The sequence below is a fragment of the Trifolium pratense genome, linkage group LG3 (assembly GCF_020283565.1).
Source record: "Trifolium pratense cultivar HEN17-A07 linkage group LG3, ARS_RC_1.1, whole genome shotgun sequence".
In the NCBI taxonomy this organism is placed as follows: domain Eukaryota; kingdom Viridiplantae; phylum Streptophyta; class Magnoliopsida; order Fabales; family Fabaceae; genus Trifolium; species Trifolium pratense.
The window spans coordinates 28665474-28737562 of record NC_060061.1 but is presented as its reverse complement, the minus strand read 5'-3'; the positions used below and the strand labels follow the sequence as shown (position 1 = coordinate 28737562).

The following is a 72089-nucleotide window of genomic DNA, read 5'->3' as shown; positions in this document are numbered from 1 at the left end:
TTTTTTTTTTGACAAACAATCAAAACACTCTTTTAAAAATCATTAAATGGGTGTTTTAGATTAGATTGATTCTTTTGTGGGAAGGAAAAAATTGCTTTTTTTTTTTAGAAGAAAAAAATGGGTTTTGAGAACAATCAACTGAAAAACTCCATATGGAGGAGGACTTTAATTGATTTTAGTTGTTCTCATGAATATAAAAAATCGATTATTCACTTCTGCCACCCTCATTACAGTGTTTGTTTTTACTACAACCATGTTGATCTTTAAGCTTCGATTAATTAACAAGTGCCGTCACAAAATTTTACCATTTAAGTACTTGTTAATAAAATCGATGACAAGAACGTGGAAAAAATATGGTTGCAACCTACACTACATATGATTATTTTGGTGCATGGCTGATCGGTTGGACTTATTGGATTTGACGGTTATTTAATATGACATACGATGAGGGGTTTAATTAAGCTCTCGCCCTAGAAGCCACCATTATTATTAACTAGTATATGATGTTTGACAATATTTCTAGTGGCTTTGTTGATAGTGTGACAACCATGGACTCCTGAAATAACACGATAAGTTCTTATAAGATTTCTCTTTGGCCCTTCATATTTCGAAGCCCCCAAAAATTCTGTTTTTACTCTTCAAATTTAATTCGGAATTTACATTCCGAATTTGATGTTGGTTTAGATAGTAGATTTCGAACCAATTTTACATCGGCAAAGTTTGGAATATATATTTCGAAGCACCACTACCACCAATTTTCCGAAGCACCATTTCTTCAAGATATCATCAATTACCTCCAACTCCAACATTGGTAAAATGGCGGATCTGTTTTTTCAGTACATAAACATTATTTTTTCCAATTGATTAGAAGAATCTATTCTTGAAGCACCTAATCACAAATCCTCACTTCAGAAGAACCGTCGTGAGAGAGAAACTTCAATATTGCTTCGTCGCGTTGATGCATGTGTGGCATTCCGACAACAGACTTCACGTAATGCTTCTTCACCGGAGGCGGCCTCTTGCGCCGGATTCCATCTCTGTCGCACTAGAAATATAGACTGGAGAAATCTTAATCGTCACGTCGGAACTCAGTTTCGGTCACTAAAGCCATAAGAAGATTTCAGCACTACCTTTTTTATTATTATTATTATTACTAGCGGGCCAGACAAGCGCGTTCCGCACCTGCCTGTGTCTAACTTATGTAATTTTTTTTTTATGTTATGAAATTAAAAATGAGAGATTAATAAAATTTTGCAATTAAAAAATGTACCTTATTTAAATTTCAGCAAGAATTGTGATCGTTGAAAATAAGAAAGAACCATTGTGCAGTTATAATATATTACGCAGTTATAATATGTTACGTACTTGATGCCTTATTAGATCTATTGTGTTATTTGAATTTAAAAGGGTAATTTGGACAATATAAAAAATCAAACCCAAACTCACTTATCCTTTTTATATATTGTTATAGATTATTATTATTATTATTATTATTATTATTATTATTATTATTATTATTATTATTATTATTATTATTATTGTTGTTGTCGTTGTTGTTACAATTTCAACACTACCTTAGATCGAGGGAAAATCTAAAACAAAAATCAATTGAATGTGTTTCACAAACATCAAACATGCTGAGATTCAGGTTTTTCAGCACTACAATTTCAATTGAACATTATGAAATCAATTGAAAAAGTAAAACAAGCAAAAATAGAATCAAGTTTTTCCCAAAAAAAGAAAGAAAAAAAATAGAACTAGGTAGTGTTTCGGAAACTAAAATCCAGGGCCGTCTCTGAGTATTTAGAGGTCCAGGGCAAAAAATAAAAATGGACCCCTTATAAAAATATAATATATCTAAATTGTAAACAATTTCAATAACATCAAAAATAATCATTCATTGTTGTGACTAATAAAAAAAAATCATATTAGAATTAATATTATCAAAATACATTTTAGCTACTTAAAAAAAGCCCTCCTTCAACCAAATCTTCATATTGTATATTCTCCAACAAGTCATTCTCAATTGCTTCGAGAAAGAGAGGAGAAGGGAGGACGAAAAATTCCCCTTTAGTTTCACGGTGCGGTGACGAAATTGGTGATTCGGTGAAGAGAGGAATCGGAGGATGAGGAAGTGAAATCGCTGAAGTTGATCAAGGGTGAAGAAGGGGTGAAAGAGAAAGTGTTTAGATGCAATATACCACTTTTCTAATTATGTTTTTTTTTTTTTGAAATATATTTTTGTTTTTTTTTTATCTAATTATGAAATATATTTTTGTGTTTTTTTATCTAATTATGAAATATATTTTTGTTTTTTTTTTATCTAATTATGATTTTTTTTTTGTCTAATTATGTTTTGTTGGGCCATAAATGTTGCTGGGCCACTATTGTTGCTATTTAAACCCCCCCAATATTACTACCTATTACCATTTTTTTGTGGCCCCTTTTTTTTGTGGCCCTGGGCTGGAGGCCTGGAAGCCCAGGCCCAAAACCGGCCCTGCTAAAATCCGAACTTTGTCCATGTGAAAATTGGTTCGTAACGTAGATTCTTTTAAGGGGTGATTTCACAGACTCCGCCAGCTTTGTCTGTGCATACCAAACTCCTTCCATGGCTGACATGGTGTGAGATTTGTCAAATTAGCACTTACTCACCAACTGTGATGGAAGGTCGTATAAAAGGGAAAAAACACATAAAGAAGCTGAAGAAAATTGGTCAAAAAAATATATTCGTATTTCATGTGTGAGTTGAGTCCCACATCGGATGAAACAGTGAATGTTAAATGGTTTATAAGTGAGAGGACTCATTAACCTAACACCTTAAGGTTTTGGGTTAAAGTGTGGTGTCCAACTCACTTGTGTAGTTGTTCAAGGCCCGATGTGATGATCCCCCGGACCCCCTCATGACCCAACAATGGTATCAGAGCCGATGGTTGTTGATCCGGCTCCTTGTGTCGAAAGTCTTCCTGACAAGGTGTTCAGGCGGCGTGACACTTGAGGGGGAGATTGTTGTGGCAAGTGTGAGTGGTTAAGTCCCACATTGCTTAGAAAAGTGGAGGTTGAACACTTTATAAGTGAGATGACCCATAAACCTAACACCTTAAGGTTTTGGGTAAGAGTGTGGTGTCCAACTCACTTGTAGAGTTGTTCTTAAGCCCAATGTGGATGATCCCCGGCTGCCCCCTCATGATGACCCAACAGTGGGGAGATTGTTGTGGCAAGTGTGAGTGGTTAAGTCCCACATTGCTTAGAAAAGTGGAGGTTGAACACTTTATAAGTGAGATGACCCATAAACCTAACACCTTAAGGTTTTGGGTAAGAGTGTGGTGTCCAACTCACTTGTAGAGTTGTTCTTAAGCCCAATGTGGATGATCCCCGGCTGCCCCCTCATGATGACCCAACAGTGGTATCAGAGCTTTGGTTGATTTGTTTTGTGCAATTTTAAAATGGAGAAAAATTCAGAGCCGAATATGATTAAGCTGAACTCTTCCAATTACACACTTTGGAAGACTCTCATGGAAGATTGGTTATATACAAAAGATTTGTATGATCCCATTGAGGGTGAAAGTGCTAGATCGAAGGATACTTCAGATACTGATTGGAAGAAGATGAATAGAAAGGCAGTTGCGATCCCATTGAGGGTGAAAGTGCTAGATCGAAGGATACTTCAGATACTGATTGGAAGAAGATGAATAGAAAGGCAGTTGCTATTATCAGACAGTGGCTTGATTTAAGTGAGTATCCTTATGTTGAAGCTGAAACGAATGCTCACACAATGTGGAATAAATTGAAAGAATTGTATGAACGGAAAAATGTGCAGAATAAAGCATGTTTGATTCGAAAGCTGGTTAACATGAAGTATAAAGACGGTGAGTCAATGGCAGAGCATATGAGTGTGTTTCAGAACACGGTGAATCAGTTGACAACTACTGATATTAAGCTGGATGATGAGTTGCAGGCTTTATTATTGCTCAGTTCTTTGCCTGACAACTGGGAAGTTCTTGTTGTGACACTGACAAACTCAGCTCCAAGTGGGAAGCTGGTAATGTCAACGGTTAAAGAAAGCATGCTTAATGAAGAGGCTCGAAGAAAAGAGCGTGGTTTGATTGGTTCTCCTACTCAGTCAGAAGCTCTTGTTACAGAGTCACGGGGGAGAAGCCAAAGTAAAAATTTCTATAAGCGTGATAAATCTGAGAGTCGCAGCAAGTCAAGAGCCAGAAAAGAATTTACATGTTTTTATTGTAACAGGGAGGGACATATAAAGAAATATTGTAGATTGCTTAAGAGAGATCAACTAAGGGAAAAAGACGATGATAGTGAGAATGAAAGTGATAAAGACACTTCTGCAGTTGCACATGATAGTACTACCGATGTCTACATTATTTGTGATGATGATGATTCCATAAATCTTGTCAGCCATGATTCAACTTGGATTATTGATTCGGGTGCCTCATACCATGTTACTCCTAGGCGCGATTTCTTCTCATCTTATACCATTGGTGACTTTGGTACGGTAAAAATGGGAAATGAGGGAGTTTGTAAAATTGTTGGTATGGGAGATGTTTGGGTTGAAACTAGTATTGGTTGCAAGCTTCAGTTGAAAAATGTTAGACATGTTCCAGATATCCGTCTCAACTTGATTTCGGTCAAAGCCTTAGATATTGAGGGCTATCACACTTACTTTGGTGGTGGTGGAATATGTAAGATCACCAAAGGTTCTTTAGTGGTAGCAAATGAGCAAAGTCCCACGAGTCTTTACAGGATGCCTGTAAAGTTGTGCAAGGAGGAGGTGAACGCAGTTGAAGATGTATCGACTGATTTATGGCATACACGCCTTGGTCATCTGAGTCAGAAAGGACTCAACATTCTTGTGAAGAAAAATTTTCTTCCGGTAAAAGGTACACCTTTAAAAACGCACTCATTGTTTTTCTGGTAAACAACATAGAGTTTCCTTTCGTAGTTCTGGTCCTCATAGGAGGCAGAATATTTTAGATTTAATTCACACTGATGTTTGCATGATGGATAGTAAATCTCTTGGTGGTGCTTTATATTTTGTTACTTTTATTGACGACCACTCTAGAAAAGTGTAGGCTTTTGTTTTGAAATCTAAAGACCAGGTACTAGGTGCTTTTAAGCAATTCCATGCAAGTGTTGAAAGAGAAACAGGAAGGAAACTGAAGTGTATTCGAGCAGACAATGGTGGTGAATACAGAGGTCCATTTGAAGAGTATTGCAAAGAGCATGGTATCAAGCTTGAGAAGACAGTTCCAAAGACTCCTCAACACAACGTAGTTGCAGAGAGAATGAATCGTACCATTAATGAAAGGGTTAGGTGTATGCTCTCTCATGCAAAGTTGTCAAAGGCCTTTTGGGGTGAAGCAATGAAGACTGCAGTGGATTTGATCAACCTTTCTCCTTCTATTCCACTTGATGGTGATGTTCCAAATAGAGTATGGACAGGGAAAGATGTCTCTTATGGTCAGTGTTTTAAAAACCGGACCGGTCATCGAACCGGCGAGGGTACTGGGTCACTGGTTCATTGGTCGAACCACTAGATCACTGGTCGAACCGCATGACAAACCGGATTAAACCGAATTAAACCGATGGAATGAACCGATCTCCATAATAAAATTATATAGTTATTAAACCGGTCGAATCGTAAAATTTAGTTGAATAAATTGGTCTCTATAACAAAATTAACAACCAAGTTAGTAAGAAATGTGTTTTTAATTATAATATATTACTATTACTATTGCTATAAATTAAAATGAAGTTAAAAATATTTAAAATAAGGGAATTCTTTTTAACGAAAAATGTTTTTTAAGAAATTGGAGTTTGAGTTTAAGAGGAAAAAAAAAAGGTAAAAGTTTATATAATAAATTCATATCTCAATTTAGATACAATTGGAGTATATGTATTATAATAATTCATAATAAAAACTACTATTTACCACACACAGCTGTCTACCACTTTTTTTTTTTTTTTTTTTTTGGTTACAAAGCTGTCTACCACTTTATTAGGAGTATTTGTTTTTTTTTTTCCACGTCAAATATTTACCTTCCATTTATACTTTTTCTTTTGAGACCCTAGTTTCAATCTCTCTCTCTCTGGTTTTCTTTCAAATGTATGTTGTCATGTTCTTTGTATTTTTATTCTCCTCTCAGCTAAACATCAAAGCAGGCAAAAACATCATGATTAAACTGATCTATTGGCTTCCTTCGTCCTGCTATTTCCTAATCTTCTTCTCTTTCTAAAAATCTCAATGTTAAATCTGGACTTCTTTGTTGATACTTTTTTGTATAATGAATTTGTTAGATCTGGATCTGGAATTGTTTATTGATACTTTTATGTATAATGAATTTGTTAGATCTGGATTTGGACTTGTTTGTTGATGTTTCTGTTCGTCCGATGAAGAGGAAAAAAAAAAAAAACAGTCAAGTAGTCAACCCGCCGGTTTTCAAAACCGCCTGTTCGCCGGTTTTTCCGATTTTTTCCAGTTTTTTCCGGTTTACACCGGTTCAATTGCATACCCGGTCCAGATGTCGAACCAGACCGATATACCTCCGGTTTGCGGTCCGACCGGTCCGACCGGCCGGTTCGGTTTTTAAAACACTGCTTATGGTTATTTGAGAGTGTTTGGCTGCAGAGCTTTTGTCCACATTCCAAGAGATGAGAGATCCAAGCTTGACAAGAAATCGAAGCAGTGTTTGTTTATGGGTTATGGTAATGAACAGTTTGGCTACAAATTGTGGGACCCTGTTGATAAGAAAATTATTAGAAGCCGAGATGTGATATTCCTCGAAGACCAGACCATTGAAGATTTTGATAAAGCTGAGAAACCGAAATCTGATGCTAGAAGTTACATTGATGTTGTGCCTAAACCTCCTAGTAGAACACTTGTTGATGGGGGAGATGTACAGGTAGATGATGAGAATGTAACTGATGATCACACACATGATCATGATGACCCAGTTGAAGAGGAGCCTCCTGAGCCATCGGTTGAACCTCTGTTGAGAAGGTCAAGTAGAGAGCGTCAAGTTTCTCAGAGATATCCTCCACATGACTATGTGACGGTCACTGATAATGGAGAGCCAGAGCACTACCAAGAGGCTATTGCAAATGTTGATAAAGAAAAATGGTTGAAGGCCATGCAAGAAGAGATGAATTCCTTGCATGAGAAACACACATTCGAGTTGGTGAAGTTGCCTAAGGGCAAGAGAGCACTCAAGAACAAATGGGTATACAAGATAAAGTCTGAAAGTGATAACTCTCAGCCAAGATACAAAGCAAGATTGGTTGTGAAAGGATTTAATAAGAGAAAAGGTATTGACTTTGAAGAGATTTTCTCACATGTGGTGAAGATGACTTCTATTCGAGTTGTGCTTGGTTTAGCGGCTAGTTTGAATCTAGAGGTTGAACAACTTGATGTAAAGACGGCGTTCCTTCATGGTGACTTGGAGGAGGAGCTCTATATGGAGCAACCCGAGGCTTTGAAGTCAAAGGGAAAGAAGAGCTTGTTTGTAGATTGAAGAAAAGTTTATATGGTCTCAAGCAAGCACCACAACAATGGTACAAGAAATTTGATTCATTCATGGAGAAGCATGGATATGATAAAACTACAGCTGACCATTGTGTATTTGTCAAGAAATTCTCTGATGGTGACTTTATTATTCTTTTGCTATATGTGGATGACATGTTGATTGTTGGCCATGACACTAAGAAGATTCAAAGTTTGAAGAAAGAGTTAAGCATGTCTTTTGCAATGAAAGACTTGGGTCCTGCAAAGCAAATCCTTGGCATGAGAATTTCTCGTGACAGGAAGAATGGTAAGTTATGGTTGTCTCAACACAATTACATTGAGAAGGTGTTAGAGAGGTTTAACATGAGCAAGGCAAAACCTGTGAGTACTCCACTTGCTGATCATCTTAAATTGAGTTCAGAACAATGTCCTACAAGTGAGAAAGACAAAGAAGATATGAAGAAGATTCCTTATGCATCCGCAGTTGGTAGTTTGATGTATGCTATGGTATGCACAAGGCCCGATATTGCTCATGCGGTTGGTGTTGTTAGCAGGTTTCTCTCTAATCCGGGTAAAGACCATTGGCAAGCAGTGAAGTGGATTCTCAGATACCTTAGAGGCACTTCTAAAGTATATTTATGCTTTGGAGGTGGTGACCCTGTGTTAGATGGCTACACAGATGCAGATATGGCAGGTGATCTTGATTGTAGAAAATCTACTTCTGGTTATATGATGACTTTTGCAGGGGGAGCGGTGTCTTGGCAGTCAAGGTTACAAAAGTGTGTTGCTTTATCCACTACTGAAGCTGAGTATATTGCAGCTACTGAAGCGGCCAAAGAACTTTTGTGGATGAAGAAATTCCTACAAGAGTTAGGCTTTGAGCAAGAGAAGTTTGTGCTGTTTTGTGACAGCCAGAGTGCTATTCATCTCGGAAAGAATCCGACATTTCATTCCAGGTCAAAGCATATTGAGGTGCGGTATCATTGGATACGAGAAGCATTGGAGATGAAATCGTTTTCACTTGAGAAGATCCATACTGACGAGAATGGTTCAGATATGATGACAAAGACGTTGCCTGTGACGAAGATGATTTGTTGTAGGAAGAAGGCAGGCATGGTAGAACGATCCCTCCCCACTTGAGTCGTGAGGGGGAGATTTGTTGGGTGGGTTCACTCCCCAAGTGGGGCCCACACCAATTATAAGAAGAAAAAAAAGAAAGAATAAAAAGGGGAGGTGTTAGAAGCTAATGGGCTTGGCCCATGGTGTGCCATGTGACATTGTCACGTGAGAAGGAAAAAAGGATTCTTTAATCCCTAATTTGAGAGACATATATATATATATATATATATATATATATATATATATATATATATATATATATATATATATATATATATATATATATATATATATATATATATATATATATATATATATATATATATATATTATATATAGATATATATATATATATATATATATGTGTGTGTGTGTGTGTGTGTGTGTGTGTGTGATATACAACATTAAAAGGGTGAGTGTTATATAACAACACAACAGTAGCCGTAACGAGAGAGAGCTTCGGGCAGCAGTGAAGAGATTTTCTTGGTTCCAGGTGATAAAGAGTGTGTAGCAAAGTTACTTTGTTTGTGCTACAATTTTAGTAAGTGGTTTCTATCATCTAGCTAGTTTTTACTAGTTGTTTAAATCTCTCTCTAGGTTGTGTTAATTTACCCACTTGTGTGAAAATTGAGTTGTTGTTTGATTCCACCTTTAGGTAATGATTATTGGTGTTCCTAGTATTTACTAGAAGACTATTTGTGTACCCATTATTGATTTATAGTGGAAGATTTATCTGGCTAGACCCGTGGTTTTTTATTCTCTCACATTGAGAGGATTTTCCACGTAAAATTCTGGTGTCTGATATTTATTTTACCGTCGTTATTATTTTGCTCCGCTATTGGAATTTTCTGGTTGCCCATTTAATTGCACAGGTGGTTGGGAGAGTTAATTCCGCATTTTAGAGAGACTATTTAGTCTGGTTTTTCCCAACATAGTGGTATCAGAGCCGATGGTTGTTGATCTGGCTCCTTGTGTCGAAAGTCTTCCTGACAAGGTGTTCAGGCGGCGTGTCCCGTTGAGGCCAAGCAACGGCGGTACAAGTGGATAAAAAAGCTTCCGTTCGAGGGGGAGCATGCCCATAAAGTAATGGATGGAATCACACTTGAGGGGGAGATGTTAGTATTTCAAGTGTGAGTTGAGTCTCACATCGGATGAAACAGTGAATGTTAAATGGTTTATAAGTGAGAGGACTCATTAACCTAACACCTTAAGGTTTTGGGTTAAAGTGTGGTGTCCAACTCACTTGTGTAGTTGTTCAAGGCCCGATGTGATGATCCCCCGGACCCCCTCATGACCCAACAGTGGTTTGATGATCCCCCGGACCCCCTCATGACCCAACAAAATAGACTAAGTGAAGACACTGCAACGATGGAAGAGCGAGTTATTACACTTAAATGATGGTTTGGAATCTAAAATCCGAAATTTACAATGTAAAATTGTTTTGAAAACTACGTTTGGAACCAACACCAATTCCGAACTGGATTTTAAGGGTAAAAACCAAATTGCTAGCTTGGAGCAACAATAATAATCTGATAAGCTAGCCAGTTAATTTTTTTTACTAGTAGTAGTAGTAAAAAATAAAAAAAAAAATATTGACAAACAAAATATCATTCCTATACAACACGGAAACAAGGCATACAATACAACTGTGAAGCCCAACATAGAAGAGATGCAATTAACAGGCATGCATGCATGAAGATGTTGGCTATGAGAAACAACAGTTGTACATTAGCTCAAAGTTGATTTGATTACATATGCAAGAACGTCAGAGAAAAGGAAACAAATGAATGCGCCTTAAGCAGAGATGAGAAGACGCACATTTTTTGGGCTTATTTGGGTCCTCACTTCACCAACGAATGATCCAAATCCAAATAGGGCATTTATCCATATCAAACACTGATGTTTTCTCTCCCCACCTCCCATGAATCTTTTATACCCCCAATATTCCAATTTTGTCCTTGTAGAAAAATTCGGTTCGCAGAAACCGAATTTTTACTAGTGCAAATTCAGAGTAAATTTCGGTTTTTAGAAACCGAAATTTGTTTTCAAGGCAAAAAAAAACATCGGTTTCTACGAACCGAAATTTTTTTAAGGGTAAAATTGGAAATTCAAGAGGGATAAAAGATTTCCGGGAGGTGGGAAGAGAAAACATCTCAACACTCTATGATTGCAATTTGTCTAGATTGGCAAGTATTAGCCATTACAAGAGATAATGCATGAAAGTGCTAGACCAAGAGAAAATTCAGAGAATTTAACTTCACACTATATATATTTCATTCACAATAATGTTACACAATGCCCTACATTACATACATGTTTATAGGGTCAATATCTTAATACACATAAGCAACTTAAAAAGATACGTGATATGGATTAAAAAGATACGTGATATGGACTAAGTAATTCCATAAATTATAATTGTCATTACAAGAGAAGAATGCATGTGTTGAGATTCCCATATATATGTGTGTGCGCGCGTGCACGCGCGCGCATGCAAGCATGCGGACATGCGTACTTATAAAAAAACAATAGGATAGAAAGTTCATAGGTAAATGGGTGACCGCATTTCAAAAGAAAAGAAAATAATAATAACTATATAATTAGAAATTACGAATTTTTATTTGAAGTGTGTTTGCTATTTTAAAATGTTTACTTCACACACACACACTCAAATAGAAATTTCAAATGAAAATAGAGTGTAAAATAAAATTCTAAACTCTAACAGATATTTTTTATTCAAATTTCTATAAGACTTATTACAAAATCATAAACAATAATAATAAGACTAATATTATTAGAGGTATAACAATGAGCACCGGAACAAGGCTAACAATAATAAGATACCTTTGTTAAAAATAAAATAAAATAATAAGATACCTACTTATATAACATTGTTTCCATCTTGATTTCAATCATGTCGCTTAAGGCATACAACACAATTGCAAAACTAAACATAGAAGAGATGCATCTGATGTCCGCATGAACACGATGGCTACGAGGAACAACAATTGTACATTAGCTTAAAGTTGATTTGATTAAGTATGCATAGACACCCGAGAGGCCGAGACAAGGAACCAAATGAATGCGCCTTCAACATAGATGAGAAGACACACATTTGTTGGGCTTATTTGGGTCCACACTACACCAACAAACGTTGCAAATCCAAATAGGGTGTTTTTCCTATCAAACATTCCATGATTGCAATTCGTCTAGATTGGAGAGTATCAGCCATTACAAGAGATAATGTATGAGAGAACTAGACAAAGAGGGAATTTAGAGAATTTAACTTCACACTATATATTTCATTCACAATAATGTTACATAATGCTCGAGGCTTTTTCCCTCTTCTTGTACAAAAAAAATGTTACACAATGCTCTACATGCATATTTATAGGCTTAGTTTCTTGATACATAAGCAATCTATCAGTAAAAAAAATACGCAATATGGACTAAGTAATCCCATAAAATAACAAGGAAAGAATGCACATGGCTTCACGATTTGAGATTCCAATATAGTATAAAATAGACCTTCATTTTATGATTTAGACACAAATACCCATATGCATGCAAGCCAATGTTTTAAAAACCGGACCGAAGATCGAACCGTTGAGATCACCGGTTCATGGTTCAATCGGTTCAATCGGTTGAACCGTTATTAAATCGGTTGAACCGTATAATAAATAAATAAATAAATAAATATATACTTTTTTTTTTACTAAAAATAAATATATACTTATTAAGAATATATATGAGTAAAAAAAATTACATTACATCTCAATATATTATTTTTAAAGGCCCAATACTTATTTTTTAGCAAAACTTTAGAAGCCCAATACTCTAGCCCAATATGCTTAATATATATATATATATATATATCACTCATAAGTTGAGTAACCCTAATTCTTAATCTCTCTAATCTCACATCAGAAAAGCAGCAGCCACACAATATTATTATTTTCATTCTTTACCTTCTTTAACTTCAATTTCTCTAAATTAAGCAAACCAAGGTTCCTTTTCAAATGCACAGATCTATTTTCATTCTTCTCAAACTCATCTCTACCTCTCCTTCTTTCTTCTTAAATACCAACCTCTTTTTCTACTTTTTCAAATACACAAATCTGTTGTTGTTCTTAAGTTGATAATAGTGTATTAAGGGAAAGAAGATTTAGATATTGTTACAATTGCAAGTTTTGCAAAAATAGAGAATAAAAATAAACTTGTATTTAACTGAGAAAAAAGAAAAAGAAAAAAAGTAAAAGATCTGTGTTTTTTCAAATCAAAATCACAACTATTGCAATTGTAATTGATATGGATACTTCCAACTAAAAATCAACAACACAACCATTTGAAATAATTGCTGCATAATTGTAAATATGTCAAAAAAAAAAAACGGAAAGTAAAAAAAAGGTACGTTTTAAATACTGAAAAGAAAAAAAAAATAGTTTTTTTAATAAAAAACCTGGACCGGCCGGTTTTGTAAAACCGGGACCGGTTCTTCCGGTTTTCACCGGTTTTCACCGGTTCAGACCTGTTCGTACCGGTTTTTTAACGGTTTTACGGACTAGCGGTTCTGTGGTGTTGACCGGACCGGTACTAGGCCCGGTTCCCGGGCGAACCGGTCGAACCGGCCAGTCCGGTCCGATTTTTAAAACATTGATGCAAGCATGCGGACGTGCGTACCTATAAAAAAAATAGGATAGAATGTTCATAGATAAATTGGTGACCAAAGAAAATAATGATGACTATATAATTAGAAATTATGAATTGTCATTTGGATAATGCCACATCAACATTTTTTCTGTCAGCGGATTAAAAAATGAGGTGGAAGACCAAAATTGCAAAAAAAAAAAATAAATCAAAATAAGGTGGCTAAAATATTTGATTTTAAAATAAAGGGACCAAAATCACATATCTTGTAAAATAATAGGGGAGCAAAAATGAAATTTTTTTGAAAAGAAGCAAAAATGAAATTATAAGGATAATGGTAATGAAGATAAGTTGATTCTCAATTAAATTTTTCAAATAAATAATTGGTTTGTTAAATTAATCAAATTATTATTATTATAATAATTTTATGGCAAACATTTATTTGACAAATCATCCTACCTGTTTTTGTTTTACTTAAATAAATAAATAAAAAATAAAATAAAAAACGTAATCCATTTTCTATAATTTGTTTTATTGCGCGTGCCAGAAAACTTATCCCAAATACAACTACACAACACACACACAGACCCTTTGTTTGTTGTATCAATCTTCTTCTTCTTCTTGTTCTTGAGAAACTCCTATCTATCTCCTCTGTTCTTTGCAATATTCATCTTCTCCAAAACAACACACCAATAATACATGGTGATGGCTTCTTTGGGTGTATCCCAAGCCATCTTCTTCTCCAACACCACCACAACTCCTTCTCGTTTCAATCTCCTCCATCCAAACAAACCACCTACCTTTTCTCTTCAAACAAACCCATCAATCTCAATCTTTTCCAGAAAAAACAACCGCACCCCTCACTTCTTCCGATGCACCCCCAATTCAACCAATCATACGTCTCTTAGCTGGGATTGGAATCGTTGGTGTCGCCATTTCTCTGATATTGAACAGGCTGAAACCTTCGCTTCTCTTCTTAAGGTAACCAACCAATTTCATCATAACACTCTTTCTTCCTATTCAAACCTTTAATTCTTAATTTCAATTATATTTTATGCTTTTTTTTTTATGTTGTTTGGTTCCACTTTTAGAGAGGCCGAAATTGATTCTGCCTCCAGAATTGGTTCTTCTTGAAGCTATAAATTGTAGCTTCTGATTCTAGAATTGATTTTACACTCTTATTTTTTTTTTTGTTCAACTCACTTTTAACATGAATGTATCCAAACATAAAATCACTTTACCTTCAACTCAATTTTAGTCAGAATCAATTAATTCAAAATCAATTTTGCAACATAAGGGTGTGGTGGTTTTTTATAATTATACTAATATATATTACTTATGTGGTTGCTACTTGCTACTATGTGTCATTTAGTTTCAACTTGAAGATGCTATTGAGAAGGAAGAGTTTCAAGAAGCAGCAAAGTTAAAGAAGGCTATAGTAGAAGCGACATCTAAGGACAGTGTTGCTGAAATCATGTCTCAGTTGAAGGTCAGAAAAGATTTTGTCTTAGTGTCTTAATTTTCATACTTATGATTTGGTTAGTAATAATCTCATATGTTGCAGAATGCCATAGATGATGAGCGCTACCACGATGCTTCGAGATTATGTAGATACACCGGAAGTGGACTGGTACCTTCTTTTGTTGCTACTTTGTGCTAAGCTTTTATTCACAATCATGCATTTCTATTCCAATTTATGATTCACACACACCGCACACGCACCTAGCGTATCTAGTGAGAATTCTTAGTTGTTGTGAGAAATGAAGACATTCAATTACAATTATTAGATTGAGATGAATGGTTCACATTATATGTTTAATTACAAATCTCACATGGTCTTTTCCCGTATTGAATATAAGATCATGTACGATTTGTAATAAGTGGCGTAATATAATCTATTAATTTAATCTTTTTTTGGTAATTAAATGTTAGTATTATTTTTCACGATTTCTCACCTACACATATACAGCTGGTTGGGAAAATACACAGTTGAACTGAACACACCAAGTTTCACACGGCTCGCTAAATGTTCCTATGTCCAAAGATAACCAAAATTTCCACTGCACAAATTGGCAGTATTTTTTAATTATCTTTATGAAAAAATCAAATGGTACACACAAGTTACAACGAGTAAGTCACGGTTACAGTCTGGGGTGGGAGAGATAATGGGGAGTTACATCACTTACATGTGTGTTTTGAAATATTTTGGGAGTGATGTGGAAGGGGAAGCTGGAAACCATCCAAAAACTATTTCTTCACTTGCTAATGACTGTCAAAAGATTCAATTTTAATTTACAGAAAATAAAAATGGCAGATTATAGCCTGTCTTTGTGAAGGAGTAAATAAGTTTGAAATATATTGAAAGAAGTTTGGAATCTATCATCACTGAACATATTTATAACTAAGAAAAAGATTGGAGAAGGTAATATATAATCTGAAAGTGGCTCCGGATTAATAAACTTTATAAGAAATGTTGTACTAGATTGTGAAATAATGCAGTTGTCACTTGTCAGGGAAGATACAGATTACTCCATCTGTAAGGTGGACTTGTACTTGTGATTTATTTATGACTATTGATTACGGTTCTAATGGCCTCGGCATCTTTTTGTGAAATGTGAATCACACTCCTTTAATCCCTATCGACCGTTTTGACCTTTATATGCAGGTGGGTTGGTGGGTTGGGTACTCAAAAAATTCAGAGGACCCCTTTGGCAGAATAATACGTATAAGTCCTGGTATGGGCAGATTCGTTGGCAAGAGTTATAGTCCGAGGTATGATCTTTCTAGTTTCTTTTTCCCTCTAGTGATTGGGGTGATTGGGGACATTGCTTATTTCTATCTGCTACAGACAGCTGCTCACAGCATCTACTGGGACACCAATATTTGAAATTTATGTGGTAAAGAATGCTGACGACACATATCATATGCAGGTAATGTTTACATTTTCTGGCTAAACAATGCTTGTTTGTTTGTGACATAATGATACACTGAGTTAAAAGTTGAAAAAAAGTCTTAGTTCAAATGTTTGTTTGCGGATATGGATAATTTTGAATTATTTCAATCTAAAAGAAGAAACTTTTTCACGGGTCATTTGAAAATAAAATGAATTATGGAATTGGAACATCATTTATGCGGAAGAATGTGAGCTTTTGATTGAAGTTTAGGATTTTTTGGTTGGGATGACATTTCTAAGAGCCTCTTCCTTTGATATCTACTTGATTCTGAATAATTGACTTCAGTAGTATAATACTTATGATGTCTATTTGGAAATACTTAATAGGTAGTGTATTTGCGACGAGCCAAAGGAAATTCAACGAGTAATTCTCCATCTCTTCCTGTCAAAGGCCCATACAAACCCGAGGTTGAGAATTTGTCTTCAGTTGAGGAGCAGGAACCTGAAGAGAAGGTTGTCGAGAGAAATGATGAGAAAAACAACAATGGTGAGGCAGCTGCAGAGGAGGGCATTAAAAGTGTCATAAATTTTCTGAAAGAAAAAATTCCAGGGTTTAAAGTCAAAGTTATGAACGTTAATGTTGATGAGGAAGCAAGAGATGGTAGCGATTCTATTAAACAAATAATGGAGGAAGATGGTAATAAAACAAGCTCGAGTGATAACCCTGAAGGGGAAGTTAGTAATCTAGACGAACCTGATGAGATCACTCTAGAAGATGATGGCGATTCCTCAGAAGACGAAAAGGATTTAGATATGAAGCTTTTTATTGGTGGAATTGTACACAACAATGAAGATATTGCTACTAAGGATGAATTTATACGTCTTCCAGCGGAAATAAAGAATATGGAAAGGGATTCTTTCCTCTTACATATACCCAGGAGAAATCTTGATAATGATAGGAGAGAAGATAAAGTTCGCAATATCAAGGTGGCCGCTCTGGCAGCACAAGGAATCTCAGAGCTTATGCCTTCTGATGTTGCTAAGGCATTTTGGGGTTCTGATAAAGTCTCTTCTAAGGTGAGATTGAAATATTTAATTATTATGTAAAAATCTTGTTTTTATTTATTTTATTAAAATTACTAATATCTCGCTTGATTAGGTTTCCAAAAGCATGCGTGAAATTGTCAAACTTGCTATTAGCCAAGCACAGAAAAAGAGTAGAATATCTGAAGATACATATTTTAGCCGAATTGCAAGTTCCAAAGGAGATTTTGATCCTTTCGATGGTGAGTTGGTTTATCCTTATGTTTTGATTATATTATTTGAAAATTTTTGGGCAGAAAATAGCTTAGAGAATGGATTGTTCTGGTTAATATGCAGGACTCTATGTTGGTGCATTTGGTCCGTATGGCATTGAAATAGTGCAATTGAAGCGAAAATTTGGACATTGGAATGATGCGGACAATGAAAATAAAACTTCAAATATCGAATTTTTTGAATATGTAGAGGCAGTGAAATTGACTGGGGATCTCAATGTTCCTGCTGGCCAGGTGGTTTATGCCTTTTCAATCTTTTGAACATTGTTTTCCTTTTTGAATTTTATACTTCTGTTTTTTTTTCTTGTAGCCTCTCATCCTCTGACAAGTGCTCATAATATATATATATATATATATATATATATATATATATATATATATATATATATATATATATATATATAGGGGATACTTCAAGTGAGAGGAGTGTCTTATAATGAGAGATAAGAGGAACAAATATAAACCATAGGATGCAAAGGAACGGTCATGATTAAATGTTCTCAATATGCGCTGCAATTATCCTTCCGTGTTTCCATCTTCTTGAAAGAAAAAAAAATTCCTCTAGTCTTTTTTTCTCTTTCTTCGAGACGATAAAAATTCCTTTCTCAGATCTCCCTATTTCATTACTCCCACACAATTCTTCATTTTCTTGTATCAATTTTGTGCACCTCTCAACGGTTACAATTTTTTTCAATCAAATCACTAAAGGGCATGTTCATATGGATTCAAATGTTGAATTTTGAAGGATAGACCATTTCAATTCAATGTATTCATAGTCGATTTCGTTTTTGGTGGGTCAAGATTGCGTCCATGATAATATGCAGAATCGCACAAGCTTGTTCTTGGTTAAAAGACAAAACTTTATATAATAAAAAAAACTAGAAAAACTTAATTAGTTTTCAAGATCATAAATACATAGATGTTGGGCTCTGTTATTAGGGATTCCAATTAGTTTTGAGAAACATGACAGAACAAAAACATGGATGACGACAGTTAGGAATATGAATTATTGGAGAGATAATTTGAAAACAAAAACGCAGTCGAACCACAAACGATAAAACACGCATAAAGCAAATCGAGCAAACAGTTTATTGAGCGAACAGTTATTCTTTCAAGAAGATGGAAACACGGAAGTATAATTGCAGTGCATATTGAGAACATTTAATCATGACCGTTCCTTTGCATCCTATGGTTTATATTTGTTCCTCTCATCTCTCATAATAAGACACTCCTCTCACTTGAAGTATTATATGGAGATATATATATATATATATCTCTGTGTGTGTGTGTCGAAAAAAAGGAAAACTGTACAAGTATATACTTTTGTTGTGTTTATATTGAGCATGACAGGAAAGCAAAATTTTATTTTATGGTGTGTAGGTAACATTCCGTGCTAAAATTGGAAGAGTCAATCGCAACGCCAACCGTGGAATGTATCCCGATGAATTAGGAGTGGTAAATACATATTCACTTGGTTTTATGCTCAATTTTCAATTTCCATTCCAACTCATCATGCTGAACCTGTTTACAAACAATTTTGTTTTGATTTAACAGCACATCTTGTTGTCATGCTTAGTTATGCCTATGTGTGCAGTATTTTTTCTTTAAAAAAATTTATTCCACTGGAAGTCGATAGAAATATAATGTAAACACAATGCATGTGTCTAAAAACAACTTAAGCTTTTGGGATATCAAGGCCTCTTTTTGACCAAATGGTCTAAAGTTCAATCCTTGCCACCTCATTCTTCTTTTGAAAAGTTAAATGTTAGCACATGTTAGGTGGGTTTATGCGGAGGTCACCGTAATAATGCAGAAGTCATTCATCTAACAACTTAACCTTTAGGGATGGTTCATAACAAGTATTAAGTGACATCACCATTCATAATTTACAAAAAATGGTAATAGTAATTAACTGCCAATAAGTTAATCTTTTCCAACAGTGTCCTCATAATTGAAATTGTTGAAACTGTTGATTGCGGATATTTTAAAATGCATTTTATTTTTTAAGGCACATATTTTAATTGACTTACATCTTTGCCTGAGTTTTCTTTTGAGTATGGTCATGCGAATTGTTCTGAAAACATGTAACCAATTTCAAATTCTGCACTCATTTACAAACAGAATGCAAGTTATAAAGGCCAGGGGAGAATAGCAGACTTTGGTTTTCAGAATCCAAAATGGGTTGATGGGGAATTGCTTCAACTTAATGGCAAGGTAAATTAGTTGTCTCAATTAACCGACCATATTTTTGTAGAATTTCTGTTTACAATATACAAGCATGACCAGTTTTTTCTGATGCTTTTAGGGCATGGGGCCACACATGAAAGGTGCAGATCTTGGTTTTCTTTATGTCGTGCCCGAGCAAAGTTTTCTTGTGCTATTCAACCGGTTGAAACTACCTGAGTAAGAGCAAGCCGTAATTGGAATCTGAATGATTCTCGCAATAGCTATGAGAGTATGTTACCTTTTCTTCATTGAGCAATAGTTTTACTCAACACGCATACACTTGTAATTTTTCTAGCCTAACGTCACAGTGCCTTTATAATTTCATTCTGGTTGCTTCTTTACCCAACCTCTTTACTATCATCTATGTATATATAAATTTTGTTGACCGACAAAATAGTGTGCTAGGAACTATAGAAGTACCTTAAGGGATCCTTTATGTGCATTATGATCATGGATGTGTTTGCCTTCTTTCTTGTTTGTGGAAAGTCCGAGGTATTCTGGCTGCATCAAAGGAACCCAAGTTTGTTTTTATAGGCAAATGTTAGCAAGTCGATAGTTATGTTGGTTTACAAAGTTTGAATCTGGACCTCCTTAAAACTGTTTTGGTGTTCTTTAATTCACTAACCGAGCTACCTGTATGGGACCGTTGGTAATTAAAGTTGATAATAAAAAGTTGCATAACTATGGTAATTTGTTCAAAGATTTTGTAAATTATTTAGGCTTAAAAGAAAGGAAACAAAAAGTTCTATGACCTTATCAAGAAGAATGAATGTGATTAAGGTATTGGCAGCTCAAAAAGTGTCTTAAGATAGATCCCTATATATAAACCTATAATATAATAGGGGAGAAGTTATTATACATAAGAAAATGTATAAAAAATGTACTTTTGGTGGTGTGGATAAATAAAAAATGTCTTGTGAAAAAGTAAGAGCTCAATTATTTAGCATGTTGCTTCATGTAGATGTATTTTTTATATGAATGAATTGCATTATAACGCGCAGGATGAACCTTTCTGGTGGACACTAAGTTAAAGTCTGAAGCACTTTGTGTCTTTATTACATTAAAGGTATAAACCCACTCTCAAAAGTAATCAAATATTTTATCTTTGAAAAAGCTTGATTAAGTAATTGGACCCACTTGAATTTTCTTCGTTTATTTATAAGGTTCCAGCAACTTAAAATTGAGCATTGAGAAAATATAGTAACATTAGTTGTGTATTATACTCCGTTTTTTGACAAAAAAAAAAAAAAACTCATTCAAGATTCACTTCTATTGTTTTTGAGAACATAATAAGAGCATTTCGAAGGTTATTAACTTCTTTTTCAAGTAACTACCATTAGTTCACTGAGTTAATCCGGCTTCCACCATGCATAAATCCACCACCGATGCCAGCTCCCGATATGGCTCAAGATGGCACACTCTACACAATGGGATGAAGTTTATTGTTGATGCAACAACATTATTTAAAGATTAGTTGTGACATTGATAAGTTATAGTCTAAAATTAATTATACTTATGAAAAAATTTGTATTTTGAATCATTTTTAATATTTAATATATATTCCCAAAATAAAATAAAAACAAAAAAAGAATTAAATTGGAATCACTTTAGACCGGATTAAATCAACATTCGAACCAAATAATATTTTTATCTAATGAAGTTAGGACTCCGAGCATAAGCTATCCATTATGACACAACGCTATCCATTATGACACAACACAACGAAAATTTCTCATCACACCTACCCACTTTCTCACCCACCCCCCTGTTTTTCCATTTTTGCCCTTGGTCAAAAAATTCGGAACGCGTTTTCCGAATTTTTTTAGTTCAAATTTGGAAAAAATTCAGAAAACACATTCCGAAGTTGTTTTTAAAGGCAAAAAACATCGAAAAACACGTTCCGAATTTTTTGACCAAGGGCAAAAATGGAAAAATAGGGTGTGGGTGAGAAAGTGGGTAGGTGGGATGAGAAATTTTCCAACACAACGCTCCTTATGGGTTACGTAATCAGACTCAAAGTGAAGATCCATTTTTTGATCCCTTCAAAGAATTGTATGTTGTAATCTTTGAAAAAGGGTTTCATTATCAAGATGCACTACAAAGAACCACAACTACTGCCAAATTTTACTTTGAAAAATATCATTCAAAAGAATCAAAGCATGGATCTTGATTGAGGTTCTAGAATCCAGATGAATTGATCAACCTATATGATTAGAATAAAATAATTAATAAGAGGGATATTAACTAAAGTAAGTGGATGTAGATCCTCCTTCAAACAAATTATGTAAAGAAAGTGAAGTTGTCATTTCATCTTTTTGATTAAGAACAAGGGCTAACAGCCTAGCAAAGAGAACAACAAAAACAGAAAACTACACACCAAGGACACCCCCACCAATTAAATCTCATATGCGAACACTCTTATAAAATCCAAGTAGCCTAGTTAGTGGTTTGACTCACTCTATAAATGGAGAAGCTGGAAATTCGAGTTTGAACTTTGGTCCCTCCAACAATGTCTCTAATATCTATCAATTGAACTACTTTAATGGAACAACCGATACATATCATGCTCTTTTATCACACACAAAACAAAAAAAAACACAAACAAAACCACCCTTGGTGTAACGGTATAAATACATGTCTTACATTCGAAAGTTCTTTATGACTTAACATTAATTATGATACCTTCCTTCATCCTAATTTTTTATTATTATAAAAAAAAAAATTGTTGTCCCCCTACCATTTTCACAAACATCATCGGTTACTTAAGTAGAGGATTTTTTTCATGAAATTTTTTATTCTTACTCATGCGCTATTTAAGTAGCAAATGAGCAGAGTGTGCGAGAAACTGATAAGAGGTAAAAGAAAATCTCAAAGAAGAAAATACAAACCAAACTAGAGCCCATACCCACTCACTCTCCACTTTATTTTCTTTTTCTCATTTTCTTTCCTTTTCCCACCAAAACAAACTTTTCTTTTTTATATTTCCAATATTCTTATTTCATTTCACTTCCTTTTCAAAATCCACGGAAGCCTTGGGAAAAACAACTTCAACACAAAACCAATAATGGCAACTCACCCAGCCATGAAGAAATCATGGTCGAGGGGCTCTGACTCCACTCAGTTCGAATCACCTGCACGTTTTTGCTCTCCCTTACGATGGGACGCAGCAGACTCACCGGAGTATCGTTCACCGGAAAACTCGCCGGGAAAGTTGGTAGACAATTCAATGGCCGTAGTCGCCGTCGACAAACTAAGGAAATTATCTCATGACAAACTCCCTCAGCAACATAAGCCACCGGAGAATGCTGTCATGGTTGTCAACCGGCCAGAGAGAGATCAGGAGTCTCAACGACAGATGACGAAGATGGCAACAACAGACGTCGAAGCTGAACGGAGACCGAGGTCGGCTTCTTCTGTTGGTAGGACGGCGGAGGAGGTTACGAGAAAGGCGGCGTTAGGGTTCCGGCTATGCGAGGTGGTTGTTTGTCTGATTTCGTTTTCAGTTATGGCTGCGAATAAGACACAAGGTTGGAGTGGTGACTCTTATGATCGTTATAAAGAATACAGGTATGTACTATTTCATAAATTCATTTCCATGATTCATTTTTTAATTAAAAAATTTATATTGTTTCTTGATGATTACTAGATATGAAAAGAGCCATGAATCTATTGGAGTGTTGTTCTTTGTAATCACTGATTAATTAGTGACTTCGATACGATTGTCAAAACAGTTTAGATTCATCTGAATATTGAATTATTGGGTCAACTGATTAATGAACTCTGTCGACTAATACCAAAAAAAAAGTATATATATATATATATATATATATATATATATATATATATATATATATATATATATATATATATATGAGACAGGATCCGTTGACACCAGGTGTCAACGCATTCGTTGACACCAGGTGTCAACGCATTCGTTGACACCAAATCCCAACCGTCCAGATTTAATTAATCTAAAGGTCTCAATTGATTCACTTAATACCTCACGTGACACTGTCTTAACTCTTTTTACGCTTTTTTTCTTTTCTTCTCCTTTTCTTCTAAAAATCCACCACCGTTGTTACACTTTCTTTCCCCTTTTTTCTGGAATTTCACCACCGTAATGACTCCCACACTCATCAACCGTAATTGTACATCAAGACACTGTACATCGTTTTGATAGATCATTTTGCACCACCGTCTTCGTTTCTCAACAACGAACAACCGTCATCGCGCCGCAATCGTCATCGATCATCGCGCTGCCATCGTCATCGACCCACTTGAAAAACTCAATTTCAATCAGTTGTTCATTACATTTTTGGTTGTTCATCGCGTTTTGCAGTATTCCAAAAAGGGTGAATACAATAATTGTATCAGTGAAGTTATTTTTCTGATCGGTTACTTTGGATTTGTAAAGGAATCATTTATGCCCAAAAGAACAAGTGCAATTAGAGTCAAATTCCATATCAACAATAGGACAAATATTAGCTTCAGGCGACTTGAAATTTTCTGAATTTGGTTCTAAATCATTAGACACATCATCAACTATCTCATGGTCTTCTAAACACTCAACGGTGGAATTTTCCACACACTCATTATCCATGTACCTATAGGATATAAAAAAATAAAAGAAGCCATGAATAATGAGTATTCATGATCATGATCATGAGAGAAACATGACATTAGCAACACAAAAAAAACAGAAAATAATATGGCGTGGATATAATTGCCTCAATGAACAATGAAAGTATTTAATTATGGGAGAAACATATGGTGGTGCCAATCCCTATTAACACGTGAAAGACAAGCATATGGCGGTGCCAATTGTTTTTGACGGTGTACTCAATTGATCTTAGGGGAAAGGATGCTTTGTCATTGTCAATAAAATCTTAAGGGAAAAAGAATTGTGTTATAAAAAACTCACGCGGTGACGAAGGTGCGGAACTTTCTCCTCGGCGGCAACGGGGACTTGCTATATTTTCTATCAAAACCTCATGACAACGAGGAGAAAAGACAGTGAAAAAATGTCACGTGAAATTTTTTAATACCTAAGTTTCCTTTTTAGAATTAAACATTGTGAACCGCATGATTAAGAGATCTGGACGGTTGGGATTTGGTGTCAATGAATTCGTTGACACCTAGTGTCAACGGATCCTGTCTCTCTCCCTCTCTCTCTCTCTCTCTATATATATATATATATATATATATATATATATATATATATATATGGGGCTGCTAACTTAGATCCAGTTGGGTCTAAGTTAGCAAGGTGCACCTTTTCAATTGGACCAAAATACCCATTCTTTTTAATTAATTAACCAAATTACCATCAATTGACGCGGATCCAGTGTCGTGCGCGTACCGCTGGACCATGGTTACAGGCAGTTGATTTCCATCAGACAGCCAAGATCTGATCTCATCAAGACTGTCTGATCAATCAGACAACCCAGATCATCCGGATCCATCAGATTCCAGCGCGTGCACCACACTGGATTACACCCTGGAGAGAGAAGAATCTACTTTTTAAAAGCAGGACACGTGTCGCTGTCTGATTGGCTGGGCGTGATTTTTTTCCATTTAATACTTTGAACTCAATTATTTCGTTGTAAATTAATTTTTTATTTTTTATTTTTATACCAAAATTCATAATTTTTTTTCTCTACAAATAGAGACTTGGTTCGTTTGATTTGGACACAGAAAAAAAAACCCAATTTTTCACTACCTTAATCTCATTTTTCACTACCTTACATCAACTCACTGAAACCATTCTACTAGGAAAATGGTTTTAGAGTACAAATCTCTGAAACCATTCTACCAGCTAAATGGTTTCAGAAGCAAACACAATTAATAAATTACTCACTGAAACCATTCTACCAGTAAAATAGTTTCAGAGTACAACTATGTGCAACCATTCTACAAGCTAAATGGTTTCAGAAGCAAATAACTAATAATCAACTTACTGAAACCATTCTACCAGCAAAATGGTTTCAGATTACAACTCTCTGAAACCATTGTACCAGATAAATGGTTTCAGAAGCAAACACAATTAATAAATTATTCATTGAAACCATTCTACCAGTAAAATGATTTCAGAATACAACTATGTGCAACCATTCTACCAGTAAAATGGTTTCAGAAGCAAACATTAGTTTTTAATTACCGTTTTATCTCATTTAATTAACTAAAAATAGTTTCAGGTCTCCAAAAATTTCATAAAATATACCAAAAGTTCCAGAATATTATCTACTATTTTCCTGGTATAATGGTTTCAGTGAGTTGGTTGAGTGGTGCGTGTTAAATTACAACACACAAGTAACGTATTTAGTAGACAAAAAATGAGATTAAGGTAGTGAAAAATTGTATTTTTTTTTCGGTGTCCAAATCAAACGAACCAAGTCTCTATTTGTAGAAAAAAAAAATTATGAATTTTGGTATAAAAAAAAAATAAAAAATTAATTTACAACGAAATAATTGAGTTCAAAGTATTAAATGAACAAAAATCACGTCCAGCCAACCATTGTGTGACACGTGTCCTACTTTTAAAAAGCAAATTTTTCTCTCTCCAGGGTGTAATCCAGTGTGGCGCACGCGCTGGAATCGGATGGATCAGGATGATCTGGGCTGTCGGATTGATCAGACAGTCTTGATGAGATCAGAGCTTGGCTGTCTGATGGAAATCAACGGTCTGTAACCATGGTCCTTCGGTACGCGCGCGACACTGGATCCGCGTCTGTTAATGGGTATTTTGGTTAATTAATTAAAAAGAATGGGTATTTTGGTCCAATTGAAAAGGTGCACCTTGCTAACTTAGACCTAACTAGGGTCTAAGTTAGAAAACTCATATATATATATATATATATATATATATATATATATATATATATATATATATATATATATATATATATATATATATATATATATATGGGTCAGGATCCGTTGACACCAACTAGTTTGACACCAAATGTTACACCTCTCAATAACGTTTTAACCGATATAAATTTTATAAAATCCACCGTTGGATTGAAAGTTTACATCATATAGATCATTTGTGTAAAATTTCAAATAAATCCAAAATCATTTGATATGTTATTGAGATACATCAAAATTAACGGTTTTTGTATTTTTTTAAATGCCGTTAATCTTTATGTGTCTCAATAGCATATCAAATGATTTTGGATTTGTCTGAAATTTTACACAAATGATCTATATGATGTAAACTTTCAATCCAACGGTGGATTTTATAAAATTTATATCGGTTAAAACGTTATTGAGAGGTGTAACATTTGGTGTCAAACTAGTTGGTGTCAACGGATCCTGACTCTATATATATATATATATATATATATATATATATATATATATATATTTCGCTAACTTTTGTCAAAAATCAATTAAAATACTATCAATAATGAATTGATCTAAGCTGTAAGGGTTACCCCTTAAGCAGGTGGTCCGGGGTTTTTTTATTGGGTCAAGTAGCTTAGTGGTTAAAAAATTTCACCTTTATGATAAATTAATAGTGTCTGGGTTCGAACTTTGATCCCTGCATATATATTATGCGATTTCTCTACCAATTGAGCTAAGCTCACGGGAACCAGGTGGTCCTGGGTTACTTCTATGAAAAAAAAAATCGTTTTTAGGTAACTTCCAATATTTCTATTCACAAGACTTGAAACCGAGACTTACTTAAAAGATTAGAGTCATAGTTCTAGTTGGAACACTCACAAGATAATGTTGGTTTTTAATTTAAATTAAGGTACCTTATTATATTTAAAAAAATTATCTTATTTGGAAAGTTGCATACATTACATTACATTAGAAATGTTGATGATAAATGTTAATGATATTGAAGGTATTGTTTATCTGTGAATGTTATCGGATTTGCATACTCAGCATTACAAGCATTTGATCTGGCCTATCAACTAGTAACAGAGAAACACATGATCAGTCACCACCTTCTCTATCACTTTCAATTCATCATGGATCAGGCAAGTCACACTATGAAAAACCAAATCAATATATTATTTTCTTTAAAATTGTGCTAACATATTTTGTGTACAAATTGATATGTAGGTTGTGGCATATCTTCTGATATCAGCATCATCCTCTGCAGCCACACGGGTGGACGATTGGCAATCGAATTGGGGGAAAGACGAGTTCACAGAGATGGCTACTGTTTCAGTTGGAATGTCTTTCCTAGCTTTTTCTGCTTTTGCTATGAGCTCACTCATCTCTGGTTACATCCTTTGTACCCGCCGCAACTCCGTGTGAATTTCTTTAGTTGCTTTGCTGTTGTGACCAAATGCATTCCAGATATTGTTGATGCTGGTCATTTTTTCACTCTATCGATTGACTTTGTTTGTATATATACAGTTTCAGTATATTGTTCATCTCATAAAAGGAGGGTGAAGAAGTAGAATTTCTTTGTCTTGTTTTTCAAATACACTCTTTAATGGTAAAACTGTTTTATGTGGATTGTCGGTAGACCTTGCCGACGATGTGTCGTGCGTGTTCATGGCTTGGATGCTTATCTGGACAATGGGTAACATAAGTTCTTCATCTTCCCTTCCTCTCCTTTTATGCCTCTAGGACCCCTACTGCTTCGGGTTAGTTCAACAACTCCTTGGTCATTCTCCATTCTTCGGTACGTGTATAATCCTATAACTCGGATATTTTACCACTAGATAGTAGTGACATTTGTTGAGCAAAAGGAGGATGGATCGAGAATACAAATGTGGACGGAGCATTGAACTCGTACAATCTAGCTCAAAAACAGTTCAATTTGAGCCTAATGGCTTAATTCAACATATATCAAATAGTCTAAGACAGTCCATAGTCTCCAAGCATGAATTCTGTAACGACTAGATGCTTAAGAGTTACTTTGTCTTACCCGAGAATGCAATGAGGAGTCTATGACTGTCCAAATTTAGGCATGGCAATATAACCCATATATGTGGGTACCCGCCCGCCCCGATTTTGACGGGATAAACTGAATTGACAAGGGTATTTTGAGAATTTAGCAGGGCGTGCAAGAAAAATCAGGGGTGCCAAAAGAAGTCTCCTCACTGCCACTAACTGTTTCTGTTAATTAATTTGGGTCACTGATTTTGTTCCATTTGGCCCACTAATGAGGGAATTATAGCCCATATAGTGAGAGGAAATTAAAATAGAATTTAATTGATTTTAGTGATTTAATTATGAAAGAAAAATAAGAGAAAAGATTTACGCTATCTAAATAATTTTGGAATATTTATCCAACAATCAATCAGAACTAACAACATAAGTAGATTTTTATGTGTTATCCGCAATTAACTTTTAACTAAACTTTTACTTTACATGCATGTAGTTTGTTCTCGTTAGTTGTTGTATAAATATCTCTAAATTATTGAGAGTATTGTAGAAAAAAAACTTTCAATAAAATACCTTATACATACAATAATATTTTAGCAATATTCATATACAAAACATGTTAAATATATAAAATGACAAGAGTAACTTAATTAGGAAAAGGGAAGTACGTAGTAATCAAACTCACACATTAAGAATGAAGATATTTGGCGAACATTGATATTGAGTGTTCATGTCTCAATCCAACAACAACACATTGGTTTTTCTCTGCCTGTATCATGCTTGAACCTTGTGGGGTTTTCCCCTCTCAAAGATATGCCACACATACAACCAAAGAGTCTTAACTGCTCACATCCTTCTTATACATATAAGAGTACAGCCGAAAGACAAGGATTGACTAATTTTATATTGGGTAAAATGTGTTTTCAGTTCTACTTTTATAGTGAGTTTTTGTTTTCGTCCATGTAAAATAAAATGATTTATTTTCATTCCTATAATTGGACCCCCTTCCCTCGGAAACCAGCGGGCTAATGCCAAAACATTTATATAAACGATAGAGGGGGTCCTCCGCTATTTGTTTACTTATATGTGATCCTTATGTCCTCCGCTGAAATTATTGTGATGCATTAGTTTATTTGCTTCTCGTTAACCATTGATTTATTATGTCTTGTGATTTGGTGATTGGGGTGATCTTGTCTCTAAGACTACCCACAATGGTGTTGAATCCATTGTGTTGAATCTGCAAAATTCTGTTGAAACCATTGCAAGCATATGTTGAATCTGATATGGCAGAGAGAGATGATGAAAATATTAAACACAGTTGAAACCTGCTTCAGCAGCCACGTGGCGCGTTTTAATTTGGCCTGTCTGGCGCGTGCGCAACACGCGCGGAAGATGCAGCTGCGGAAATGTTTCACGCGGAGAGAGAAGATTCTTTGGATAAAAGGCAACCACGTGGCTGCTGCTGATTGGTCCGGTGGATTTTTATGATTTTTATCCTTTGAACTCAATTATTTCATTGAAAATGAATTTTTTAATTTTTAATTTTTATACCAAAATTCGTGATTTTTTTTTCTTTACAAATAGAGACTTGGTTCATTTCATTTGGACACAGAAAAAAAAACCAAATTTTTCACTATCTTAATCTATTATTAACTTTCTAATTAGTCTTTCTTTTGAAGTTTTAATCTTTTTTTTAGTGAAATGGATCCCAACAATTATTCTAATTATCCCAACAATTCTCAAAATCCCAACAATTCTCAAAATCCCAACAATTATCAAAACTCCAACAATTATCAAAACCCCAACAATTATCAAAATCCCAACAATTATCAAAATTCAAATCAATTTTTCAATCAACATCCTCAAAACACACCTAATTTTGGTTTAACACCAAATTTCAACCAATCATCCTTTGTTCCAAACTTTCATCCATATTATGGAACTATGCTGAGAAATCCATCTCAAACACCCCCGTTTAATGGTTACATGCCGATGGTTAATGAAATTTTTTCGAGTGGTGGTACAACTAACTTTCCCGAATTTTCAACACAATTAACTATTGTTAATGAAGATTCAACTCCTGTGAGCAAGAAAAACCATCAACCATCATGGAACACTGAACAAAATTTGGTGCTAATTAGTGGGTGGATCAAATTTGGAACAAGCAGTGTTGTCGGGAAAAACCAGAAAGGTGAAACATATTGGGGTCAAATTGCTGACTATTGTAATGAGCATTGCTCATTCGATCCTCCGCGTGATGGAGTTGCATGCCGAAACCGTTTTAATTATATGAACAAAATACTGGGTAAATGGATTGGCGCTTATGATGGTGCTAAGCATCTCCAAGGAAGTGGTTGGTCCGAGAATGATGTTTTGGCAAAAGCGCAGGAAATATATGCATGTGGGAAGAATGTTCGGTTCACTTTAATGGAAGAATGGAATGCTCTCCGTGATCAACCACGTTATAGTAGTCAAGTAGGATCTGGAAGTAGTGGATCTAAGAGATCTCACGAGAGTGATGCATGTGGCTCAAACTCTGTAGGATCTAGTGCTCGTCCTATAGGTAGGGATGCAGCCAAAAAGAAGGGAAAAAAGAAAGCTTCCACACCCACAGAGGTGGTGGACAAAGAATGGGATACTTACATGAAAATGAGGGAGAAAGAGGTGGAACATTTGGCAATGGTAGTTTCCAATCAACAAGAGAAAAACAGACTTAAGAAAATGAAAATGTATCTGAAGTTAAGTTCTGATGAGAATCTCGATGACCGGAAGAAAGCCATGTTGGACACATTGGCCCAAGAACTGTTTCCATAATTAATTTCAATCAATGTAGTGTTTGCTTTAAATATTTGTCTGTAGTGTTTGCTTCAATTATTGTGATTGAATAAGTCAGTGTAGTCTTTGCTTTAATTATTGTGATATGTCAATGTAAGGTTTGTTTTAAGTATTTGTACTACGTGTTTGCTTTAATTATTGTATCCACCACCCAACTTGCTTTAATTATTGTGTCCACTACCCAACTTGCTTTAATTATTGTGTCCACCACTCAATTCTTATTAGGCATGGCAACAGAACCCGTACCCGTGGGTACCCGCCCGAACCCACCCCGAGTTTGACGGGGAAAAACCGATTTGACTGGGTTTGGGTTCGGGTTTGGGTTTTCCCCGATTTCAAAACATGGGGATGGGGCGGGTAATGGAGATATTGGTACCCACCCCGAACCCGTCCCCGAACCCGTCCGTTTATATAAAATTACTATATTACCCCTATTTTTTTATTTATAATGTCACATATCATATAATTTATCTACTTGAGTTATGATTTTTAATGAACAATGGTTCTTAGTTATTTGTTTTTTTAGCAATTTCAGTGAACAATGATGTAGAACATTCTTGGTTATGTGGTTGTTTTGACGGTATTTTGGAATATTGGTTTGTACCGGTACTATTTTATGGTTTTGATAATTTTGGTTTGATATTTTGGAATATCATTTCATTTGTATGTTTAATGCATTGAAATTTTGGTTTGTACTTTATTATTTGAATTTTTTTGTATTGTATGTATGTCAGTTTTCGAGAAGATTTTGGGTTCGGGTAAGGTTCAGCAGGGCAGGGCAAGGTTCGGGGATACCCGAACCCATTTGGGTATACCCGAACCCATTTGGGACGGGGATTGGGTTCAATTTTTCATCCCCGTCGGGTAATGGGCGGGGAACGGGTATTTATCAATGATTCGGGTATGGGGAACGGGGAAGGTAAAAACCGTACCCGCGGGTACCCATTGCCATGCCTAATTCTTATCTGATAATTAACTCTATACAATAATTATTTGAAATCCGTCAGTGGACCAAATTGAATCTATATATAGGGACTCATCCATTTATGTATCAATATCCTAAATCTCACCCAATCTACTTCCAATATCACAAACAATGGATCCATCAAGCGATGATTTTGATGTCGCAGCCTACTTGCAAAATCGTGAAGTTGAAGAAACTTATGTACTCAACCAATTTAGAGAGCGTCGGAAAAAAATATTGGAAGATGGTGCACCTCGTAGTAGAAAATATGTCAATAGAGATCATCCAGCTGCAAACCAAAGACTAATTGACGACTACTTTGCCAATGAGCCTACATATGACGATGCAATGTTTCGTCGTCGGTACCGCATGCAAAAACATCTTTTCCTTCGAATCGTTGGGGACCTTTCAAGTAGTGATAACTACTTCACCCAGCGAGCTGATGCTGCCAAGAAAGAAGGTATATCACCTTTAGCAAAATGTACCACAGCAATGCGAATGTTAGCATACGGTATGGCAGCAGATGCGGTCGATGAGTACATCAAAATAGGAGGTACTACTGCATTAGAGTGCTTACGTAGATTTTGTAAAGGAATCATACGATTGTATGAGCAAGAGTATCTCAGAGCACCAACCCAAGATGACCTGCAAAAAATACTACATGTAAGTGAACTACGGGGGTTCCTAGGGATGATTGGGAGTATTGACTGCATGCACTGGGAGTGGATAAATTGTCCTAAAGCATGGGAAGGTCAATTTACTAGGGGGGATAAGGGAACCACCACAGTTATTCTTGAAGCAGTTGCATCTCATGATCTATGGATCTGGCATGCCTTTTTTGGACGTCCGGGAACGTTGAACGACATAAACGTTCTAGACCGTTCACCTGTTTTTGATGACGTGGAACAGGGAAAGACTCCAAGTGTGAATTTCTATGTGAATCAACGTCCCTATGATATGACATACTATCTAGCCGATGGTATCTACCCTTCTTATCCAACTTTCGTCAAATCTATTAGACTTCCTCAAAGTGAACCCGATAAGTTATTTGCAAAATATCAGGAGGGATGTCGGAAGGACATTGAACGTGCATTTGGAGTGCTTCAAGCTCGATTTAAAATCATCCGTGAACCAGCTCACTTGTGGGACATAGCCGATCTGAGTATTATCATGAGGTCTTGCATCATATTACATAATATGATTGTTGAGGATGAGCGAGATTCATATGCTCAACGTTGGACCGATTTTGAGCAGTCTGAGGAAAGTGGATCTAGTGCACCGCGACCATATTCAACCGAGGTATTACCCGCGTTTGCAAATCATGTGCGTGCTAGATTTGAGTTCCGTGATCAAAAAGCTCATCACGAATTGCAAGCAGATCTAGTGAAGCACATATGGACAAAATTTGGAATGTTTCAGGATTAAAGATGATTTGTTTCGTATTTGTGTGTTGTTTCGTATTTTAAGTTAGTTTGCATCGTATTAATTACGTAACTTGTGTGTTGTATTGCATTTTAAGTTAATTTGTATCGTACTAATTACGTTATTTGTGTGATGTATTGCATTTTAAATTAAGAAAAAAAAAATATTTAAATAAATTTTGGTAAGTGTATTATTTTAATTTAATTTTAATCGATAATTATAATGTTATTTAATCATAAAAACAAAAATTAAAATTTAAATAAGAATATGAAATAGAAAGTGGTGGGGTAGAGAAAGTGGTGGGGTATGATGTTGAATATAAAAACCATTGGAGAGGGTAAAAGTTGAATGTGTGTTGAATGATTAGGTGGAAGAAAGAGAAAATGATGTGGAGTGAAAAAATGGGTGTTGAATATTTTTTGGTGTTGAAACCATTGTAAATGGTCTAAACAAGAGTTAGAACAAAATCGTTTTGATTAATTACTTTGTGTGTGTGAGTAATTCCCGGTGTGACTAATTACTTAGAGGAGATAAAGCATTCATAGCATTGGTGGTCTGGACCTAATCACAAATATGTGACGCCAGTTACTTGAATTGGCGGTGTGATCGAAATAATATCCAATAATGGAGTACCTACAAAATTAGGTAAATTCTAATATAGACCACTTCATCAAGTGGTTCATGGTGGACCAGTCATGAATAACATTATAACGAATACAAATTTTACAAAATTCACCGTTTGATTGAAAGTTTATATCATATAGATCATCCATAGAAAAATTTAGAAAAATTGAAAATCATTTGATATGTTATTGAGACACATCAAGATTAACAGTTTATTAAATAACGTAAATCTTGATGGATCTCAATAACATATCAAATGATTTTCAAAAAAATTTAAAAAATTTATGGATGATCTATACGATATAAACTTTCAATCCAACAGCGAATTTCGTACAATTCATATTCGGTAGATCACTTATCCACCGTAGCATTAGTCACAAAATTATTACTTTTTCTAACCAAACTTGTAGAATATAAAAGTATATATTTTTTCCTCACAAGTCTCTTTGAGATCGATGCCTTTTATTACGACAATAGAATTGTGAACTTGCAGCCTATTAGAGGTGAGCGAGGTGCCTCCTATGGTCATAAAGTGATCGCGAGGATCTTTAAAGACAAATTTTTTGTTTAATAAAATTATAGAGATTTTTTTAAGTTTGATGGATTCCAAATTAATTATTCTTTTTGATGGATTTCAGAGTTCTCACAGGTTTGTCGCTTACAAACTTGTGTTCTCGTGTTTGCAAACCGGTGTTCTCATTATAAAATTAACGCTTGCTATTCCTTCCCGGTTCCGACTGCGTAATAAAATAATCCATGAAAAACTTATATTTCAGTTGTGGGTTAATATAGGGCGGGGGCTAGCGTGAGAGACTCTCACCCATGAGAGACTGACTTTCAGCCATTGAATATGTTAAAAGGATCTGATGACTGATGCCGTACCTGGAGAGAGAAAAATTCCTGCCGATGTAGCATGTGAATAAGGCTCACGGTGCATAACTCACGGTTACATCTCATCACTGTTTTTCTTCTTCCTTCTTCTGCAACTATCATCAATCCATCATTATTTCCATCATCATTTTAATTTTTATACATTCAGCATTTTTTACAAAATATGTTAATTGATGCTAATTAATGTACTAAAATAATATTTAGTATTATTTAAAATTACAAATGAAACCATATTTATTTTTACTAAAATCGAATGCCCATTTTTTTTTACTCAATTGAAAACCCATTTTTATTCTTCACCTAAAGTTTTAACCTGAGCAAAAATCTAAACTATAAACAAAAATTAAACTAGAGATTTAGGTCTGTTTGTTTGAGATTTGAAAAAAATGATTTTTTTTAAAAAAAAAAAAATCATTTTCAAGAAAATAGTTTTTTTGAAGAAAATCTAAACCTATTTTTCGTTTGTTTATAATCATAAAAATCTATTTTTTTAAGATGGCGAGAGATGATGACATTGATGAGTGATAAAAAAAATGGACTTTGATAAAATCTATTGAAAATAAATTCTTATTTTGATGAAAAAAATAATTTTTTTACTAAAATGATTTTTGAAAAAATCTGAAACAAACACAGGTAAGAAAAATTTGAAACAAACATGCCCTTAAACTTTGAAGAAGAAACAAGATATAAAGGAAGAAATGAGTTAGAGATTATTTATGGGTAATTTTGTTCTTGAGATATAATTTTTTGGGTTGTTATTATTTTGGGAGCAATAGCTCTGTTGTGTTTGAAGTTTTGTGTTTGGATTTGTGGTGTTGGAGACATATGTGATTTTTCTAAATTTGAGATTTTGAGAGCAAAAAAAGTTTTATTCTGATGAAAATTGAATCTGGGTAAATCGGATTTGCAACGAGGGGATGAGATTTTTGGTATAAAATAAATATTGGTCTTGAAGATTCGGGGATTAATGTTTTTTATATATTTTCATAAGTTTTTGAAAACCATGCTTCTTTTTCTGGGTTTTTATTGAGACTTTTTAATTTAAGTTTTTTCTTTAAAAAAATGGTTGATACCTTCTCTTAGAAATGGTTGGTGGTCCGACAGCGGGAACCTAATAACAGGTGGCCCAACGGATCGTGGAGAGGCTCTGATACCATCTTAGAAATGAGTATTGGGTCTAACTCATCCAGTATTGGGTCTAACTCATCCTTACAAAACCGACTTGTAAGGTGAGGATTGCCTCTAGTATATAAACACTTAGTCAGGTCATCTCTCAACCGGTGTGAGACTCTTAACACACCCCCTCACGCCCAGTACTATTGGGCTTGGTGCGTGGATATAAATGGTTGGTGGTCCGATAGCGGGAACCTAATAACAGGTGGCCCAACGGATCGTGGAGAGACTCTGATACCATCTTAGAAATGAGTATTTGGTCTAACTCATCCTTACAAAACCGGTTTGTAAGGTGAGGATTGCCTCTGGTATATAAACACTTAGTCAGGACATCTCTCAACCGGTATGAGACTCTTAACATCTTCAAATTATTTAAAAAAACAATGGTAAGATGTAACTGTGAGAGTTATGCAGTGAGCCTTATTCACCAGGTGAAGCATCATAGCCGTTTAACATATCCAATGATTGAAAGTCAGTCTCTCGTGGTTTTAATATAGCTCTAAATTGGGTGTGGTTGGTCGTTGTTTTATTCTACTCTCTCTGGTCTTATTGTAAGAGAAGTTTGACTTTTTAGATTCATCGTAAAACTAAGATATGATACATTAGTTTTACAATGAATCTAAAAAGTCAAACTTCCTTATAATAAGAACTCGAGAGAGTATGGATAATGCCTCGTAACTTGTGAAGTTGATAGGAAGAAGAAGATTCACATGGTGGACCATTGGAATATGAAAACCACGTTCATGTGATGTGATACACATTTGTACTAACTTCCAAACAATTCCTTGTTACACACATCTCATTTCTTAACCAAATTACCGTCAACTCCTTTTCTTTCTAAAACATGCTTTCCTTTCCACTCAACTGTACTACAAGTCTACAACTGTATAAGGTACAAATGTGTATCATGCTTTCCTAGGTTCCGTTTAGCGTGGACTAATTCATGAATTTGTCCATCTTGGACCGATGAAAATAACTGACTATCACATGTTTAGATTCGGTTAAAAGATTCTTACACACCATAAATAATAACATAATATAATATCCAATAATTATTAAAATTTAAAAAAGAAACACAGATTTATCCCCCATTTACTTCATTTTTGTTGTTTTTTTATTTTGTCAAAAGAAAAAGAGATCCGTTGTTGAGGTGGTTCCCATTTTTAAAAACCCCATCGATAATAAAAAGTCATAGCCATGGATTAATTGCTTCTTTCTTTGCATTTACATCCATTTAATCTTACATCTTTCTTGGTTGCATGTTTTCGTCTTCCTATTGCCGTGTTAACATCAGTTTATCAGAGGTGGTGGTGCGGAGAAGAGACGGCGTAGGTGAAGTATTTTTCGAAATTGATTTTGGGTTTAGAATAAGAATTGAAGCTAATTTGAGAGTTTTAATTGAAAAAATTGAAAATTGAGGAAATAAGATTTGATTTGGGAAAATGAGGACATGAGGGAAGTCGTACAATGTGAGAGGAGTGAAGTGAAATTAGTTGGAAACAAATGAGGAATTTTTTTTTTTATCAAAAACGAAAATTGGATTATAATTTTTTTTGGGTAAATAGGGTTTTACCCCCCTACAAAATAGTCGAGTTTTGCATTACCCCCTGCAATATTTTTTTTGTGATTACCCCCTGTAATATGAAGATTCCCTCAATTACCCCCTAAGTTGCCAACTAGATATGAAATCTTTATTTTCGATGATGTGACACGCATATGTGGATTTTATTTTAATTTTAATTTATTTCTATTGCTATAATGATTTCAAATCATTTTTATTTATAAAAAAAAAATCTGCAACAACAAAAAAAGAAAGATTAGGAAGAACAGATAACATCTTCATCTTTAACTCTTATCCCTCTCACACCCTTTACCCCATCTTTTCTTAATTCTTTATGTTTCTTCTTCAATAACAAATTAACAACTCACACTATGTACGAACAGTAGACTTGTGCTCCATTACTCAAAATTCAAACTCAAATCCAAATGAAACTTTTTCTCTCAAAATCATAGATCTGGAAAATCACACCATGCCCAAAACCTCTTCTTTCTTCTTCTGCCTACTCTTAAAGAATAGTGATTCCGTTGAACTTTGCGATGCTTAGTTCGTCATATGCGGCGACTTCATCGACGGTTTTGGCTACCCGGTGCATAGCGGCGGAACAAAGTTGTATGAGTTCGCTTCTTGATTTCATTTTTGCAGACGGTGGAGGGGCGGAGGTAGATCGATAATTGGAAAAGCTGCTTTCTTAGTATATGTTTGGTTTTGAGTTTGCAGCCCTTTAACGTGCGTTTGCAGCCTTCAACGTGGTTTTCTCATCTTGGGATCTTGTTTGGATTTATGGCCTTCAACGTGATTCTCTTGTGCAGAATCGATTCTATTAGAAGCAACAAATCGTAGCTTCTGCGTTAAAGCCAAAATCAATTCTTCATTTATGGTTTGTTGACAGTTACATAACCCTATTCTTCCTTTATCGCCCTTATTGAATCAGTGAGGCCAAAATCATTGAAATCTTGCTCTTTATTCTTCAAAATCCACAGCCACACAAATTCAACTTTGTGTTCTCAAATTTTCTTTCTCAATCCCGTTTCACGTTGCACGACGGCTGTAAATTTACAGCTCTCTCTCTTTCTCTAGGTTAGAGAAGAAGGTGGAATTGGGCTCTACAAGGCCCGATAATTTTCTTTTCATATAAATAAAAATCCATTAATTAAATTAAATGACAATTTTTTTTTTTAAAAAAGAATATTATGATAGTTTTTATTTTACCTAATTTTTACTGTATGTATAAAAAAAATTAACATAATATAAAAAAAAATTACAGGATATATTATTTATGTGAAATTTTTATTTAGATCCCTAATATTTAATTATTATGCTAGTTTAACCCTTTTTTTAAAGTATGCTTTTATTTAAATATATTATATATTTAACTAAGTAATTTTAGTAATTTTGTTTTATGTTTTATGAAAGCACATATTAAAACCCAATTTGGTAATTATGCATCCAAAACCATTTTTAATTCAACATCCAAACAACATCAAATATTGAGAATCACTTTTACATTAATATATCCAAACATAAATCAATTCTGTTCAACTCACTTTTAACCAAAATCAATTCTGTCAAACTCAATTCTACCAAACTCAATTATAGACACCGCTAAACCAAACACACACTTAGAGATCGATAATTGATTTAGAAGCATTCGTGTTTGATTGAATTGCAAAAACTGCTCTCTCTCTCTCTCTCTCTCTCTCTCTCTCTCTCTCTCTCTCTCGATTTTGATCTGTTTGGATGTGTTTTAAGGAATGAGTTTTTCTGTGTTTAAGTTTTAATTTTTGGGTTTAAGTTTTAAGGTGATATTGTTGTGAGAGAGTTTTTCTGGGAACTGCATTTCAATGAATTTTTCTGGATTTATGGGATGAACTCATGACGATGGTGATGAAGATGATGAAGAAGGAGATGGAAGAAGATGAACTTTCGATGAACTCATTTCAATGCTGTTGCAGATTTTTTAAATTTTTTTTTAAAATAAAAATGATTTGGAATCATTATAACAATAAAAATAAATTAAAATTAAAATAAAATCCACATATGTGTGCCACATCATCGAAAATAAAGATTCCACATCTAGTTGACAACTTAAGAGGGTAATTGAGAGAATATTTATATTATAGGGGATAATCACAAAAAATAATATTGTAGGGGGTAATGCAAAACTCGGCTATTTTGCAGGGGGTAAAACCCTATTTACCTTTTTTTTAATGTAATTTGTACAAAAAGAAATTAGTTAAAAAAATATTCTGGTAGCTAATTTTTTCTCTCTAATCGAGGGTGAAAAATATTGAGGAAATATTTATACCAACAAAAATAAAAATAATGGATCATAATTCATAAACTTTTTTAAGAGATTTGTACAAAAATAAAAATTAGTCCAAAAAATTTTCTATTTGCTAATTTTCGGTCTCCAAGTAAGAGTCTTTGCCACCTTAACTCGATTAAACTCACGCCGCTTGAGACCTAATAGCCTTTATTCAAGTATTGTTAGTCTAACTCAATTTTTGTCACTCTGACTCGACTAAACTCAAGCCGCTTGGAACCAAATAATCACAATTCAACTAATATTATTATTGAAAGATTTTTTTTCATAGAGTTCGAAAGATATTTTTATAAGAATTAAAAATAAAAATTGATATATTTAAACAGACCAAAAACATATTTAATCCTATACTATTAGACAAATTATCATTAACCATAATAATATTTCACATATTAAACATTGATACAATAAGTTGTTTTAACGAGATCCATAACAAATACATATGCTCTATGCTCTAAGGTCCATAACAGTAACACTAGTCCAAACATTTGATCCAATCCACCAAATATTGTAACAAAAAAAAAAACCAATCATCACATGTGAACAACCTTACATAGACGTCTGTACTTGCAAGTTTTCCTTAACCAGATCCAAACTTTCAATCCAAGCCGTTGACATATATATATATATATATATAATAAATCAATGAACCATAAGTCCATTGGTCCAAGATGGACAAATGAATTGACGGGTCCAGATTATACGGAACCACCATACTATCCTTCCAACTTTAACCGTACATATCAAATCTCTTCCATCCAATTCTAATCAACTTAATCAAATAGTATGAATCTTTCTCGTCAGCAACGTCGTCGTTTTTATAATAAATAAATAAATGAATTTTGCACATCTCAATTCTCAACCATGTTTAACAAATTAACAACGAGCCAAAACATTATTAAGTAGTACGACCAACCATTATTAAGTAGTACGAACCAAGGGCTTATATAATAATTTTCACCACCAAACCATTCCTATAATAATTTTCTGGCCAATCCTATTCATACACGTTGCAATTTTGTCTTATATGCTTGTGGTGTGCTAGCTACCAATGCCCATGAATCAATTATCAATTGATTAATCCGAAGAAATTAAGATATGCCACCTATGTTATTTGTTGTTATTATAATTTTAAAAATTTCACCAAATCAAATTTTGTTTATACTTCGGCAATATATCATCATTACAGTTGTCAAGCTTTTGTTGAAATGATGAGCTCTAGTATTTTTATTTTATGACCAAAAGAAAGAGTTCTGGAGTTTCTTTTACTAGTAAAAGGAAGGTTGAATTGCTCATAGGCCTTCATTGTGATGATGTCGCACCTCTAAAAAAACTCCATATTTTTATTGAAAATTTACCAACTTCTCTTAATTATTATTAAAAATATCTAAAATAAAATTTATCCTCCACAAATTAAATTTCATGTCTAATGATTAATACATGAATAGAAAAAGAAACCCCCATAATTCCAAAAGACTATATTTTGGCATATATAAAATGATAAATATGGATTAATAGAAAACGTAAATGACTAAATAATTAAGAGTAACCTAAATATCCATATACTTGCCCAAATAAAAAACTTAATTCGTATATATGGATCAATAAAACATTCATACGTAAAAACCAAAAAAATATATCCATATGTCACTAAAATATGTACATATAAATTATATGTATATATAATTTTTAGTATTGTTATTAAATATATATAATCTAATTTTCTAAAAAAACCAAGATAAATCATATTAATATATTATTACACATTGCAAGAGGTTAAATCAACAATCAAACGATTAGCTTATCAAAAAAAAAAAAACAATCAAACGATTAATTACAAGGGATAAAAACAATTATGATTGACCCTTAGGTATTCATATGATGCAACTATAACTGCAAAATTATTATTATTATATTATACAATTAACCCTCATGATTGTTGGAGTTCCTTTCAATAATTATATATAAAAAAAAAAATTGTATGTTTTACCACAATGGTCTTTATAAATATTGATACTCACACATCACTACTTGCCCATGGTCTCATATTTTGTAATCTTATTTTTTTCTTTTTTGTGTTTTCTAACCTTCTTTGTAGTAATTTCATCAAGTCATGTCTACTCTTGAGTAAATCAACTACACTATCTTATTGTTTCAAGGAAAAATGTAATTCTATTTTCAAATGTATTTTCCTCATTGTTTTTGGGATAGGTTCTTTTTTTTCTTTCAAATATAGCAATGAAATGTATATTCAAGAATAACATTGCGACAATGAAAAATATATATAACTGCAATTTCTTAACTTTTTTTTAGTGGTACTTGGTTTTAATAGAGAAGATTTGGAAATGTAATACAAGTTGGTCGTATGAAGCAAATTTGGAAGAATTTAATCTCTACTTGGTTAGAGGTGTTTTCATATGCTTAATCATCTTGGTTAGGATTCAAATAAGTGGATTGGGCTGGTACGAAGGTTTTCAAGTTTGCAATTGAGCTAAGTTGTATTTTAATTTCTTTATTACTTTTAGAATAAACTCATTTAAGTCACTAAGAAAAATCGTAAGATTCCATTTAGTTTCTAAGACAAATATTTTGTTTGATTGATGAAGGAAAAGTGGCGTAGCAATTTAGTCACTACTTTACAATTTATACTTTTTTATTACACCAACATTTTAACTACTAATTTTGATATTCCATTGCTTAAAAAGACACATAAAATTAAAGATGCAAACAAATTAAAGAGAGGATAGTGGCATAAACCTCACTAAGAAAAATAAAATTAAACCAAAATAGAAAAGAAAAATAATTAAGCATATGGTGAAAATGATAAACGAAACCACTAGCTAAATAATTCTGACAAATAAAAGGCAAAGAAATCTTAATAAGTAATATAAAATGTTATATTATATTTATCTATTTTATTATTTAAATTACTCTCTAAGCATAATAGTATTTAGGAGATAAGATATTATAGTTATGAGTGAGTACATAGTGAGATAGTCTTAAGAATAAGATGACATGTTGAATGTTAAATTCTTATAATATCATGCAAACTAAAAAAAGAAGAATAGTATTTCTTAATCTTTGTACTTTCGAACAGGTGGAGGGTGTTGAAGCCCTAGATTTAGACCCCCAAAAATAATTTTTTTGGTAAAGGATTTAGGCCCCAAATTTTTTTTATCACCTATATACTATAAGAAAAGTTTACAATCTCTATTAAAAAACATTTTCATCATCTCTTTTAATTAAATTAAATCATTTTAATTTTAATTATCTTTAATTAAATCATTTTAATTTTAATTATCAATATATCAAATTATCACTATATAACTTCTTACACAAGGGACCAACTAACTAAAATGAAAAACTAAATTAAAAGGGACCAACTAATATATAAGATTTATATAACCACAAAATATTCATGACTATTGAAATTCTTTCAATACTAATAAAAAAAAACGTGTGTCTCTCTTCATTGCATAGTTAATTGGTTCCTAAATGAAAAATTTAATTAAAAGGGACCAATATAACCACAAAATATATTCTTTCAATACTAAGAAAGAAAAAAAAAAGTGTCTAAGACTATTGGAATTCTCTTCATTTCATAGTTAATTGGTCCCTAAATGACAAATGAAAAATTTAATTAAAAGGGACCAACTATCGATATCGATTTATACATATCCATTAGAATTATCAAAAATTGGATGGATTTTCAAAAGAAATTGGATGTGGCACTCTATAAAAAAAGTTTACAATCTCTATTAAAACTTTTTCATATTTCATATAATAGAGTTACTCTAATAATAAATAATAAACAATAATAATATATTAAAAAAAAACTAACACAATTTATTGTTGTTGAATTGAGACAAAAATGAATTGCAAGCAATGAAAGGTGAAACGATGCATCATGTTATTGTTTTATTAATTGCATTGCAATATATTATTAAAATATATATTGTATGTTACAATTCTCTATTAATGCAATTGAAAACAAAGAATTCTTGGAGACACTAATATTGAATATGTAAATTTAGCTAATTATCAAACACAAGCTCTATATAAAGTTAACCCAAAAGCTAATTATCACCACCATATTGAATATGTAAATTTACATTGAAGTCTAGCTTCTATGTTTTAACAAAATTTTAATTTATCTATCTCATGGCAAAAACTCTATGGTTTCTTTGTCTGACATCTCCATGAGAAAAAGTTATGCATCTTCACCTTCCATATGTTAAAGTTACACATTATAGTCTCTTGAATTGATTTAAAAGCTATCGTGTGCATATATATAGTTACATCATAAGTATATTGGTTTTTGTCCTTGGTAGGTGATGGTGTTTAACCTCTTAGAATATAAGGTATGTCTACATGTGATTGATTAAGAAATTGATATACATATATGTGATAGTTGCCTATTAATATGTTTGTAAATTGGAATTTTTCTACTACTCTGAGTTTAGAACATCTCTAATAATTTTTTATATTTCTTTTTTAGGTTGGATATTTTTTTAAATATCAACCGATGTTTTGTTCGATGATTAATTAAACTTTGAGTTGAATCGATTAATATGAATATGACTATTTAATGTGAAGGATGAGAACAGGATAAAACATACTTCTATTTTTGCTTACGTTGCATCTTTGCTCCTTATAAAGCCTATGAAATGACACCTCATGTAACGATGTGTATTTAACTCTAATGGGAGTTTGTAAACCATCATTTTTTTTATTGATATAATGTTTGTAATTAGACAACTTTTCTTTTTCATTTATTATTTTATTAGTCTAATGTTTTAGCTTATTTGTTTCTTATTTTCTTTTTCATTTATTATTTTATATAAGGTAGAAGATTTGTATAAAAAATTGTTGATTAATAGGAATATAATTATTTTTTTCGTGTGAATAAGTTGAAGAGGATAAAAGAGACTTCTATTTATTGATTTTGAAGTGCCTTAAAATTTATATAGATCGAGGGTATATTGATGTTGGAGGCATTCAATTAAAAGAGGACAATCCAAATAATTTAGAAATATAAATATGTGTCTCATTTTTAAATATTATATTGTCTACAATGTGTAGGTGATCTACTTGATCTCGATCAAGAGAAATATAGAAACAAAAACAAAGTAGAAATTAAAATAAGTTTTTTTTTTGTAGTTGACACTCAAGTCATGCGGTTCTTATAATTGTAATACATGCAATAAGTATATTGATTCAACTTGACTTAAAGGTTGTCCAAATATATAATCTTCATGCATTTATCGTATAACATTTGCCTAATCATGGATGGTTCAATATGAATATATATGAATTTTAATAGACGGTCCTATTTTAATCTACGCATGTCATCTTATTCTTACAACCATAAAATGAATCGATGAAAAGAATTGTGCTAAATACTTTTTCCTCCCACTTAGAATTGTACTAAAAGCTTTCTAAATTAAATTAAAAAAAGACAAAAATTATTAAATAAAAATTGTTGATGCTCATTTGTCAAAATAAATTTTAGAAATTATTAAAACCGTAGATGTTAAAATATATTTACATATATTTAGAAAATATAATCACACATATATTTAAACATATTTACACACAACTAAAATTCACCAATAATTCAAAAATTATTAATTTAATTTACATAATAATATAATTTTTTGGATAAATTAAGTACATATTCTAAAAGATTGTTTACGTTACGGCTGAAAATAAAATAGTGGAATATTTATAAGAATAAGATGACATTTCTTTAAGCAAATAAGAAGATGACACATGTTAAATCTTAAATTCATCTATAAGATTTTCTTTACCTTAACCAAATAACTAAACCTAAATTCAAATATATAAAATCTTCGTCTAAACTTATATATTAACAACAACAAATATTCGAGTTTATATAATATAATAAGAAAAATAAAATAAATGTTCAAGAAAATATTAAATAAGAGGGACAAAAACTAACAATAATTTTGAAGAGACACAAACCTCGCCAAGAAAAAGAAAAACAAACCAAAAACAAAAGGACCAAGCAAAAAAAAATGTGAACCAAACAATAGACTAAAAAATTGGGACTAATAAAGTTGGAATAAAATTTCACCAAGTGAATAGTGAGAATAAACTCCAAGAGAACGAGAGATGAGTAAGTAGATAAGCTATTTGGAACCTTAAATTGCATAGAACGTAGTAAGCAAATACACTATTTGATACATAATTTTCAAAAAATAAGATCACGCGGAACAAATAGGCAAAACCACCATATATGAATCATATTCTATAATCAAAACTTATTTTAACATTTCTCATGAGCAATATTGTCTACAAGTATAATTAGGTATGCCTCCAACTCTTATTGAAAATAATAAAATAAGGAATACATCAAAAATAAAAAACAAAGTGACATTTGACTATAAAATTGCAACTCATATAAAGAAAACTAAAATCTTATATGATTACACTAATAAAATAAAAAATGATACATCCTTTCAAACTTATGAAATATTATAAGAGATCTATTACATTAAAATATAAACAAACTACGATATAATAAAAAATCTAATATTTCTAAACAACCTTTTTTTTACTCATATACTAATATTAAACATAATCATATTTTAAAATAATATATATTATTTAACTATATGTGATTATAGTTATCACAATCATTATTTTTTATTTATAAAAATATTTTAATTATATATTTTAATCGAACCCGTGCAACGCACGGGTTTATTCCTAGTTTCTATAACAGCAAAGAGTTAATATACTCCTTTTAATTATTATTATAAAAAAAAAAATTGAGTTCTTTTAATAACTAATTTGTGGACCCGTGCGTTGTACGGGGTAAATTAAGGGTCCGTTTGGTGCACAGGATAAGAGACAGGATATGATAACTGTGTCATATCCTGCCGCAATATAGTGTTTGGTGATACAACAGGATATGATAAGTTAATCCTGAAGCTTATCCTATCCTGTCTCTCTAGTTATAATTCTTATCCTGAATTTGAGCTGAGTTACCAGCAGGATAGGATAAGAAGAAAAAAAAATTACTGATTTATTTTATAAAATATATTGGCTTAATTAATAAAATGGTCCCTTAAAGACATTTTTGATTTCAGATTGTTCCCTTAAAGAAAAAAAGGTCCAAATAGGTCCCTTAAAGAAAAAAAGTCCGAATAGGTCCCTTAAAGACATCTACGTTAATCAGTTTGGTCCCTAAAAAGAGGTCTAAATAGGACCAAACTGATTAACGGATATGTCTTTAAGGGACCTATTCGGACCTTTTTTTCTTTAAGAGACCTATTTAGACCTTTTTTTCTTTAAGGGACCAATATGAAACCAAAAATGTCTTTAAGGGACCATTTTATTAATTAATTAAGCCAAATATATTTTAAAATACATAAAATAAAATTAATAAAATATAAATAATAAAATAATTAATTTTTAAATATATATGTGATTTTCTCACAGGATAATTTTGTAATTTATATATTCTAAAAAATCAAAATTTTACTAAAATTACAATATTTTAAAGTAAAATGATTATTAAAAAATTGACAAATAGGGATATTAACTTAAATTTTATAAAAAAATTAAATATAATTCTTTTGCAATAGTAGTTTTATTATTTACGTATGAGATATATCATATATTTATTTGGCTTATCTAACATGTATATATTATTGAGTTATTTATTTGATCATGATTCATATAAAAAATTAAACTTGATTATTTTCTCATGATTTTTGTTTTAAATTATATAAAGTTATTTGATTACTTATTTATATTTTTTATTTATAAAATTCAAAGTATAACAAAATAATTTTTAAAAAATAATAATTGTTTTACAAGAGTAATTTTGTCAATTAAATATGTTATATATCTTATCATATTATTATGAGAAAGTATGTATTAAAAACAAAATATAATAGTTATCATGTTTGTTATCCTGTGTGCACCAAACATAGGATATGATAACTGAGTATAACTGTTATCCTGCTGTTATCCTATCATATCCTTATCCTGTTTTATATCCTATCCTGTCACTATGCTATCCTGCGCACCAAACGGGCCCTAAAGGAAATTAAATGGAATTTTCTATACATGTATTGGAGAAATAAAATTTAACTTGTAAAACAGGCATATATCTCTTTCATAAAAAATAAGCATATATCTCTTTCATAAAAAATGCATATCGTCTAGGGCTTCGTTTTGCTTAACTTATTTTTGTCTTATTTACTTTGAAAAATGTTTCAAGTATGAAAGGATAAGTTTTATATATACATATAGCAAAGTTGATCTTTCAATGTTACTTTTAGATCTCATAAGTTAGAAAAGGTCTCCCCACTTCTCAAGTTGCAAGATTATGCGGGAGCAAAATTCACTATGCAAGCCTATTCTAATAACTCCAATACCTCAAATCAGTACAATCCAATCAGTTCCAAGGTTATGAGTTTAAAACAAAGCTGGTCTCCTAAAATGCATATTGATGTGATGCAACTTCCATTAATGAAAAATTAAAACATAAGTTGCCATGAAATATCTAACTATATCAACCACTTTATCCTCCACATATTCGACCTAGAAGCGGGCATATACACAAAGAAGATTTTTTTTGAAGAAGCCAAAATGATATATATATATATATATATATATATATATATATATATATATATATATATATATATATATATATATATATATATATATAGTCTCTTAGCACAAGGCGTGCCAATAAGACCAAACAATGTTACAAATAAAGTCAACAATACAGGAACCAAAAGAATCTAAACAAGGCTCAAGCAAAGCAAAGGACTAGACCACCAACTATGACAGTTCAAAGCTAAAGTGCTACTCGTCGCTTTCAACCACCGATAAGAGAAAGTCTTGATCTTGTCCAACATCTGATGCACCGAGTTTGCTGAGCCTGTAAACAATCGATGATTTCTTTCGGTCCACACAACCCAAACACAAACAAGCCATACGAGCTGCATGAAAGAACGTCGAGCTCTAGAACCACCTGCCGAATCCGTAAACTGAACAAAGTGTTCTGAAAGAGTCTGAGCAGTCACCGAAGAAGAACCAATCCAGGAGCTGACGAGTGACCAAAGAGAGCCAAAAGAGTTGCAATATAGGAACAAGTGTTGAGCCGTCTCTACCTCTCCGCAACTAGATACACAAAGATGAGCCTCCGTAGATAAAATCCCTCTAGTAACCAGGTTTGCTTTGGTAGGTAACCTGTCCCGCAAAAGTCGCCAGGCACAAATGGAAACTTCAAAGGAACCTGACGGTGCCAAATAAGTCCTGACGCAGCATCCAGAGTAACTGCATCCTGATTCGTCAGCAGCTGATAAACACCACGAACCGTGTAACCGTCATCCAAGTCAGTCCGCCACTGCCACCTGTCTGAAACATGATCCTGCAAAGAGATGGTAAGTAGTAAAGCCTGACACTCTCCCAACATCTCCTCCTCCCACGCCCTCAACTGATGTCGCCACTCCCACGCCTCCCCTCCAGCCTCCCACCCGCGCATAAACATCTCAGCCACTGAAGCTGATTTGTTTTCTGCCAGATCAAACAACCTCCCGTATCGCTCCCGCAACGAGATACCATCCACCCATGGATCAGTGCAGAAGAAAGTATCTGACCCATCACCCACATGTCTCAAAACACACTCCCTAAACCACCCTCTCCCTGCCTCCCCTCCACCATCCCGAATGCGCGCCAACTCCCTCCACCATGTCGACCCACGCGCTCCACCCTCACACAACCTACCTCTCTCAACCCCATAACGTCCTGCCAACACTCGGAACCACAAACCCTCTCTATCCACTAGCATCCTCCAACACCACTTGCCCAACAGGGCCAAGTTGAACTCCCTCAACTGCCTAACCCCCAAACCCCCATACTCCTTACGCAAGCAAATGGTGTTCCAATTAATCCAAGACACTTTCCTAAGATCCTCACTTCCCCCCCCAAAAAAATTTAATCAAAATAGATTCAATAGAAGAGATAGTACCTGAGGGAGCTTTAAAGAAAAAAAGAGCATAAACAGGCAAAGAAGTCAGCACGGATTTAAGCAAAACTAAACGACCACCAATAGAGAGAAATCGACTTTTCCAACCCGATAAGCGATTCTTTAGTCGATCCAAAACCGGTTCCTAAAAACATAAACGCCTCGGATCACCCCCAATAGGAAGGCCCAAGTAAAGGAAAGAGATCTTCCCTACTTTACAGCACAGAGCTGACGCCGCCTCAACTAACCAAGAATCAGGGATGTTAACCCCAACCAGCATGCTTTTGTGAAAATTCACTCGCAAACCAGACATAGACTCGAACAACACAAGGACTGCCCGCAAAGCCCGAATGTTCGCCCAACTCTTAGTCCCCATCAACAACGTATCATCAGCAAACTGAAGATGCGACACCGACACTTGTGCACGCTCACCCACGTTGTACCCCGTAAACAAATTGCGCTCCACCATGGCTTCCATCAACACATGTAAGCCCTCTGCAGCCAATAAGAAAAGGAAAGGAGATAACGGATCACCCTGCCTTAAACCCCTCTCAAAAGGAAACTCATCAGTCGGACTACCGTTAACCAAAACCGAAGCAGATGCCGTGCACACGCATTCTTTAATCCACTTCCTCCAAAGGGTTGGGAAACCCATTCTCCCCATAACATCCTCCAAATAACCCCAGTCAACCGAATCATAAGCCTTCTCAAAATCAACTTTAAAAAGAAGCAACTCCTTCTTAGACTTACGGGCCTCATCCACCACCTCATTTGCAACAAGGATTCCATCGAGAATCTGTCGGTCTTTAACGAAAGCCGTCTGAGATTCAGATATCACACTGCCCATCACCACCCGCAGACGATTCGCTAACACCTTAGCCAAAATCTTATAAAGGCTGCCCACAAGTGAAATAGGCCGGAAGTCATTCAACCTTTGGGGACTGTCAACTTTGGGTATTAAAGCTATGAAAGTGGCATTTAAACCCTTAGTCAATCTGCCATTCCTATGAAACTCCGAAATAAAACGCATAATATCACCTTGCATCTCAGCCCAAAAATCCTTAATAAAGCCAAGATTACAGCTCCACACTCAAGAATCATGATAGCCAAAAAGGATCCAATTCAAAACGACTTATATTTTGGTACAGGGGAAGTATTTGTTTAAACAAAATATAATTGAATCAAACTAACAATTTTTGTCCTGAAAAATTGATAATAAATTCGTTCAAGACCTAAATTGTAGAATTGAAGATTTAAAGACACTAAAAAGAAATAGAGGGCCTTCTAGTGAAAGTGTCTCTTCCTCCATGAAACACCGATGCTTCATCCAAAAATTATGTTTTTTATTTGAATTATGTTAGCACAAAAGAGAAAAAAGAATCCATATACTCATTAGGTCTCAAAATATAAGATTCATGATGCAAAAATAACGTAGTTTTTTTCTTATAAATTGGGATAGAAGAGTACAAAACAAAGAACCTAACAAAATAAAATTAAGGTTCAATATTTTGTTCATTTCTACAATATTAACGAATTTTTATTTTCGTCCTTATAAGAAAAAATTACATGTTTTTCATCTCTTAAAATATTTTTTGTTTTGTTTTTAGTCCATAGTGGACACAATTTTGACATGCTTTGAACATAAAATGGACTTATATATGATTAACATAATATATAATATATAGACATAACATAGACACATCTTAAACATAGAAGTGTCATAACATTGATATTAAATGATATAATTAGTCATTAGGGACTAAAAATAAAACAAATTTTTTTAGATGAAAACATGAGAATTTTTTTATAGAAACAGAACAAAAATTCATTAATTATATAAAAAATAAATAACACATTTAATTTAAAAATTATAATAATTATTTTAAGAAGCAAATAGAAGAATATAAAGAAGTGGAGAAAGTTTTGGGTTTTCAATGACGGTGAGATTTTGGAAAGGTAAAAAGGTTTAAAATTTTTAGGCATGTGGAGTATATAGTGATTGACATAGTGGCAAGTGACATTGTGAATTAATTAGCCGCTTAATTATGAAGAAGAGTGTTTAGGCGGGATATTTGCCGCTTAATTGTGTAACACATGTTTTTTATTTTAATATATTAAGGATTGATGTATTTAAGTATATATGTTCTTGCAAAGAATTTGGGGTATATACTTAGCTAGATGATGTTCTATGTCTAAGTATTAGTTATGGTGAGTATGTATAATGTTCTCCTCTACATGGAAGTTTGGCCTATATATAAGAGAATATGATGAGACTAGTGGGCTAGATGGTTGAGATCATGGGGAGGAAGTAGCTTCACGTGTTCCTATTTTCTCGATTTCATCTCACTCTAAGTTTGACCGAGTCTATGGGTCAAAAACAGTTCAATTGAATATTACTTAGACTGGTTCTTTTGAACAGAAAACGTTGGTTTAAAACCACATTAATCTTCTAAGTTCTAACCCTAGTCGTCACCTTTTTTCTTCTTCTTAGTTTATCAAAGAGGGGTGATTTCAGGTCAAATCTTGACCTAAAATCACCCCTCCAAATTGATTTTTCTTTCTCGTTATTAAATAAGTGTGATTTTTCACATATTTGTTTGGTTTTGTGTTATTTGTTATCCCGTCCTTGTGCGGTGTATTCTGTTGTGCCATCTCTGTGCGGTGTATTTTGTTTTCCCGTCTTTGTGCGGTGTTCATTTGTTTCAGGTTGAAGGATTAGATCCGATCAAGTACAAATCTATCCAATGTCGACTTTTGTGTCATCAACGCTGCAGATCTGGGGGCATGGACATTCCAGACACTTCAATATAGTCATATATGTAGGCTTATGTAATTTGCCGTTTTATGCTATTAACATGGATGCTGTGAGTTTGTTTGCAGATTCATCCTTTTTGTTTTTAGCAAATTTGAATTTTTATTACATCGATGTACTCTATCAGTTTGAATGAATGAATATCCTTTATTTTTAGTAAAAAAAAAAAAGTATATATGTTCCTGCAAAGAATTTGGGGTATATACTTAGCTAGATGATGTTCTATGTCTAAGTATTAATTATGGTGAGTATGTATAATGTTCTCCTCTACATGGAAGTTTGGCCTATATATAAGAGAATATGATGAGACTAGTGGGCTAGATGGTTGAGATCATGGGGAGGAAGTAGCTTCACGTGTTCCTATTTTCCCGATTTCATCTCACTCTAAGTTTGATCGAGTCTATGGGTCAATAGATGAGTTGGACCTTAGACGAATGATACCCTAGTATTTGTCCGGTACAATATATAATATAGATAAATGGTCAAGCACTCGAACTAACTAGTGTCTCTAAAACATTAATTAAAGAAACAAAAAACATATTGAAAATAGTTTTTTTTTTTTTATTTTAATAATTTTAAAAGGTTTGGATTTATAACATTGAATTTCTTTCAACATAAGGCGTAGGAATGACTTTGGGTGACAGCCCGTGATCAACTGAAAGAATTTTTGGACTGTGGCATGCCATTATTTATAGTATTGGAGGAATAAGTAAAATCGTGATAAGATTTTTAGAAACAAACATTCATCGAAGTGTACCGCGAATTGAAGCCATTGGTAATACTACATAACTAACTAAGTTGGTTTTTAGGTCATAATATATATGCAAAAAATATTCAATTTATTTAAGTATTTGTAAGAGATTATAAAAATAGTAATTTTAGTGCTTAGTAAATTTAATATTGATATTACTTTTAGAAATTTTAAGAGAAAACAAAAACTATTTTGTGTTTTTGAGCATAGTGAGACAATGATTTTTTAAAATTTATTCATTGTAATGATTTTCAAAATACGCTTTAAAGTATCTTCTCAAAAAAGTTTTAAGTTTTTTGACAATATATAATAATTCAAAACTAATATAAATATATGTAATTTTAATATTCGTAAATTTTTTTAAATAAAAAGTACATAATATAAAATTTAACTCAATTGATAATATTGATATTGCTTAATTGAATATGTTTACTTGGATTCAAACGCAAAATCTTGTAATTGCGGGTGACATGTGATCATACTTGACCAGAAAGATGACCGTGCCCGGTGTTGCTCCGCTCCGAACCCCGATGGAATGAGAGAGAGTTGTGTACCTACAGTTGCTCTGACGCTCAAGTTAGTGATTTGGGTGAAGCAATTGTTTTCAGAAAAAAGATAATGTACCTTGTGAAGTGGTGGAAGGTTGTTTATATAGCCCCAAGCGTTGGGTCAAGACCCCTGATGACATTAATGGTCATCAAGTGGCTGCCGGAAAACAGCTAGAAAAGCCATGATGAGTAGTTAATGCTCATCATTCAGGTGTTCGGCCGTTACAACGCGTCGAGCGTTGTGACCGTTTGACTTGCGGGATCGTCTTTATGGGTCGCTCCTTATCGGGCCTTCCTCGAGGACCTCGACGGTTGGGTCTCTAGGCCCAGTTCATAACAATATGTTTCAATATTATTTGTGACAAAAAATATTGTATTTCTTATAAAGAACTCTTTTTATGAACTACTAGTTACTTATTACTCCCTCCGTCCCAAAATAAATGACATAATTTTGACTTTGTGTACTATTCATATGATCTCATTTGACCTTATTTTTCTACTAATATATACATGCAAATATTATCATATGAGATGTTGTTTGATTTATTTCGATGAGTATTTTCAAAATATAAAACTTTTATAATTTTGAATAATACATAACTAAAGATATTAACGATTAAAGATGTGCATTGGCAAACGTAACTGTGGTCAAACAAATTATTTATTTTGGGAGAGATTGAGTAATTTGTTTTGTTGGTAAATCAAAGATATCATCTGCAGTTCTGCACGCAATTATGTAAACTAATTCTCTCGAGATAACTGAGATTTATTTTATGGTGTCGACTTCTCCCAATAAATATTTTTTCCATACACATGATGATTAAATCCATGATCAAATGGTTAAGTGACCCAAATATCTACCACTTATATCATGTCAGTGATTATTTTTATGTACTAATAAAATACCGGCTTTATAATGGAGAAATGAATGAAAAAAAAAAAGGATGGATGCATGGAAATCTCTACTGCGTTTTACTGTATAAATAAATAACGAAACAATGATCATAATGCGTGAAGAGAGAGAGAGAGAGAGAGAGAGAGAGAGAGAGAGAGGTCAGAGACCGTATACGGAAGAGGACCGTCCATACGGCTTTGTCCGACACATCCACGTATACCACCAACTTGTGGTCCCCACACAAACTCTATTCCCAATGAGACCCACATGGTCCCTTTAATATAATACGGAGTACTGTTGTTTCATTTTTTGACGGGACTACTCCCTCCGATCCTATATATAAGAAAAATTTTGTTTTTTTTTTATTTTTTATTTTTTAATATTTTTTTTTGCTTTTTTACATTCATCGTAAAGTGAATATATCTAAACTATAATACTCCATCCGTCCCAAAATAAATGATCTAATTGACCACTGTTATGTTTGCCAATGTACAAATTTAATCCTTAATATCTTAAATTATAGTATTTTATTAAAAATTATAAAAAATATATATTTTGAAAATACTCATCGAGACAAATCAAACAAAGTAGATCGCATAAAAATATGGTCAAAGTAGATCATATGAATAGTACACAAAGTAAAAAATAAGTCATTTATTTTGGGACGGATGAAGTATAGTCTAAAGTCTAAACACGTCCATTTTACAATGAACTTAAAAAGTAAAATTTTTCTTATATATAGGACCGGAGGGAGTATTCAATATTTCTAGTTTTTAATCGATTTTTCTCAACTCACCCAAACACTTCCCGATTCCATTATGTTTGGTATGATAGAAAGAAAGTGGGAGGAAAGAAAATTACGCAAATCAATGAATGAATTTGAACTAAAGTTAGTCTAGGTTCATTAATTGGTTTGTGTAATTTTCTTTCTTCCAACTTTCTTTCCATCAAACCAAACGAACCCTTCATGTTCCTTAAAATGACCAATCTGCCCCTAAATTGGCCCAACCTATTTGCTACTATTCATTAAAATTACTTAACAATAGAGATTGCAACTTCAACCAACAGAATCACATGCCCTGGTTATGGGTTCAAAAATATTTTTAGGAAACTTTGATAAATAACAAAACAATGGAAAAAATTAAACTGACAATGTACAATAAGCATCAAAGAGTTCACCAAACATATTTACAAAAATATTTGTCGAAAGAGATCAATCTTTAAATAGATCTTAGTTATTTTAAAATTAATTCTGCAGTGCTACTTCAATTTACAATTCAATTGCATGCATTGATAATGACGAGAAACTACACTTTTTTCGTGTCACATTACGGGCGTAAAATAACCATACAAACTAAGTGATATGATAAAATAGTAAATTCTTTTATTAGACGGCATTGTTAATTAAGAAAGCGGTCAAAGATTGGATTTCTAACTTTTACTTATAGAAAAAAATTGCTTGGAAAAAGATAACTCACTTTGTGAGCTTCACAAGATTTCTCCACAAACATTAATCGTTCGTTGTTAAACAATAGTAAAAAGATAACTAGATTTAAGGAATTTCAAGGATGGGGGCGATACCTGCATTGTCTCATGTCTAGTTGTTCTTCGCCTTATAAAAAAAATATGAATTTGAAATTTCTTCCTCCCATAGCTTTCAAAAATTTAAATTAGCCCCTAAAATTTTCAAATTGGTCTTTTAAATTTTTGAAAATTCAAAATTAGTCTATATCTTTCAAATTTTAAATTTCACCCAATTTGTTTTCTTTCAAATTTCTAAAAGTGATGGCACAAAAATATTAACAACAATTTTTTTTATCACTGATCTATAAAAACATCCACTTTTAAAAATGAAGGTAATTCAATTAAATCATTTGAATGGATTAAAAATATAATTTCTCTAAAATTCAAACCACTCCTAAAGAGTTATGAATAGTTTACCAGATAAGCAATAAAAATTAACGACATAAATAAATTTGTTATTATTGTAATAAAGTTAATTTTAAAATACCACTTATAAATTTATTTATATGGTTAATTCTCGTTGATTATTGAATAAATTATCTTCAATTTTTTTTTAGCAAAGAAAGAGGGCAAATGCTCGAACAAAAAAATAACTTAGAAGTTACACGAACATTCCTTGCCATGCAAGCCCAAAATAAAGTCATAAAAAAGAAGACTCTAAAATTTCCTAGTGGGAGTCTCCAAAAAGTTTACATCATAAGAATGTTAAATCAAACTAAAATTGGCTAACCAATCAACACATCTATTTTTCCTTCACGCCAAATGTGCTTGAAATGAACTTGACATTGCAAGTTGGTATAAGTTCACGGATTCTACGAATTAGGGTAGAAATATTTATGTTGAGCTTGTAGTTCCCTGCTACCATATCAATCATAAGCTTGAAGTCACTTTCTACTATGAGATGAGTAAAACTTTGTCTTTGAGCCATGTTCATTCGCGTGTACATACCCCACATTTCAGCAAGAAGGATGTCACATGCACCAATCCTTTGAATATTCCTCTTCAACCAACGACCATCTGAATCCCGAAATAGGCCACCACAGCCACCAATATTCATTGAAATATTGTAAGCTCCATCACATTTAAGTTTAATCCAATTCTCTCGAGGTTGATTCCATCCAATATAAATGGTCTCCTGATGTCTATGCAATTCCGTTGAAAATTATCTGAATCGGATCATCTTCAGTTTTTATAAGGGAAACATATGTCTAACCTAAAAAATTACATTTCATACACATGAATATTTATTTGGACGAGTCTATTGTTAAGGCTAGAAATCTAAAAAAGATATAACTAGACTACTTAACAAAAAAAAACCTAAAAATAGAGAAATAGGAAGGGCATAATGGTAAAGAGAATGGTAATGGTTGAGAATGTGTAAGAAAGAGAAGGAGAAAATGGGAAAAGAAAAATATAGCAGCGGTCATTATCAAGCCGACCCGGTTTGTCTCCTCAGAAGTGGATCTTCGCACGTTACGAGTACCAACGTAAACACACTCTCATCTAAATCTAATGCATCATTCAAAACTCTTTCTGTTTCATTTCCATATGATATGCTTTCACTCCAACACCAACAACAACTAGTACTATACTACTACTACTGTGTACAACGTTGGTGTCACTACATGATTGGATGTTGAAAATTAACACAAAACTGTTTTCTCTCTCTTTCTCTCCCTGACTTTGCTTGCGATACTCTTGTGATAAATAAATAAATAAATAAATAAATAAAAATCTGTTCTTTTTTTTATTAAAGCACTTAAAGGGTTGTTGTAATGTGAGTTTCCTCTTTGTTCTTGTTTTCTATTCATTTTCACCATCTTTGTTTCTTAATGAGAAAGTGGGGACCATAATCGCAATGTAGTTTTCTCAAGAACTATTTTTTGCTATGAAAATCAAGTTTTGTCCATCTGGGTTACTCTGCAAAAAGGTGCATTTGTATTTGTTTGAAACTTTTTGGATCTGCTTTTGGGGTTCCACAACTTTTTACAAAGGTTAAATTTTGATGATTTTGGGAAGAAATAACCGTGACCCATATGAAGAATTTGAACTGGCATAAACAAATTTCTAACAATGGAAAGTCTGGGAAGAGGCTTTCACTTGGAGAGTACAAAAGAGCAGTTTCTTGGTCTAAGTATTTGGTTTCATCTGGTGCTGCAATAAAGGATGAAGAAGAAGATGAATGGAGTGCTGATATGTCTCAGTTGTTTATTGGATCTAAATTTGCTTCTGGAAGACATAGTAGAATCTATAGAGGTCTTTACAAGCAAAAGGATGTTGCAATTAAGCTTGTGAGTCAACCTGAAGAAGATGAAGATTTGGCTTCTTTTCTTGAGAAGCAATTTACTTCTGAGGTTGCTTTGCTTTTGAGGTTAAGGCATCCAAATATCCTTACTGTAAGTACTTTTTGTTGTTTCATTTTTCTGTTTCTGCACTTGTTACTGATTGATTTTTTATGGTTCAATGCTAACCTCATTGTTGCTGTGATTGATTACCTTGTTATGATACTAATTAGGTGTTATGAAATTTTAGAAGCAACTAGGATGAATTATAAAATGAAAAACATTTGTATTTAAAAAGAAGTTATGGATTAAACAAGTACTCAAATAGATTGCTTGGAATGGGAAAAGCTTGTGCCTTAGGGTGCTTTCAATCCTAATTAATGTGTATGTATGGTTTCATTCTATTAGAGTGAAGCTGAACAAAAAAAAGCATATTTTGGACCTTAATTTATATATACTATCTCTTTAACATGTCAATAGCATGCATCTCTCTCATTCTAATTATGCATGCATTAGTGTATGTTTGGTTTCGCTTTTGTACCGTCAAAATTGATCCTAGAATTGATTTTGACATGTTTGGATGCTATCAAATAGAATTGATTTGGTCTCCAGAATTATTTCTTACTTGAAGCTACAACTTGGAGATTTTGCCTATATAATTTTTAACCTTGAATTCATTGTTCAACTCACTTTTACATGAATGTATACCAACATAAATCACTATACATTTAACTCGATCACTTTTAGTCCTAATCAATTTTATAAAATCCATTCATTAAAAGTCATTTTCTGTCAGTAAATTTGTTCGTTACTAACTTTTATTGATCCTGCAGTTCATCGCTGCTTGCAAGAAACCACCAGTGTTCTGCATAATTACCGAATATTTAGCCGGTGGTTCATTGAGAAAATACCTTCATCAACAAGAACCGCATTCAGTTCCACTTGAACTTGTTCTGAAACTAGCCTTAGACATTGCAAGGGGAATGAAATATCTTCATTCTCAAGGGATACTTCATAGGGATCTCAAATCTGAGAATCTCCTTTTAGGAGAAGATATGTGTGTAAAGGTGGCTGATTTTGGTATCTCATGCTTAGAATCTCAGTGTGGAAGTGCTAAAGGATTTACCGGAACCTACCGTTGGATGGCTCCTGAAATGATCAAAGAAAAACATCATACTAAAAAAGTTGATGTGTATAGTTTTGGTATTGTTCTTTGGGAGCTTTTAACTGCATTGACTCCATTTGACAACATGACACCAGAGCAGGCTGCATTTGCAGTTTCCTACAAGGTTTGTACCTATACCACAATTTACTTCATTATATAACACATTCTTATTTTAATTAATTTCATGTATGTGTCTAGCTCAAGAACTTAGGTGACTTGTGATATGAATATGCTTATCTGCACAAAATTAACTGGCTCTATGCTATTTCAATTATTTGTATAATTTTTGGCTTTATAATTGTTGCTATATTAAATCATTCAACTATTGACTCTAGCTAAGCTAGCTAGCATATTGATATTACAATACTTGAAAATTGTCTAAAATTTCAAATTTCAACTATGACTGAAGTCGGCCTTCAGAAGTAGAAGTTCCCGCACGGTCTCTTTATTGTAATATTTTAGAAAGTAACATGATCAGTGTCAATTTGGCAAAACCAAGAGAAAACGTATGTGTGTCTCAGAACTTAATTCGTATTTGTTTTTCTTTGTTTTTGTAAAATTGACACCGATTAGACCACCTCTCATTCATTGATGACGAAGAGAACCGTGAGTTTCTACTTCTAGAGAGCTCCATTAGTCGTTATTGTTGTTTTGAGCAATTTTTAATATAAAAAAGTGTCAAAATCAATTGGTTTAACGTGCATTATTTTGTGCATGTATATATAGGTTGAATTTATTATCTACCGTATGTCTACATTCATGCATTTGAGCATGTCCCTTTGATGGTTAATGTGTCACTGTCACGTATCTTTTTGGAATGTGTGGGAGGGGGTGGGCAACAATCATTCTTTGTCTGTCATCTTTACAGAACATGTGTTTATGTTTGTGTTTCAGATTTACTACTTCCTTATCTAAGCTAGACACCTCATTAACAATATTGAAGCACTAGTATAATTAAATTATGCATGCTAGTTTGTGCGTGCTGAAAACTGAAAAGATCATCTTTTACTATAGTAGTATTTAGTTTTTTTAACTAGTACCTCACTCAGAGACACACTGGTTAGCATTTTTCTTAAATGACTAGTCTTTTCTCTATTTTTGCTGACATCTAAAATGATTGTTATGCTTTTCCAACATTCAAAGTGATATGGTTATACTATATGCTATGCATTTTTATGAGATTCAATGATTGCTGCCACCCTGCTTCTTCGTCACATGCTCCCAACATCAAAACAAGGTGCCAATAATGGAACCTTTAGTTGAAAGAGAAGCTTTATTTATTAGAGAAAATTCTAGTATCCTGCAGTTTTATTGAATAATATCTGTATGATCAAATTATTAAATGTCATGTTATTTTTATTATATTAAATAATTTTAAAATTATTTTTTACTTTTGTATTTCATATATTCAACTCTAACTTCTCTTGTTGATATTTGTCAATTGCACATGCTGCAGCAATATCCAATAGATAGATATGTTTTTGATAATATAGTTTTATGATATAAAATTAGGTGGATTCTTAGAGAGTTTAGTTTAAAGGACATGCATGCACTATCGATATAAATAAATTCATTATTCTGTCTGCCGCATCATTCCACTCCTTTAAGTGAATTTTGAAATTGTTTGTATGATGAAGTGACAATATGGTCATCTAAAACAAATTTACACCGACAGTGCACATCCTTTAATTCATTCTTATTCAACGATATGACTATATGCATCTTTTATTTTATTGACCTAGCTATGATACTGAAATTTGATGAATTGTGTATGTAGAATGCAAGACCACCACTGCCATCTGAATGTCCATGGGCATTTAGTAATCTGATCAATAGATGTTGGTCAAGCAATCCAAATAAAAGGCCACATTTTGTTGAGATTGTATCAATTTTGGAGAGCTTTATTGAATCACTTGAGCTTGATCCACATTTTTTCTCAACTTACAAACAGCAACCTACTAATTTAATTCTGGGGTGCTTCCCTAAATGCAAAGCAAATTAATAGATGCTATGCTACTTACTACTACTCAAGCATTTTCAAGTTATCTCTCAAGAATTGTGTTGTATTGAAATCCCATGAATGCTCTCTTTTTTATTGAAGAAAAATATAAACATGTATCTTTTGTTAATTATTTTGATTTGATGGACATTCATAAAAGTATTGTGTTTAACAAAATTTTAAAAATGGTAGTAATCTAGTCAGAATCTGAAGCTGCAATAAGTTTTACTTTTTGCTCTCTTGAGGTAATATCAGTAATTGATGATAAAAAACTATAGAGACATTTCAGATGCTGGTGCGTGAGAATTATGGTTAATGTGTGAATTTTGTCGTTAAACTATTTTCTAAAAAGGAGGTAATTGTATTTGAGATTTTTTTTTTTGTCATCCTATCAGTTTGTCCCGCGCCCTACTAGTTTTCAATTTTATCCTTCTGCTATTTAAGTAATAAGTAGCGCATGTTATTAAAATGAGTAATTTGTTGGAAAAAACACCATGAAATTTCAAGATTTTTGTTGATGATCGAACTCATAACCTCTAGCATAGTATCCAAACATCTACAATATATTAAAAGAAGATACATATGAAATCACCAATTTGCCCTTATTTCATTTTTTGACACATAATCATTTTCATGGGTATTTTGTGTCTTTATTAAAAAAAGTTAGTAGAAAAATGTTAAAAAATTTCTAAGCAGGATTTGAACCTTTAACCTTTAAGTTACACTTCTTATTATATTTACCACTAAGCCATATGAATTAATTTGTTATATTTTTGGAACCATCTACAATATATTAAAAGAAGATACATATGAAATCACCAATTTGCCCCTATCTACAATATATTAAAAGAAGATACATATGAAATCACCAATTTGTCCATATTTCATTTTTTGACACATAATCATTTTCATGGGTATTTTGTGTCTTCATTAAAAAAAAGTTAGTAGAAATCTACAATATATTAAAAGAAGATACATATGAAATCACCAATTTGCCCCTATTTCATTTTTTGACACATAATCATTTTCATGGGTATTTTGTGTCTTTATTAAAAAAAGTTAGTAGAAAAATGTTAAAAAATTTCTAAGCAAGATTTGAACACTTAACCTTTAAGTTACACTTCTTATTATATTTACCACTAAGCCATATGAATTAATTTGTTATATTTTTGGAACCAATCTACAATATATTAAAAGAAGATACATATGAAATCACCAATTTGCCCCTATCTACAATAGATTAAAAGAAGATACATATGAAATCACCAATTTGCCCCTATTTCATTTTTTGACACATAATCATTTTCATGTGTATTTTGTGTCTTTATTAAAAAAAGTTAGTAGAAAAATGTTAAAAAATTTCTAAGCAGGATTTGAACCCTTAACCTTTAAGTTACACTTCTTATTATATTTACCACTAAGCCATATGAATTAATTTGTTATATTTTTGGAACCAATATTAGTTAACTGCCCATTTGTAACCAGAAAACTCCACTTTATTTGTTACTTCTCCCACGATTTTTTTTTCCTTTTATCTAAAAATCCAATTTTTTGTATGTAACCCAAATTCAAATTAAATTACCTCACTTTATATCTACAATATATGAAAAGAAGATACATATGAAATCACCAATTTGCCCCTTTTTCATTTTTTGAGACATAATCATTTTCAAGAGTGATTTCATATGTATCTTCTTTTAATATATTGTAGATTTTTGGAACCAATATGAGTTAAATGTTCAATTTTAACCACAAAACTCCACTTTATCTTCTTTTACTATTTTTTGTGAGACTTATATTTATACTTATATATTAATACGAATATCTACTATTTTTTGTGATTCACAAAGAACTTGTGATTTTACTAATATATTATGTTGTCTATTTTTTTTAATAATTTTACGGGCTATATTCATATTAATACGGGAACCTCTTTTTTTTTGTTATATCTACGAGCCTTATATTTTTACTCCTATATTAATAAAGTTTTTTTTATATAATTTTACGATTTATACTCATATTTTTATACGGGAACATAATCTTTTGTGTTAATTATGCGGGACCTATATTTATCCTCTTATTAATAAGGTTTCCTGATCTTTAATAATTTATGTAGAACCTAAATTTATACTCATATTTAATACGGTGACCTAATTATTTTGATGGTTGTTGTGAGACCTATATTTTCACTAGAATATTAATAAGATTGCCTATTTTTTAATAATTTTTACGGGACTATATTCATACTCATATATATATTTATTACAAGGACCTAAGAAAATAAGATACATGTGAAAATCTCATGTTACCCCTACTTAATAATTTGACACATCATCACTTTCATGGGTATTTTGTGTCATATTTGAAAGTTAGTAAATAATTTCAATATTTTAAAAATTTTCTTGAGGTTGTTAATTCCATTTTAATATTTTACTCCTTCCATTTTTTTATAAGTGTTCAGTTAGAATGATAACACTAAATTAAGAAAGTGGATTTTTGCACATTATCTTCCTATTATACCTTCATCTTAATTCACGAATAAATTCTTATTTTTTTGCACTTTTTCAAATCAATTTTAGTTTTCAATTTTTTACTTTTTTTTTAGAGCTATATTTATAATCATTTATTAATACAAGAACCTAATCTTTTGTGTGATTTCTGGGGACCTATGTGTTTTTTTTTGGAACATGGGGACCTATGTGTTTTACTTACTCATATTAATAAGTTTGCCCATCTTTTATAACATTTGCGGGACCTATATTTATGCTCATATATTAATATGGAAACTTTTTTGTTTGTGTGGTTTCTACGAGGCTTATACTTTTAATTATATATTAATTAAGTTGTTTGTAACAAAAATAAAATAAAAATTAAGTTGTCTATTTTTTATTTTATTTATTTACAATTTTTACCGGTTATACTCATATTTAATACGGTGACATAATTATTTTTATGATTGTTGTGAGACCTATATTTTCACATACGATTGCCTATTTTTTAATAATTTTTTGTGACTATATTTATACTCATATTAATACATTGACATAAGTTTTTTTGGTAATTTTTACAAGACCTATGTTTTTACTAATATATTAATAAGGTAGCCTATTTTTTTCATAATTTTTACATTATCTATATTTATATTCCTATATTAATATGGAGACCTAAAGTTTTTTTGTGATGATTTTACCATTATTTTTTTTCATTTTTTTTACCAGATATTATATCCCTTCTGTTTTTTTTTTTTATATTTTAATCTACTTTCCAATAAATTTCATCTTACCAAATGAGGAGCGGCAACGCCGCGACTCCCGTGCGGACGCACGGGTGTCATGCTAGTCTAAACTTAGTAGCTTGTCAAGAAATGATCTCTTTATAAAGGTTTTGTCTCTTTCGGTGGTGGAGTGCCATGAAACCACATAGTTCTTGCTTTCACAATGTTGAATCTAAGAAGACTTTAGATGGTTAATTCATATTGTGAATAAGCTGACTTGGTGTGCAAGCTAGCAAAAGTGGAAGTGTAACTAATTGCTTGAGAAGCAAGTTAGTTAGTTTGTTAAATAGAGTTTGTTAGATTCAGTTAGTTTTTGATTCACCTAGGTTGTTAAAGTGTTTTAGAGTCAGTTAGGAAGTTGTTAGTTGGTTAGGGCCTAAGAGAATCATCAACCATTGTGATGATCTAGTATAAATAATTGGCTCATGATTAGTGATTGTATCCAACTACTTTTCCCCATTGAAGATGAATAACACTGATTCTATTTTTCTCTAATCTTCTTCTTCTTCCTCTGTTAATCAAGTGCTCTTCATTCTTTCCATTCATTCACCATTGTTACAGCAACAAGGATAGTAGATCCTGCAGAAACTGTGCTCATTGGCGTGGCCAGAGTGCAGTGCAGCGCGCGCGTGTATCCTTGCTTGCTTGCTAGGCCTGTGCAGGCCAAAGTGATCGAAGCCAAAAGCTTCAGCTGCGCCAACATCTGGCATCAAGAGCCTGGTTCGTGCTTTAACCATGGCAACCTTTAACAATGGTCAATTCCCTGCGAATCTTCCAGTCTTGGATGGAAAGAATTATGATAATTGGAGCAAACAGATGAAAGTCTTGTTCAATTATCAAGATGTGATGGATCAAGTGATTAATGGTGTGGAATCACTCTCAGAAGGTGCAACAGAGGTTCAAAGAACTCAACACAAAGAATTGAAGAAGAAAGACTACAAGGCATTGTTCATAATCCATCAAAGTGTAAGCCCTGATATCTTTGAAAAGGTTGGAGATTGTGAATCAGCCAAGCAAGCTTGGGATATTTTGGCTACAGCTTATGCTGGAGATCAGAAGGTGAAGAAAGTGAAGCTACAAACTCTAAGAAGCAAGTTTGCACAACTACAAATGGAAGAAAAAGAAACTGTAAGTGAATTCTTTACAAAGATTGCAAAATTAGTTAATGAAATGAAAGCATGTGGTGAAATTGTGTCTGGTACAATGAGAGTTGAAAAGATACTGAGATCTTTAACTCCTAAGTTTGACTATGTGGTAGCTGCAATAGAAGAGTCTAAGGATCTTGACACTATCAAGGTTGAGGAACTGCAAGGGTCTTTAGAAGCACATGAGCAAAGGATGAATCAGAGAAATTCTGATAAATCCAATGGTGAGGTAGCATTACAAGTACAGCAGGGTAACAAGAATAAGAAAGGAAAGGGAAAATGGCAAGGCAATAAGGGAAAAGATAGTTATCAGAATGGAAATGGAAAAGAGAATCAAGATACCAAAGGAGGTGGAAATCAGAAGAAACAGTTCAATGGTGGTAGAGGTGGTTACAATGGAGGTGGAAGAGGTGGAAGAGGTGGAAGAGGTGGCAGAGGTGGAAGAGGCAAGTTTGATAAGAAACACATTCAATGCTATAATTGCCAAAATTATGGTCATTTTGCAGATGAATGTAGATTCAGAGAGGAATCAAGTGATGCTGAAGCCAAAATGGCTAGAAATGATGATGATGATGAAGGCTCAGTTATGCTTCTTGTAACTACAAAAGATGAAAGTGACCTTCAAGAGAAGTGGTATCTTGATACTGGATGTACAACACACATGACAGGGAGGAAAGATTGGTTCACAAGCCTAAAGGCTACTCAGAATCACAATGTCAAGTTTGCAGACAATAGCAGTCTTGCAGTACAAGCCATTGGTGATGTAACAATCAAAAGAAAGGATGGCAAGTGTTCAGTGATTTCTGGTGTATTGTACATACCAGGTATGAAATGTAATCTACTCAATATAGGCCAATTGCTAGAGAAAGATTACAGAATTGTAATGGAGAATAGGTTGCTGAAAGTGTACAACACTAAAGGTAACTTGATGTTAAAAACTGAAATGTCAAAGAATAGAACATTCAAGATTGGGCTCAATGTTCTGGATCACAAGTGCTTGATGACTGCATCAAGCAGAGAAGAATGGAGATGGCACTATAGAATGGGGCACTTGAATTTCAAGGACCTCAGCTTGCTGCAAAAATCAAAGATGGTGACAGGCTTGCCAAGCCTGCAAGTGCCTGAAGAGATTTGTGAAGAGTGTGTGCAGTCAAAACAGCACAGAGGGAGCTTCAGCAAGCATGCAGCAAGTAAAACCAATAGTGTACTTGAAGTGGTGTATTCAGATGTATGTGGTCCAATGCAAGTGAGCTCAATTGGAGGTAACAGGTACTTTGTAAGCTTCATAGATGACTTTAGCAGAAAACTATGGACTTACTTGATAAGCAAGAAAAGTGATGTGTTTGAAATTTTTAAGAAATTTAAAGCTACAGTTGAAAGACAAAGTGGTAAGAGACTCAAAACCCTAAGAACATATGGGGGTGGAGAGTATGTATCACATGAATTTGCAAAATTCTGTGACAGTGAAGGCATTGTACATGACATAGTCCCACCATATACTCCACAGCAAAATGGGACTGCTGAAAGAAAAAATAGAACAATAATGGATATGGTGAGGTGTATGTTGAAGGGAAAGCATTTACCTAAGGAGTTATGGGGAGAAGCAGTTTCTACTGCTACTTATACATTGAACAGGTGCCCTACAAAGAGATTGAAGGGTATCACACCAGAAGAATGTTGGTCAGGACACAAGCCAAATGTGAATCATATGAGAGTGTTTGGTTCACTAGTTTTCAAACACACACCAGATCAATTGAGGAAGAAGTTGGATGATAAGTCAACAATGATGATATTGGTTGGTTATCACTCAACTGGAGGTTACAAACTCTATGATCCAATCAACAACAATGTGGTGATCAGTAGAGATGTAATAATTGATGAACTCAAGGAATGGGACTGGAACACTAATGACAGAAAGAAGTCAACTAGTGTGATGATTGAAGAAGTTAGTGAAGAACAAGTAAATCAGCCAGTGCCTGAGGTGAGAAGATCAAATAGGCCTAGAGTTCTACCAGCAAGATTACAAGAGTGTGAAATGAACTCAGATGGTCAAGTGAATAATGATGGTGAGTTGATCCATTTAGCATTCATGGCTGAATCTGAACCAATTGATGTGCATAGTGCTCTACAAAGTGAAAAGTGGAGAAGTGCTATGAAAGAAGAATTGGATTCAATTGAAAGCAATCAAACATGGGAGCTGGTGGATCTTCCACAGAGAAAGAAAGCAATAGATGTAAAGTGGGTTTACAAGCTGAAAGTGAACTCAAAGGGTGAAATAACCAGATACAAAGCAAGGCTAGTGGCAAAGGGATTTCTTCAGAAAGAAGGTATTGACTATGATGAAGTATTTGCACCTGTTACTAGAATGGAAACAATTAGGTTAGTAACTGCTCTTGCTAACCTAAATGATTGGCCAATGTATCAAATGGATGTGAAGTCAGCTTTTCTGAATGGCCCTATAGAAGAGGAAGTATATGTTGCCCAGCCACCTGGTTATGAAGTGAAAGGTCAAGAGCTTAAGGTGTATAAGCTTAAGAAGGCACTCTATGGTCTGAAACAAGCTCCAAGAGCCTGGAACAAAAGGATTGACAAGTTCTTAAATGAAATAGGGTTTAAGAAATGTGTCACAGAACATGGAGTGTATGTCAAGAAAGATGCTGCAAAGGGAGTCATTATAATCTGTCTATATGTAGATGATTTGCTTATCACAGGAAGCAATGAATCTTATATTAGTGAGTTCAAGGGTGACTTGAAGGAAGAGTTTGAAATGACAGATTTAGGCCTCATGACATATTTTCTAGGCATTGAGTTTCTGAGGAATGAGCAAGGAATCTTAATGCACCAGACTAGATATGCATTAGAGATTTTGAAGAAGTTTGAGATGGACAAATGCAATGTTGCATTGTCACCTGCTGAGCCAAGGTCACAGCTAACAAAGTGTGCAGAAGAAGAGGATGTAGACCCTACATTCTATAGAAAGATGATTGGTTCTCTAAGGTATTTATGCAATACAAGGCCTGACTTGGCTTACAGTGTAGGGATTGCTAGCAGGTTCATGGAAAGGCCTAAAAGTTCACACTTGACTGCAGTGAAAAGAATACTTAGATATGTGAAAGGGACCATAAACTATGGTATTATGTTCCCTGCAAGTGATAGAGACAAAGAATGCAAGCTGATTGGCTACACAGATTCAAATTGGTGTGGTGATCATGAAGATAGAAAATCAACAGCTGGTTATATGTTTTTCTATGGTGGATCACCAATATCATGGTGTTCAAAGAAGGAACCTGTAGTGGCCCTATCCTCCTGTGAAGCAGAGTATATAGCAGCATCACTCAGCACCTGTCAAGCCATTTGGTTGAAAAACCTAATTGAGGAAATCAGTCAAGACAGGTGTGAAACTGTCACTTTGAAGATTGATAATGTGTCTGCTATCAATCTTGCAAATAACCCTATTGCTCATGGAAGAAGCAAGCATATAGAGCTAAGGTTCCATTACTTAAGAGAGCAGGTAAGCAATGGTAACTTGGCCCTAATGCACTGCAGAAGTGATGAGCAAGTTGCAGACTTGTTAACCAAGGCTGTAACAACACAGGTATTTGAAAAATTGAGAAGTGAAATGGGAATTGAGACAGTGGACAACATGAATTAAGGGGGTGTGTTGAATCTAAGAAGACTTTAGATGGTTAATTCATATTGTGAATAAGCTGACTTGGTGTGCAAGCTAGCAAAAGTGGAAGTGTAACTAATTGCTTGAGAAGCAAGTTAGTTAGTTTGTTAAATAGAGTTTGTTAGATTCAGTTAGTTTTTGATTCACCTAGGTTGTTAAAGTGTTTTAGAGTCAGTTAGGAAGTTGTTAGTTGGTTAGGGCCTAAGAGAATCATCAACCATTGTGATAATCTAGTATAAATAATTGGCTCATGATTAGTGATTGTATCCAACTACTTTTCCCCATTGAGGATGAATAAAACTGATTCTATTTTTCTCTAATCTTCTTCTTCTTCCTCTGTTAATCAAGTGCTCTTCATTCTTTCCATTCATTCACCATTGTTACAGCAACAAGGATAGTAGATCCTGCAGAAACTGTGCTCATTGGCGTGGCCAGAGTGCAGTGCAGCGCGCGCGTGTATCCTTGCTTGCTTGCTAGGCCTGTGCAGGCCAAAGTGATCGAAGCCAAAAGCTTCAGCTGCGCCAACACACAAACCGTCATTGATCATTTTGGATGCACATGAATAATGCAGCATCAATGTTACACTTGACTGTACCTGTTATTAGATGTTGTCACGTATATGTTGTTGTCGATGTTGCAAAGTACTGTTATGTTGTCTAGCACTACACAACACACCATTGGTGCATCAAGTATCTTGTGGTATTGAAACATGAACATGTTGTTGAAGCTGCTCCTGGATCTATAGCTGTCAGCGTGCGTGCGCCTTAAACCATCCATAGCTGTCTGTCAGCGTGCGTGCGCCTTAAACCATCCAAGTCGTCTTGCTGCATCCAGACTTTCTTTCACATTATTACAACTCATAATAGATGTTATTCATTCTCATAAGAAGATTCACAAATGGGCCCTTTTCGTTTAAGTTGATCTCTTGTATTTGAAAAAATAATAATTCAAAGACTGACATTTTCATATTTACCGAAACTCGTTTCTCTAAACACAGGAGATTAAGACAAAAATTGTCCATTTGTATTGTATATCATAGTGGTAGGCATTAAACAAGAAGCAGTGATGATTAATAAAATTGAAATAGCAGGTTACCATAAAGAACTGAAGTACTGTAATTTTAGAATATGACCCGCAACCTCTGACTGACCTATTTTCCAACCGCAACAATCACACTTCAAAAACATAACTTCATAGCTAATACAAATGATGGAACAAGAACATCACAAAGAAAGAATCGCAGTAATCACAATTCTTTTTTCTTTTTCAAATAGTAAAAAAGTTCGTTTTTCGTAAAAGACCTTATCTGTCTGTCTGTCTTCGTTCGTGCGTGCTTGTACAAGGGTATAATTGTCTCAACAGGATAATAATAATGAAAAGAAAATATAGGAATTACACGTGGCACGATCGGTTAAAGGTTGACAAATGAGGAAAAAACAGAAAAAGATAATAACGCGTTTATTTGCCTCTGCTTCTTCTTCTGACATACTATCACACTTCTGCAAAATTCTTTTTTCTCCATTAAATTAAATTAAATTAATTCCTTTTTTCTTTCTTTTTATTTATTGTTGAATTGACCTTGCATTCCCCATTTTACCCTCGCCATAGCCATTGAGGTCTCTTTCTCTTCTGTTTCATTCATTCATTCTTAC

At 33.4% G+C, this 72089-nt stretch overlaps 6 protein-coding genes across 10 annotated transcripts in view; all 6 read left to right on the top strand.

The window, feature by feature from the left end:
* Positions 1-13810: 13810 nt before the first annotated feature.
* On the top strand, positions 13811-21322 carry LOC123916836 (protein EXECUTER 2, chloroplastic). 3 transcript variants are annotated; one of them, XR_006812265.1, is made up of 13 exons: positions 13829-14263; positions 14655-14771; positions 14847-14912; positions 15948-16054; positions 16131-16212; positions 16563-17252; positions 17335-17461; positions 17556-17725; positions 18872-18946; positions 19613-19705; positions 19797-19946; positions 20719-20783; positions 21058-21322. XR_006812265.1 is itself a non-coding variant. In XM_045968399.1 (12 exons), the coding sequence occupies exons 1-11, from the start codon at positions 13982-13984 to the stop codon at positions 19896-19898; spliced, it is 1911 nt and encodes a 636-aa protein (XP_045824355.1). In that variant the 5' UTR covers positions 13829-13981; the 3' UTR covers positions 19899-19946; positions 20719-21322. The 3 variants fall into 3 exon arrangements, 2 of the variants coding, with proteins under 2 accessions (XP_045824354.1, XP_045824355.1); XM_045968399.1 differs by having other exon boundaries at positions 20719-21322; XM_045968398.1 differs by lacking the exons at positions 20719-20783; positions 21058-21322 and having other exon boundaries at positions 13811-14263; positions 19797-20337.
* Positions 21323-22572: 1250 nt separating this feature from the next.
* LOC123916841 (CASP-like protein 4A3) lies at positions 22573-28158 on the top strand. The gene is made up of 3 exons (XM_045968404.1): positions 22573-23284; positions 27570-27705; positions 27791-28158. Exons 1-3 carry the CDS (start codon positions 22782-22784, stop codon positions 27986-27988), a joined length of 837 nt encoding a protein of 278 aa, XP_045824360.1. The 5' UTR covers positions 22573-22781; the 3' UTR covers positions 27989-28158.
* A 2353-nt stretch (positions 28159-30511) lies between these two features.
* Positions 30512-31486, top strand: LOC123914915. Its single transcript, XM_045966075.1, has one exon. The coding sequence runs from the start codon at positions 30512-30514 to the stop codon at positions 31379-31381; it is 870 nt and encodes a 289-aa protein (XP_045822031.1). The 3' UTR covers positions 31382-31486.
* Positions 31487-32418: 932 nt separating this feature from the next.
* On the top strand, positions 32419-33791 carry LOC123914914. Its single transcript, XM_045966073.1, has one exon. The coding sequence runs from the start codon at positions 32499-32501 to the stop codon at positions 33789-33791; it is 1293 nt and encodes a 430-aa protein (XP_045822029.1). The 5' UTR covers positions 32419-32498.
* A 24570-nt stretch (positions 33792-58361) lies between these two features.
* On the top strand, positions 58362-62525 carry LOC123916839 (serine/threonine/tyrosine-protein kinase HT1-like). 2 transcript variants are annotated; one of them, XM_045968401.1, is made up of 3 exons: positions 58362-59298; positions 60018-60473; positions 62127-62525. In XM_045968401.1, the coding sequence occupies exons 1-3, from the start codon at positions 58939-58941 to the stop codon at positions 62349-62351; spliced, it is 1041 nt and encodes a 346-aa protein (XP_045824357.1). In that variant the 5' UTR covers positions 58362-58938; the 3' UTR covers positions 62352-62525. The 2 variants fall into 2 exon arrangements, with proteins under 2 accessions (XP_045824357.1, XP_045824358.1); XM_045968402.1 differs by lacking the exon at positions 62127-62525 and adding an exon at positions 60529-60629 and having other exon boundaries at positions 58380-59298; positions 60018-60494.
* Positions 62526-71875: 9350 nt separating this feature from the next.
* LOC123914069 (protein KINESIN LIGHT CHAIN-RELATED 3) overlaps positions 71876-72089 on the top strand; it is a 4080-nt gene continuing 3866 nt past the window's right edge. The window contains exon 1 of one of the 2 annotated variants that reach the window (XM_045965046.1): positions 71876-72089. This exon is cut by the window's right edge and continues 104 nt beyond it. The gene's annotated coding sequence lies outside the window, so the exon portion shown is untranslated. The other variant, XM_045965045.1, reaches the window with a different exon arrangement.

Bases quoted from the DNA above. Each gene is read 5' to 3' on its own strand.
- LOC123916841 (XM_045968404.1), top strand. From the start codon at position 22,782: ATGGCAACTCACCCAGCCATGAAGAAATCATGGTCGAGGGGCTCTGAC. The intron at 23,285-27,569 runs GTATGTACTATT...ATGATATTGAAG, and splicing joins GATCGTTATAAAGAATACAG to GTATTGTTTATCTGTGAATG. The intron at 27,706-27,790 runs GCAAGTCACACT...ATTGATATGTAG, and splicing joins TTCAATTCATCATGGATCAG to GTTGTGGCATATCTTCTGAT.
- LOC123916836 (XM_045968399.1), top strand. From the start codon at position 13,982: ATGGTGATGGCTTCTTTGGGTGTATCCCAAGCCATCTTCTTCTCCAAC. The intron at 14,772-14,846 runs GTCAGAAAAGAT...CATATGTTGCAG, and splicing joins AAATCATGTCTCAGTTGAAG to AATGCCATAGATGATGAGCG. The intron at 17,253-17,334 runs GTGAGATTGAAA...TCGCTTGATTAG, and splicing joins CTGATAAAGTCTCTTCTAAG to GTTTCCAAAAGCATGCGTGA.
- LOC123914914 (XM_045966073.1), top strand. From the start codon at position 32,499: ATGGATCCATCAAGCGATGATTTTGATGTCGCAGCCTACTTGCAAAAT.
- LOC123916839 (XM_045968401.1), top strand. From the start codon at position 58,939: ATGAAGAATTTGAACTGGCATAAACAAATTTCTAACAATGGAAAGTCT. The intron at 59,299-60,017 runs GTAAGTACTTTT...TTGATCCTGCAG, and splicing joins GGCATCCAAATATCCTTACT to TTCATCGCTGCTTGCAAGAA. The intron at 60,474-62,126 runs GTTTGTACCTAT...TTGTGTATGTAG, and splicing joins CATTTGCAGTTTCCTACAAG to AATGCAAGACCACCACTGCC.
- LOC123914915 (XM_045966075.1), top strand. From the start codon at position 30,512: ATGCTGAGAAATCCATCTCAAACACCCCCGTTTAATGGTTACATGCCG.